At 33.2% G+C, this 72,089-nt stretch overlaps 2 protein-coding genes and 1 long non-coding RNA gene across 11 annotated transcripts; all 3 read right to left on the reverse strand.

The window, feature by feature from the left end:
- Positions 1-23,379: 23,379 nt before the first annotated feature.
- On the reverse strand, positions 23,380-23,934 carry LOC139874455 (uncharacterized). The gene has a single exon (XM_071861887.1). It carries the CDS (start codon positions 23,932-23,934, stop codon positions 23,380-23,382), a length of 555 nt encoding a protein of 184 aa, XP_071717988.1.
- Positions 23,935-30,835: 6,901 nt separating this feature from the next.
- On the reverse strand, positions 30,836-36,574 carry LOC139876608 (internal alternative NAD(P)H-ubiquinone oxidoreductase A2, mitochondrial-like). The gene is made up of 9 exons (XM_071863950.1): positions 36,031-36,574; positions 35,138-35,351; positions 34,883-35,043; positions 34,404-34,469; positions 33,651-33,814; positions 33,443-33,557; positions 31,677-31,856; positions 31,424-31,591; positions 30,836-31,179 (listed from the first exon to the last, which is right to left on the reverse strand). Exons 1-8 carry the CDS (start codon positions 36,463-36,465, stop codon positions 31,439-31,441), a joined length of 1,488 nt encoding a protein of 495 aa, XP_071720051.1. The 5' UTR covers positions 36,466-36,574; the 3' UTR covers positions 30,836-31,179; positions 31,424-31,438.
- An 8,140-nt stretch (positions 36,575-44,714) lies between these two features.
- Positions 44,715-47,965, reverse strand: LOC139876787 (uncharacterized). 9 transcript variants are annotated; one of them, XR_011768291.1, is made up of 6 exons: positions 47,743-47,965; positions 47,024-47,657; positions 46,017-46,741; positions 45,650-45,811; positions 45,418-45,556; positions 44,715-45,042 (listed from the first exon to the last, which is right to left on the reverse strand). It is a non-coding gene; the product is annotated as an uncharacterized lncRNA (long non-coding RNA). The 9 variants fall into 9 exon arrangements; XR_011768293.1 differs by having other exon boundaries at positions 47,024-47,128; positions 47,728-47,965; XR_011768298.1 differs by having other exon boundaries at positions 46,017-46,318; positions 46,418-46,741; positions 47,024-47,965.
- Between the last annotated feature and the right edge of the window lie 24,124 nt (positions 47,966-72,089).

Consider the following 72,089-nt stretch of genomic DNA (forward strand, 5'->3'; position numbering starts at 1 on the left):
TCCCTTGTTATTTAGGACGAGGTCGTTTCGGATCGATGTCCTAGTCCGTCCTTCGACAAAATTTTAAAATTTGTCTTTTTGTAGCGATTGTTTTAAAAGCTAGGATTTTTGGGTTTTTTAATGTTTTTGGCATACTTTAATTCAATAAGATTAAAAAAAATAATGATAATAAAAGTTCTCGTCCCTCCCTCGGGTAAAGCAATTTCGGTTCAAAGACCTAGTCTTCAACTTACGACGAATTTTAAAAATCATATTTTTAACTTAATGAGATAAAGTAAATTTTTGTTTTTAAATTCACACAATTTAAATATAAAATTCAAAATTAATATTAAAAATTCACACCAAACTTACAATTTAAAATGCATAAAATTAAAAATTCATATTTTAAAAATAAAAAATTCACACCGATCTTAATTTTAAAAATTCATATTATAAATTCACACCAAACTTATATTAATTTTTCAAATATTTACAATTTTAAATATATTGTTTTTATAAAGTTTACAATATTAATTTAAGATTTATATATTAATTTTAAAAACATGGTAAAAATAAAATTAAAAATCTTTTTGGCTTTTTATCCCACTTTAATCAATCAAATATTATCAAAAATATGCGCCCCTCTTTTCGGTAAAGTAATTTCGGTTCCAAGACCTAATTTAACTCATGACGAATTTTTGAAATATTTTGGGTTGATTGATTAAAGATATTTATACCTTAAGAATAAACGTTAAATTTCGCAGTGATGTAATAAATTTTTGAATGATATTAATAATTTCGGTCGCCAAACCTAATTTTATTCAATACCAATTTAATACTTTATAGCGAACAAATTAGCGTTTATTATCAAAAGGTTAAAAATAAAAATAAAAATAAAGACTGTACAGACTTACCTGTGAGATAGTATTCTTAGTTATATGATCTATCCCATTCATAAGATAGTCGGTTTAATTGGTTTTCCATAGCTACATAGGCGTAACCTCGAGCATTCAGTGTCTTTTCTTCTAAACATATGAACGGTCCGTCTCTGCATAAAGTAACAAATTCGGTGTTTGAATAGGTTTGATTATTTGAACATTTACCTCTATGTGACCATTTTCCGCATTTGTGACATCTTTCTAGGTGTCGTGCTCTTCTTTTTGCTGCGGATTTTGATTTTCCTTTACCAAATTGTAACTTATTATCTTCGCATCTGGATTCTTTTCTAACTCCGTCCATTCTTTCTCTGATTACTGATACTATTTCACTCGGAAGTGTGTCATTATTATGTTTAGTGATCAAAGCGTGTAGCATTAGACCATGGTTTAGTTCACAGGCAGTCTTCATTTCCTAAAAAAAATAAAAATTCAGAACGGGGGAGAAGACTAGTTCTTTAGGGTCTGCTAGGGAAAGACCATTCGGGTTCCATTTTCGAGAACTACACGAAAACAGACAATCTAACTCTAACATAAATACATATTATCCTTTAAAGACTTGATTCTCCCCACACTTAGTTAGCTGTGGTGTCGAAATTGTGATTAACTTCGTTGTCGACTTTCATCGGACTATCTATGTAGTGTTTAACTCTGTGACCATTAACTTTAAATTCAATCCCATTTGAATTTATCAATTCTACTGTTCCGTATGGGAAAACTCTTTTAACTATGAATGGTCCAGACCATCTTGATTTCAATTTTCCAGGAAATAGCTTGAATCGTGAATTGAAAAGAAGAACTCTGTCTCCTTCTTTAAATTCTTTTGAACTTCTGATTCTTTTATCATGCCATTTCTTCGTTCTTTCTTTATAGATTAACGAATTTTCGTATGCTTTGTAACAACCCAAACCGTAACCGACCAAACACGACGAAAATTTCAAACAAAAAAAAAATTCTGTTGTTCCAGGCCATCGGCGCGCCGCGCCAAAAGGGCCGCGCGCCGCGCCAAACCCCTGCTGTTACCGGAAAGTTTAAACGCGAAAAAGATGAACGTGTTCCCGGCATATTTAACCAAAACGCTTTTTAACCATACATTCATATATGTAAAACTAGCACATAACTAAGGTTTGAACAAGTTTTACAAGGTGGGGCCCACACGTGCCCAAAACGCCACTATTGTTAAAATACAATGTTTAATACAAATTAGAGTTTCGACCACAAAAAGTTTAATTGCCAAACGACACAACGAGCATGGTGTTTGGGGTTAAACTACCCACGTCTCGGTCAAACTCCAAGCCATAACCCAAAAGTGCTTCCTAATCATCGAAGCGGGAAACTCAATCCAAGGTAATGCCCTTACCCTTGTCCACACACGAACCTATAAAAAGGTAAACAACGAGAGGGTAAGCAAAGCTTAGTGAGCACAATAATTATACATACACATATATAATCTACTTACTCGCATCACTTACACAACATCATAATCGAGTTTAACAATTCATCAAGCATGCTACATTAATAAGCATATACCAATAATTCACAATCCCACAAGTAGCTAATAGTACAATAGCATACGATTCATAAATTAATACTTCCAATACATAATTCACATAACCTTGGTTAACCAATTCGAACACGGGAAGTGGTACTTACAAGACCGTTGGAGTTCATAACGTCCACTAGTGTTACTTACACACCGCGTAATCACTAGTCCCCGGGTGATGTCTTAAACACCGCGACTACTCACCCTTACAACAATGTGGCGTCTTAAACACCGCGACGAATCCACACTTCATTCAATACAATGAGTGGTGTCTTAATCACCGCGACACTTCCACTCCCATGACATTGTGGTGTCTTAAACACCGCGACAATACCACAAGTCAATCATACCATGAGTAGTGTCTTAAACACCGCGACAATGCTACTCGTTACTTAGAATGTGGTGTCTTAAACACCGCGACAATACCACATTCGTGCAACACAAATAAATACATTATATACACATACGCATAATTATTCCACTCACCTTATGCCTTCGGTGATTATTAAACCAAGCTTGAATTCCAAGGTAACGTACCTATTTCACAAGCATAATTAATCAATCAACTTGGTCTAATCTCATAACACACACCATCCTAGGTCATCTTGACCCATTTTGACAACTAACCCTAAATTGGGTCGTTTTTACCAAAAACCCTAACACTTGGCACTCATGGCCTTCACGCACATTAGAACACTAGGTTTTAGCACCAAACACTAATATTGACCCATCTTGGTCCATTTTGACCCATTTGACTCGATAAAAGTCAACACACCCATTTTGGGTCATTTATGCCCAAATCACACCCATTTACACTTCCTCAAGGTGTTCTAACAAATTACTAGCCAATTAGGGTTTCATAACAACAATTTATACATTTAAAACCCTAGCTTACACATAATTGAGTCTACATGACCCAAATTACCCAAGAACACCCAATTTACTTAAAATGGGTCTTAATGTTCATCTTTAACACAAACCCTAACCCATACACAAAATCAAATTAAGAAAAGAAAGTTAAGGCATACCACAACTATTAAAATGTAGCAAATGACGAGATGCACAACTTTAAAGCTTGCGATTAAACCCGAAACGAGCTTCTTCTCCTTCAAAGTGAGCTTTCTCACTCTTCAATCACTCTCTCTCTAAACTTGAATTGAAAGGGATAAGGTTGGTGAGTTTTTGAGTAAATGATACTCTAACATCTGATCCCAAGCATTAAATCCGGCCTCCAATTGATTTTACCAAAATACCCTCCAAATATCTAATTTAAAAGAATGGAGAATCTGTCCCAGTCAGATGGCGCGGCGCGCCACCTATCCGCGCGGCGCGCAACCCTGCCAGTTCAGCTTCTTTTATCTTCTTAATATATACAATAAAACCCCGTTTCAAATATCGTTCAATACACTTATATACACATATGTACATTACAATTATTCGGGTCTTACAACTCTCCCCCACTCATTCGGATTGCGTCCTCGCAATCCAAGCCGCATGACAAGCAGGAAGATAGACTAACAAGAACTCTTCGGGTTCCCATGTAAACTCGGAACCTTTATTCCGTCGCCATTGAACTTTGTAGGTCCTAACCTCCTTATGTCTCAATCGTTTGACCTTCTCATCAAGTATGGCAATCGGCTCTTCAATATACTCCAACTTATTGTTTAGTTCGATCTCATCTAAAGGCATCCATGAGGAATCGTCTGCAAGACACTTACGGAGGTGAGAAACATGAAACGTATTATGGATCCCCGCAAGCTCTTCGGGCAATTCCAATCGATATCCAACTTCACCAACACGAGCCAAAACTTTAAACGGCCCAATATACCGAGGACCTAACTTTCCCCGTTTTCGAAATCGAATAATACCCTTCCATGGCGAAACCTTAAGCATGACCATGTCGCCCTCTTGGAATTCGATCGTCCGTCTACGTTTATCGGCATACGACTTTTGCCTATCTTGAGCCTTTTTCAAATGCTCCCGGATAATATCAATCTTGTTATTCGTCTCTAGAACCAAATCGGTACTCCCGATTTCCCTTTGTCCCACTTCTCCCCAACAAATGGGAGTTCGACACCTTCGACCATAAAGCATCTCGTACGGTGGCATCCCGATACTAGTATGAAAACTATTATTGTACGAAAATTCCACCAAAGGTAGATGCTCATCCCAACTACCACCGAAATCGATAATGCACGCCCGTAACATATCTTCCAAGGTTTGGTTCGTACGTTCAGTTTGACCGTCCGTTTGAGGATGATACGCCGTGCTCAACTTTAAATGTGTACCCATATCTTCGTGAAACTTTTCCCAAAATCGAGATGTAAAACGGGTATCTCGATCCGAAATAATAGATATAGGAACGCCATGTCGCGAGACCACTTCCTTGATAAACAACTTAGCCAAGGCCTCCGACGATATTGCTTCTTTTATAGGAAGAAACAAAGCGCTTTTCGTCAACCGGTCCACGATCACCCAAATCGAATCATATTGAGTTCTCGCCGTCTTAGGTAATTTAGTGATGAAATCCATGGTAATGTGCTCCCATTTCCATTTCGGGATCTCTAACGGTTGCAACTTACCATACGGCTTTTGATGCTCGGCTTTAACTTGCAAACAAGTAACACATCGTTCAACGTATTTTACAACATCGCGTTTCATGCCCGGCCACCAATAATCTTTCTTCAAGTCATGATACATTTTCGTCGCGCCTGGATGAATGGAATATTTCGACTTATGTGCTTCATCGAGTAACACCCGTCGGTAATCACCCGCCTTAGGCACCCACACCCTTCCTTGAAACGACAATAAACCCCGCGGGCCCATTGTAATGAACTCCGATTGGCCCACAATTCGTTCCGCGTGCTTATCGTGAACATAAGCCTCTATTTGGTCTTCACCCATCTTTTCAAGAAAGTCATTAGTGATAGTCAAACGTAACGATGCTACACGTATCGCCGGATGTTGAGTCTTCCGACTTAACGCATCCGCGACCACATTCGCCTTACCCGGATGGTAAAGTATCTCACAATCAAAATCCTTCACCACATCCATCCATCTACGTTGACGATAATTCAAATCTCTTTGAGTAAAAAGATGTTTCAAATTCTTATGATCCGAATATATCGTACACTTGACACCATACAAGTAATGGCGCCAAATTTTCAACGCATGCACAACCGCCGCCATTTCAAGATCATGAGTCGGGTACCTCGTTTCGTGTTCCTTTAATTGCCGAGAGGCATAAGCAATGACTTTACCCCTTTGCATAAGAACGCACCCGAGCCCATTTAAGGAAGCATCACAATAAACCACCATGTCTTCGACGCCTTCCGGTAACACTAACACCGGGGCTTGACACAACTTCTCTTTCAATAATTGAAAAGCAATTTCTTGCTCGTTTTCCCAATTGAACTTAGCACTCTTCCTCGTCAACTTTGTTAATGGAGAAGCAATCTTAGAAAAGTCTTGGATAAACCGACGATAATAACCGGCCAATCCGAGAAAACTTCGGATCTCCGTGGGCGTAGTCGGTCGTCCCCAACTCTTCACCGTCTCAATCTTCCCCGGATCCACTTGGATACCGCTTTCGTTCACAATGTGACCAAGGAATTGAACCTCCCTTAGCCAAAATTCACATTTAGAGAACTTTGCATACAACTTCTCTTTTCTTAGCGTCTTCAAAACTTCACGCAAGTGGCGTTCATGTTCGTGCATACTTTTCGAGTAGACTAGTATGTCGTCAATGAACACAATAACCGACTTGTCCAACATAGGTTGGCACACCCGGTTCATAAGATCCATGAATGCCGCCGGTGCATTCGTAAGACCGAAGGGCATAACTACAAATTCATAATGCCCGTAACGCGTTCGGAAAGCCGTTTTCTCAATATCTTCCTCACGGACCCGCATTTGGTGATAGCCGGACCGTAGGTCGATCTTAGAGAAATACGTTGCGCCTTGAAGTTGATCAAACAAATCGTCGATCCTAGGTAGTGGATAACGATTCTTGATCGTCACTTTATTCAACTCACGGTAATCAATGCACATACGCATACTACCGTCTTTCTTCTTCACAAATAAGACCGGAGCGCCCCATGGCGAAGCACTCGGTCGGATAAAACCCTTCTCGAGCAATTCTTGAATTTGATTCAATAACTCTTGCATCTCCGTTGGTGCTAAACGATAAGGAGTTTTAGCAATGGGGGTAGCCCCCGGAACCAACTCGATGCGAAATTCGACTTGTCTTTCCGCCGGGACACCCGGTAACTCATCCGGAAAGACATCTCCAAACTCATTAACTACCGGAATTTCACGAATTGGTGGTGGCTCATTACGAGTGTCGACAACATGAGCAAGGAAAGCCATACCACCGGTAACAACGTGACGTCGTGCCCGAGCAAAAGTGCATATCGGCACCGATCTCCTTCGTTTGTCACCATGAATAATCATCTCTCCCCCACTTGGGGTCTTTACACGAATAAACTTGTCGTGGCATGAAATATCGGCTCTATAACGATCGAGCCAATCCATACCAATGACAACATCAAAATCACCCAAAGTCATCGGAATAAGATCAATTTCGAAACTTTCGGCGCCAAACACAACATTACAATTTTTACACACATCAACCACTAGCGCCGTCTTGCCATCCGCTATTTCAACTTCTACCGGACGACTCAACTTTACTAGCGGTTTATTTAACTTAGGCACAAATCTTGGAGATACGAAAGACAAATTAGCACCACTATCAAAAAGTATCCGAGCCGGATTAGAATTAACCATGAAAGTACCTGAAACGACTTCATTGGATTGTTTAGCTTCTTTATTAGACATCAAGTAGTTACGACCCCTAGCCGTACCCACTGCCTTCTCTATCCGCTTAACATTATCATTACGCAACTCGGGACACTCGGGTTTCTTGTGTCCCTCCTTCCCACAATTGTAGCAAGTGAATTTTGTAGTAGAAGATGGTTTGGTACAATCACGAGCCATATGCCCCCTTCACCCACAATTATGACAAGTATAGGGGAAATCTCCCGAGGCACCTTTCTTCACACTCCCCACACTCTCGGTTGGGCCTTTCTTTGACTTCTTGCTTGAAAAATTTGAGTGACTCGAACCTTCATACTTTCTCTTCCTCAACACAATCGCTTCAAACCCTTTCGCCATATTAAACAACTCATCGAAGCTCTTCACCACGTTTACGCTAATCTTTTCTTGATAACTATCATTCAAGGTTCGATAGAAATCTTCTTTCAACATTTTATCATTCCCGACATACTCCGGGCAAAATTGCGTCTTGGACAAGAACACGGATTTGAGAGTGTTCAAGTCCATCGACCCTTGCCTCAAGGTACGTAGCTCGTCCTTAAGTCTTGTAAGATCGGCCGAAGTTCGGTACTCATCGAAGAACTCCGCTTTAAATTCCTCCCAAGTGAAGCCCATACATTGTTCTTCACCATAGAGTTGGATCTTAGCATCCCACCACAATTTCGCGTCACCCCTTAACATGCTACAACCATACCTAGTCTTCTTGTCGGGTGGACACTCACAAGTACGGAAGGCCCCCTCCATATCGGAGATGAATCGGGCACTCTTGAGTGGGTCCCGATCGCCCTCAAAAGTAGGAGGTTGAGCATCCCTAAAGTTCTTGAAGAAAAAGTCACGCCTTCCCCCATTTTCTTCTTGAAGAGCAATCTTAATTTGCTCCTTAACCAAAGTGACGACTTGTTCGTCAATCGTCTCGAGAAACATCTTCTTAACATCTTCGCGAAACTCCGCCTTTTGGCGTTGAAAGATGGCCTCAACCTTGGCCGTGAACTCGGGGTCCTCGCTCGTGCCCCCATTATCGGTGTCGTGTCCGTTTCTCATCTTCATTCTATAAAACGGAAAAAATTAAACAACGAAACTAAAGACATGACACATATATACATATACACCATACCACTCTATCTCGCTCGACAATCGTCGTACATCGCTTGTTTGACACGATTTGCACCCGTAGTAAGGGTAGCTAATCATTACTACGCGAGCACGTCGCGTTAACTCGCTAGTACAACGTTCATTTCGCTCGATGATTGCTATACAACACAAACAATAACGCATGATTAGTTCATATAAACCTATGCGCTAACCAAGACCCGGTCCGACCCAAAGTCCTACAAGTCCGCACAATGCACACACAAAAGTCTAAGTCTAGGCGCCTATCTCAAGTCACCTAAATCCCTTAGACCATGCTCTGATACCACTTGTAACAACCCAAACCGTAACCGACCAAACACGACGAAAATTTCAAACAAAAAAAAATTCTGTTGTTCCAGGCCATCGGCGCGCCGAGCCAAAAGGGCCGCGCGCCGCGCCAAACCCCTGCTGTTACCGGAAAGTTTAAACGCGAAAAAGATGAACGTGTTCCCGGCATATTTAACCAAAACGCTTTTTAACCATACATTCATATATGTAAAACTAGCACATAACTAAGGTTTGAACAAGTTTTACAAGGTGGGGCCCACACGTGCCCAAAACGCCACTAATGTTAAAATACAATGTTTAATACAAATTAGAGTTTCGACCACAAAAAGTTTAATTGCCAAACGACACAACGAGCATGGTGTTTGGGGTTAAACTACCCACGTCTCGGTCAAACTCCAAGCCATAACCCAAAAGTGCTTCCTAATCATCGAAGCGGGAAACTCAATCCAAGGTAATGCCCTTACCCTTGTCCACACACGAACCTATAAAAAGGTAAACAACGAGAGGGTAAGCAAAGCTTAGTGAGCACAATAATTATACATACACATATATAATCTACTTACTCGCATCACTTACACAACATCATAATCGAGTTTAACAATTCATCAAGCATGCTACATTAATAAGCATATACCAATAATTCACAATCCCACAAGTAGCTAATAGTACAATAGCATACGATTCATAAATTAATACTTCCAATACATAATTCACATAACCTTGGTTAACCAATTCGAACACGGGAAGCGGTACTTACAAGACCGTTGGAGTTCATAACGTCCACTAGTGTTACTTACACACCGCGTAATCACTAGTCCCCGGGTGATGTCTTAAACACCGCGACTACTCACCCTTACAACAATGTGGCGTCTTAAACACCGCGACGAATCCACACTTCATTCAATACAATGAGTGGTGTCTTAATCACCGCGACACTTCCACTCCCATGACATTGTGGTGTCTTAAACACCGCGACAATACCACAAGTCAATCATACCATGAGTAGTGTCTTAAACACCGCGACAATGCTACTCGTTACTTAGAATGTGGTGTCTTAAACACCGCGACAATACCACATTCGTGCAACACAAATAAATACATTATATACACATACGCATAATTATTCCACTCACCTTATGCCTTCGGTGATTATTAAACCAAGCTTGAATTCCAAGGTAACGTACCTATTTCACAAGCATAATTAATCAATCAACTTGGTCTAATCTCATAACACACACCATCCTAGGTCATCTTGACCCATTTTGACAACTAACCCTAAATTGGGTCGTTTTCACCAAAAACCCTAACACTTGGCACTCATGGCCTTCACGCACATTAGAACACTAGGTTTTAGCACCAAACACTAATATTGACCCATCTTGGTCCATTTTGACCCATTTGACTCGATAAAAGTCAACACACCCATTTTGGGTCATTTATGCCCAAATCACACCCATTTACACTTCCTCAAGGTGTTCTAACAAATTACTAGCCAATTAGGGTTTCATAACAACAATTTATACATTTAAAACCCTAGCTTACACATAATTGAGTCTACATGACCCAAATTACCCAAGAACACCCAATTTACTTAAAATGGGTCTTAATGTTCATCTTTAACACAAACCCTAACCCATACACAAAATCAAATTAAGAAAAGAAAGTTAAGGCATACCACAACTATCAAAATGTAGCAAATGACGAGATGCACAACTTTAAAGCTTGCGATTAAACCCGAAACGAGCTTTTTCTCCTTCAAAGTGAGCTTTCTCACTCTTCAATCACTCTCTCTCTAAACTTGAATTGAAAGGGATAAGGTTGGTGAGTTTTTGAGTAAATGATACTCTAACATCTGATCCCAAGCATTAAATCCGGCCTCCAATTGATTTTACCAAAATACCCTCCAAATATCTAATTTAAAAGAATGGAGAATCTGTCCCAGTCAGATGGCGCGGCGCGCCACCTATCCGCGCGGCGCGCAACCCTGCCAGTTCAGCTTCTTTTGTCTTCTTAATATATACAATAAAACCCCGTTTCAAATATCGTTCAATACACTTATATACACATATGTACATTACAATTATTCGGGTCTTACATGCTTCATGTCTAAACTCTTCTAATTCGTTTAGTTGACTTAATCGTAGACGTCCGGCTTCATGTAAATCAAGATTACATGTCTTCAAAGCCCAAAATGCTTTGTGTTCAATTTCTACTGGGAGATGACATGCTTTTCCATAAACAAGTCTAAAAGGTGTGGTTCCAATTGGAGTTTTGTAGGCTGTTCTAAAAGCCCAGAGTGCATCCTCCAATTTAATGGACCATTCCTTCGGATTTGATCCTACGGTTTTCTCTAGAATACGTTTTAAAGCTCGGTTGGTATTTTCAACTTGTCCACTTGTTTGTGGATGATATGCGGTGGAGATTTTATGAGTTACTCCATATCTTTTAAGAACTTTCTCAAGTTGATTATTACAGAAATGAGTACCCCGATCACTTATTAAAGCTTTCGGTGTTCCAAACCTTGCAAAAAGACGTTTTAAAAAGTTGACTACAACTCGTGCATCGTTAGTTGGGAGAGCTTGTGCTTCCGCCCATTTAGATACATAATCAATGGCTACGAGTATATATAGATTATTATGAGATTTTGGAAATGGACCCATAAAGTCAATACCCCAAATGTCAAATACTTCACATACTTGGATGACATTTTGTGGCATTTCATCACGTTGACTTATTTTTCCGGCCCTTTGACAAGCATCACAGGATTTGCAAAGAAGGTGTGCGTCTTTGTAAATTGTAGGCCAATAGAATCCAGCATCATAAACTTTTCTTGCTGTTAGTTGAGGCCCATAATGCCCTCATGTTGGTCCTGTGTGACAATGGTTTAATATTTTACTAGCTTCATCTCCAAATACACATCGGCGTATTATTCCATCGGGACAACTTTTAAACAGGTGTGGATCTTCCCAAAAATAGTGTTTTATATCACTGAAGAATTTCTTTCGTTTTTGGTACGATAATCCTTTTTCAAGGAATCCACAAACTAAGTAGTTTGCATAGTCTGCAAACCATGGAATTTCTTTATAATCTATCTTCAATAGATATTCATCAGGAAAGTTGTCTTGTATGGCCGATTCATTTAGAACTTCTAATTCGGGATTTTCAAGACGAGAAAGATGATCAGCGGCGAGATTTTCTGCTCCTCTTTTATCTCGGATTTCAATATCAAACTCTTGTAAGAGTAAGATCCAACGGATTAATCTTGGTTTAGCATCTTGTTTTGAAAATAGGTATCTAAGAGCAGAATGGTCGGTATAGACCACCGTTTTTGCTAGAACGAGATATGATCGAAATTTGTCAAAAGCAAAGACAATAGCAAGGAGTTCTTTTTCAGTAGTTGTATAGTTCGTTTGTACTCCTTGTAACGTCTTACTAGCATAATATATAGGTTGAAATCGTTTTTCAATCCTTTATCCTAAAACGGCTCCCATTGCAAAATCACTTGCATCGCACATTAGTTCAAATGGTAGATTCCAATTTGGTGTTATCATGATCGGTGCATTAGTGAGTTTCTCTTTAAGAATATTAAAAGATTTGATACACTCATCTGAAAAGATGAATGGAGCATCCTTTTCTAGGAGTTTATTCATAGGAGTGGCAATTTTAGAAAAATCTTTTATGAAACGTCGGTAAAAACCGGCATGCCCTAGAAAACTCCTAACTCCTCTAACATTGGTGGGATGTGGAAGTTTAGCAATTACATCTACTTTAGCTCTATCCACTTCAATTCCTTCTTTTGAAATTTTATGCCCAAGAACGATGCCTTCTTTAACCATGAAATGGCATTTCTCCCAATTAAGTACTAGATTTGATTGTTCGCATCTAATAAGCATTCGTTCAAGATTAACTAGACATGTTTCAAATGTATCACCGAAGACTGAAAAGTCATCCATGAAAACTTCCATGCATTCTTCTATCATGTCGTGAAAAATCGCCATCATACACCTTTGAAAGGTTGCAGGGGCGTTGCAAAGTCTAAATGGCATGCGTTTGTAAGCAAAAGTACCATAAGGGCACGTGAATGTGGTTTTCTCTTGGTCCTCGGGTGCTATTGGAATTTGAAAATATCCGGAAAATCCATCTAGAAAACAATAGTAACTATTTCTGGCTAATCTTTCCAACATTTGATCTATGAAAGGTAAGGGAAAGTGATCTTTTCTGGTGGCGTCATTTAATTTTCTATAATCAATACATACACGCCATCCTGTTACAGTCCTAGTAGGAATAAGCTCATTTTTCTCATTTGTAATGACAGTCATGCCACCCTTCTTAGGCACGCATTGAACTGGGCTTACCCATGGACTATCAGAGATTGGATAAATTAGACCTGCGTCTAGCAGTTTAATAATCTCTTTCTTAACTACATCTTGCATATTAGGATTTAGTCTTCGTTGGCGTTGCACATACGTTTTATGACCTTCTTCCATAAGGATTTTATGTGTGCAATACGAAGGACTTATTCCTTTAATATCATGAATCTTCCATGCAATGGCTGATTTATGAGCTTTCAACACAGAAATGAGTTGTGATTTCTCATTTTCAGTAAGAGAAGACGATATTATTACAGGTAATTCAGATTCACCATGTAAATAAGCGTATTCCAAATGGTTTGGAAGTGGCTTTAACTCTAATTTTGGAGGTTCTTCTATCGATGATTTGTATCGATATCTGTCTTCTTATTTTAGCATTTGGATTTCTTCTGTTGTTGGTTCATATCCATTAGCTATAAGTGTAGCTAACATTTCAGCTTCATCAATTGGTTCATTACCTTCTCCTAAAGAACATTCTCCTGTTCCTTGTAATTCTGGAAATTCTTCTAATAATTCTGCATGTGCATCTATAGTTTGAATATAATAACATGTATCATCTGCAGATTGTGGTTGTTGCATTTCTTTATCAACTGAAAAGGTAACACTCTCATCCTCTATACTTAGGGTCAGTTTCTTACCGAACACGTCTATCATTGCTTTAGCCGTGTTTAAGAATGGTCTTCCTAATATGAGAGGAACTTGAGAATCTTCTTCCATGTCCAGAACAACAAAATCTACTGGAAATACTAAAGTACCAACTTTAACTAGCATGTTCTCCATTATCCCTCTAGGATATTTTATTGATCTATCGGCTAGTTGTATGCTTATTCTGGTTGGTTTCAATTCTCCAAGGTCTAGTTTAGCGTATAGTGAATATGGCATTAGATTTATACTAGCACCTAAGTCTGCCAATGCTTCTATTGAACTAAGACTACCCAGAAAACATGGAATTGTGAAACTTCCTGGATCAGATAGTTTTTCTGGTATCTTATTCAACAGCACTGCTGAACATTTAGCATTCATGGTAACAGCCGAGAGTTCTTCCATTTTCTTTCTATTTGAGATTAGATCTTTCAAGAATTTAGCATATCTAGGCATTCCTGAAATCACATCAATGAAAGAAAGATTTACATTTATCTGTTTAAACATATCCAAGAATTTGGATTGCTCGGCTTCAAGTTTCTCTTTCTTCATTTTACTCGGGTAAGGAAGTGGTGGTTGGTATGGTTTAACATAAGGTTTAACCTTAATTGTGTTATCTTCATTAACCTTTTCAACTACCGGTTCTTTTTCCTTATCTTGATCAGGTTGTGGTTCTTGTGGAGTAGGAATAGCTTCATCAGAAGTTACAGGTATTTCAGGTGGTTTAAGTGTTGTACCATTTCTTATGGTAATGGCTTTAGCTGTTTCATTCCGGGGGTTAGCATTTGTATCACTAGGTAGACTTCCCGGTTTTCTTTCACCTATTAACCTTGCTAGGTTACTTACTTCTTGTTCCAGATTTTGAATAGAAGCTTGTTGATTTCTAAATGCTTGAGCATTTTGTTCATTAGTTTGTTTCTGAGATGTGAAAAACTGCGTTTGAGTTTCAACTAGCTTCGTCATCATGTCTTCTAAATTCGACTTTTTATCATCGGTTTGTTGTGGTGGTTTGTTTTCAAAATTAGGTCTTTGCTGATTGTAATTATTATTGGATACTTGTTGATTGCTAGGACCTTGTTGGTTGTTGTATGGAATATTTCGGTTATAATTCTGGTTTTGATTGTAAATTGGTCTTGGCGGTTGATAATTATTCTGATAATTATTTCCAGGCCTTTGGTTTATGTATGAAATATTCTCTCTTTGTTCCATTGTTAATTCAATACTGAGACAATCTTTTGTCAAATGTGGTCCTCCACACTGCTCACAACTAATTCGTATTGAGTGAATATCTTTAGTCATCTTTTCCATTCGTCTCTCGACAGCATATATCTTTGCGGAAATGGAATCTAAGTCATGGCTAGAATCGGCTCTAGCTGCTTTAGATGATCTAACGATATCTTTTTCTTGGTGCCACTCATGTGAGTGGGAAGCAGTGTTATCAATAATTTTGTAAGCATCAGTTTCGGTTTTTTTCATAATAGAACCACCAGCTGCTATATCTATGTCTTTTCTTCTAGTGATGTCGCATCCTTGGTAGAATATTTGTACTATTTGACAGGTGTCTAAACCTTGTTGCGGACATCCTCTTAACAACTTTCCAAATCTTGTCCACGCCTCATATAGAGTTTCATTCGGCTTCTGTGTGAACGTAACAATTTCTCCTTGAAGTCTTACGGCCTTAGATGCCGGAAAGAATTGTTTAAGAAATTTTTCAACTAAAACATCCCATGTATCAATCGCCCCTTCAGGTAACGATTCCAACCAATCTTTGGCTTCTCCCTTTAAAGTCCAGGGAAATAACATGAGATATATCTGTTCATCCTCCACTTCTCGGATTTTAAATAGTGTGCAGATCCTATTAAAGGTACGTAGATGTTCATTTGGATCTTCCTTCGGCGCACCACTAAATTGGCATTGATTAGTCACCATGTGTAGAATTTGTCCTTTGATTTCATAATCTGGCGCATTAATGTCTGGATGAGTAATTGCGTGACCTTGGTCAGTGCGTTTAGCTCTCATTCGGTCTTCCATACTTGAAGGTTCCAGATTCTCCATAATTGAATTTATTGAATCGGAATCACTAGAGGATTCTGATTTAATGGTTCGTTCCTCAACAATCTCTGTTTGAATGATTGGTGGTTCCGGAGGAAAGTTTAGTAGTTCAGGATCTATGAATCGTTCCTGAATATTCTCCGGATTCTCAATTGTGAGGTCGGGTTCAAAAAATGGATTATCGGAAATTTGAACTGAAGTACTTGGTCGACTGGATGACGATTCTAAAGAGAAATCAACGGCAGTAATATTTGCTAAATGTCTTGATCTAGTTACAGGTGGTGAACGTACAAAAGGTGGTGAACATCTTGCTCGGTGCATTCACTGAATATCCTATTAGTTTTAAAAAGGAATGAAAAATTATAATAAGTTATCCAATCAATAGACTTTTCTGATTTTGCCCACGTTTCGAATAGCCAAAAGATGCAGCAGAGGGGCAGGATTCGTTTGGTCTCAATATAATTGAGGACTGTTTGGCTCCAATAACCCGGTCCACGTACAAATCCAACTATTACTACGAACCAGAAAATTTTGATGTCTATCAATTTAACCACTTAAAATAAATTTTCGTATTTTTAAGAAATTTAGATAAGAAGTAGAATAAAAATCTATGTCCTAAAACTAGAATAGCGAGAAATAAGAAAGAAAAAGAGCGTGTCGAAAAAAGGTCGACAAAGAAAAATGGTTGAAAAATAAAAGGTGACGGAAAAATAAAAGAAACTTATAAAACTTAAAAACACTTGACTAACCTAACCTTATTACTAAAACTAACTTAAAATTATAATCGCAAATTGAGATTACTAATTGGAATGATAATTGATACATAGGTAAAAATCGTCTAAAAATATGAAAGCTTACAGGAAAAACTAAATTCCAAATGGAAATAACTTAAAAAGAAACTAAAACTTAAAAAGGCGTCGCAAAATTCTAAAGCACCTAAATCTTAGTCTAAAGAAAAAGCACTTAAGGGATTTTACGGCAAAGCCTAAAAATCTAGAGGTAAAAATAACTATTTCAAAAACTAAGTTTAAAACTAAATATGAGCTAAAAATACAAATATTACGCTAAAACGATTAAAAAGGGACAAAATATAAAAATATACAAAAAGTTGTAAAAAGTACAATTTTTATAAAAATATTATTTTTATATTATTTATTTATTAAAACTATTAATTTTACAATTTAATTAAACTAATTTAACTAAAATATAAATTAAATAAAAAGTAAAACTTTTAAAATAAAACTAATTATAATAATAATTATTATTTAGGGTTAATAATAATAATAATTAATAATTACCCGTAATTAATGCTGAATTAGGGTTCTGTCGGCGTGTCAGATTAGCTCCGTGAGTCGTGGTGACCGAAGCAGAAAACTCCGCGAGTCGCGGGGTTCCAGAATTCAACTCGGATGCAGTTCAAAATTTGACATTTTTTTTTTCTGTTTTTATATTTTCTGTTTATATCACAATATTTATATAATAAAAAACTTATATTTTAAAAACTTAAATAAAAATAGAACTATTTTATAATTTTATAAATAAAAATCGTAAAGCTAGATTTATATACTTGATGTAACATTAACAAACTATCATTTAGTTAAACAAATATAAAGTCCATTAATAGCCCATAGTCTAATTTCCACAAGTGTCGTTCTTTTGTCCAAACCCTAATTATGAAACCATATAATAATCAATGTAAGCTATGTTCTCCTTTTTAAATTAATGTCTCGTAACTAAGTTGTTATTATGCTTATTTAATCCGAAGTAATCATGATGTTGGGCTAATTACTAAAATTGGGTAATTGGGCTTTGTACCATAATTGGGGTTTGGACAAAAGAACGACACTTATGGAAATTAGACTATGGGCTATTAATGGGCTTTATATTTGTTTAACTAAATGATAGTTTGTTAATGTTAATATAAAGATTTACAATTGGGCGTCCCTATAAATTACCATATACACTCGATCGGACACGATGGGCGGGGTATTTATATGCACGAATAATCGTTCATTTAACCGGACATGGGAATGGATTAATAGCCACTAGAATAATTAAAACAGGGGTGAAATTATGTACAAGGACACTTGGTATAATTGATAACAAAATATTAAAACCTCGGATTACACTCAGTCGACATCCTGGTGTAATTATTAAACAAAGTATTAAAATCTTGTTACAGTTTAAGTCCCCAATTAGTTGGAATATTTAACTTCGGGTATAAGGATAATTTGACGAGGACACTCGCACTTTATATTTATGACTGATGGATCTACACGATGAACCAATTATCGTGTAGAGATGGATCTACACGATGAATCAATTTCATCGTTAAAAGGAAGTAAAGTCTTCCGAAAAAGACACGCGCTTCTTGATTTAGGTCATGAAGTTGTCGTCCAGACCAGCTGTAGGTTGACGAAAAATCTAGAAAAGTCATCACTAAAATCAGCAGGAAATCCACGGACCTCAGCGTTAAACAGGGTCGTCAAGTGGTCAGATTTATCCTAACCATGAGAAGGATTTATTTCGTAAAATGGGGGGCACCATGCAAATTATTGAGGGTGATTTGTGTGAAAATGATTAAATTTTTACCAAAGTTTCCAAATATATTGGCGTTTGTTTGCTGAATGATAAATGGTGCACATCATTTGTTCATTCCGTCTTGTTGTTCTTTCACATATATTTTGCATCTTGTCATCAAAATTAGTTGCTTTTGCTGAACTTAATGCCAGTCTTTGAAAATGTGTTGTTTTACCCTGTTGTGTACATAAGATAAACTGCAAACATATATACATATTTTTGAAGTTCGGTATATTACCCCACATTCAAAAATTATTAAAATCTAAGAATAAAAGTTAGAAAATTATAAAAACTATTACAATATTAACATAAGTATTAAATGTATCAACATTATAAATTAAAAAATAAATAAAACTAAGTAGACTAGGGATGATACTGGTACCAATAGGGGTTCCATGCATAACCATAGGTGCTATAGAATGCTTCGGCAGGGTTATACGTAGGATACGGTGGTTGCATCTCTATAGACCAGGGAGGGAATATGGGTTTTGGTGTAGGAATATAGTTTCTACCTATATGTTGGCAATGAGCTATGATTTGGTTTTGATGAACTTGCCAATCTTCAAATGCTCTCTGTCTAGCATTTTCGTACTCCTGTGAAGCTATAAACCTTTGCATTTCTTGCATTTCATTTCCCCCTCCTACATTACCTTGCTGTTGGTTTCTCTCAACCTGTGGATGTCTACCATGGTATTGGACTGCGGCGTTATTTCGCCTCTTCAAAACTTTTGCACCATGGTATACATTTAAACCTATAGTATCGCTGGGTTCTGGTTCTTCGACTAATAATCCCCCCCGACTTATATCCACACCGAGATATTCAGCAATCAAAGTAATAAAAATACCACCTCCTATTATGCTATCCGGTCTCATCCCCCTAACCATAGCTGATAAATAATAACCCACACAATAAGGTATACTTACAGCGCTTTGTGGGTCTCGAATACACATATGGTAAAACAAATCCTGTTCATTTACCTTTTCCTTGTTCTTACCTCTTTGTGTAATCGAATTAGCTAAAAACCTATGAATCACTCTTAATTCGGCTCTATCTATATCCAAATAAGAGTAATTTCCCCCTTTGAATCGGTGATGGCTTGTCATTTGACTCCATACACCGTGTGTATCAAAATTTTCCTCTATCTTTCTACCATTTAGTATCAACCCTCTATAATCGGCAGATGCTAACTCCTCAGGCGTATATATACGTAAAGCCTGAGCCATGTCTAGTAAAGACATGTGGCGCATCGAACCTCCTAACAAAAATCTAATAAAAGATCGATCGGTTAAACTAGCTACCCGATCATTTAATTCTATACTACACAACAATTCTTCACACCATACTTTATATACAGGTCTACGCATGGTGAATAAACGTACCCAGTCATTAAAAGTAGAATTACCATACCTCTGTGCAAGTAATTCCCTAATTGGCCCGGCCAATTCTACAGCTTCTAATGGTCCTCATTCTATGACCCTAGGTACCTCAACAACCTTAGAATGAAGAGTATGCAAACCCCTTTGGTATTTTGGATAATCTATCCAAAGTCTGTCAAATCTCAGGTTCGGGTGCAAATCTTCCAAGTGCATATCAGAAAAGGTCATGACTGGATGAGGTATATCTTGCTTGTAGTAGTTATCCACCTCCTGTTGTTCCGCATTCTCAGCAGGAGCATTGCGAGCTTGGGATGAAGATTCACCCCTTTCAGTCTGCAAAACACATCAAACACAATTTTTGTGCATCCAAATATGCATTGGTGTCAGCAAAATCATCAATCAAAATAATTACAATGACATGATCAATTTATATCAAACTTAAGCTCATTTTCACATTTTTATCAAATCTACACTTTTTCAAATAAGCATATACGAAAATGTTCGCCAAGTTCATAAGCATTCAACTCAAATATCATGTCAAAATAATCATTACTAGCAATTAAACAAGTTTCAAATTGCATTATCTTTCAAAAATCAAGTTCATGAATTTTAGACTTGAAAAAGTCCACTTTAATTCTCAAAATCATGTTTAGGCTCAAAGTTTGGATCATTTAACTACCTAAACATGTTACACTACTTAATTTAGCAACAATTCATGACAAAAATCGGCCATAACCTGTTTATATCAAAAAGCCCCAAATTTGCTCAAGAACACAAACCCTAGATTACTCAAAATTTGAAGTTTAAGGCTTCTAATCATGTTAAACAGCATCAATCTAGGTTATACAAGCATAATACATAAACAATTTAAGCCTAATTACACTAAAAAGCATCAAAATCAAATTGGGAAAAAAATTGCTCAAGAACACTAATTTTCGGATTAAATGGTGTTTAGGTGTAGAAATTTACCGTTTTTCTTGAGTAATTCCTTGATAGCATCCTTCTCAACATGATTTTAGTAAAAGATTTGATGATTAACGGTTAAAAATTGTGATTTTGGGGGTGTTTTTGCGTATTTTTTCGGCAGTTATTTTCGCAGTTTTGGTGTGTTTGTGGGTTGGGACTGATCTGTTCCAGCTCTTATATTTTTTTTCTGTAATTCGATACCTCCGCGAGTCGCGGTGTTTGAAACTGCAAACTCCGCGAGTCACGGAGTTTGTATTTTTTTTTTCTTTTTATATTTTCTGTTTTAAAATCTAAATATTTGTATATAAAAAAAAACTTATATTTAAAAACTAAAATAAAAATAGAATTACTTTATAATTTTATAAATAAAAATCTTAAAGCTAGATTTATATATATATATATATATATATATATTTTTTTCGGTTTTTTATATTTATAAAATATATTTATAAAATAAATTAAATAAAACTTATATTTTTACAAAATAAAAATAAAGAAACTTAAATATTTAACAAAATCTTAAAAATATATAAATTTTTGTTTTTCTTTTTATATTTTCGAATATTTAAAACGTATTTTTATAAAAACAAATTTTAATAAAAGTAAACTAAAAATCTTTTTTTTTTATATTAGCGTTGCGCTTCCGGCGTTTAAGAGTTCCCCGGCAGCGGCGCCAAAAATATACTTGATGTTTTAGCAGAGTAGTATATAAAATAGCTTATATTTTTACAGGAAATACTATTAAATACGATACAATTTTACACAAGATATTTATTTATTTAGAGAATGGATATACTTAAACCTTGCTACAACACTTATAGGCAGTGTACCTAATCGTACAGTAGTGTAGTTTTTAGTAAGTCCGGTTCGTTCCACAGGGAATCTTTTTAAACAAAGCTTAACGCTATATTAGTTTACTTTTATAAAAATACAAATATATATATATAAGTAATATTATTATTATAAAGGGGGGTTTTTACCGTTTAATGACCGGTTTGTCGATTTTAAAACTTTAGTCGCAGTTAAAACCAAATGTAAAATAATAAATACAAGACTTAATTTAAAGCATAAAGTAAATAACGATAATGAAATTGCGAATAATAAAAGTGCGATAAAATAAACTTGCGATAATTAAAAAGTACGATAATTAAAAGTGCAATTAAATACAATAACAATAAATAAAATGCGATAATTAGAAGTGCAATTAAATATAAAATAAAGGGAATTAAATATGAAATAAAAGAATTATGCTTATTTAAACTTCCGTAATCATGATGTTTGACGTGTTGATTTTAGTTTTATGCCCATGGGTTAATTGTCCTTTGTCCTGGATTATTTAATATGTCCGTCTGGTTTTTGTCCATAATAGTCCATCAGTCATAAATATAAAGTGCGAGTATCCTCGTCAAATTATCCTTATACCCGAAGTTAAATATTCCAACTAATTGGGGACTTAAACTGTAACAAGATTTTAATACTTTGTTTAATAATTACACCAGGATGTCGACTGAGTGTAATCCAAGGTTTTAATATTTTGTTATCAATTATACCAAGTGTCCTTGTACATAATTTCACCCCTGTTTTAATTATTCTAGTGGCTATTAATCCATTCCCGTGTCCGGTTAAATGAACGATTATTCGTACATATAAATACCCCGCCCATCGTGTCCGATCGAGTGTATATGGTAATTTATAGGGACGCCCAATTGTAAATCTTTATATTAACATTAACAAACTATCATTTAGTTAAACAAATATAAAGCCCATTAATAGCCCATAGTCTAATTTCCACAAGTGTCGTTCTTTTGTCCAAACCCCAATTATGGTACAAAGCCCAATTACCCAATTTTAGTAATTAGCCCAACATCATGATTACTCCGGATTAAATAAGCATAATAATAACTTAGCTACGAGACATTAAATTAAAAAGGTTGAACATAACTTACAATGATTAAAAATAGCGTAGCGTTACACGGACAGAATTTCGACTTACACCCTTACAACATTCGCTAACATACCCTTATTATTATGATTAAAATTAAAATTAAAATTAAAATATAAATATAAATATAAATATATACGATATAGATAGAGAGATGGATATATGTTAGATGAAAAATGATCAGAATTCGGTTGGCTTTATAGGGAGTTTCAAACTTTGGGTCTCCGCGACTCGCGGCCCATTTTGCCTTCAAACTCCGCGAGTCGCGGAGTTTGTAAATACAGCTCACCAGCTTTTGGCTCTTTGTTTGTCGACGATTTATTTTATAAATATAATATATATATAATTAATATAATTAATTATATATTATATTATATTATATTTATATATATAATTAACTTGTAATTTTTAGTCCGTTGCGTCGAGCGTTGAGAGTTGACTCTGGTCCCGGTTCCGGATTTTCGAACGTCCTTGCGTACAATTTAATATCTTGTACTTTGCGTTTTGAATCTTGTACTCTTGTAATTTCGAGACGTTTCTTATCAATAATTGGAACCTCTTTGATTGTCTTTTGTACTTTTGAGCTTTTTGGTCGTTTGCGTCTTTAATTCGTCGAATCTGTCTTTAGTCTTCACCTTTTATTATTTAAACGAATATCACTTGTAAATAGAACAATTGCAACTAAAAGCTTGTCTTTCTTGAGGAATACTGCTATGAAATATATGTTCATTTTTAGCATTATCACTCGTCACCTTCGATCTCCCACTTAATCCTGCTTTTTTGTTTGAGTATCGATGACTTCTTCTTTTGTAAAGTGATAAAGAGATCAACATTGGACCTATGTACAGTAACTTCCCCTTCAGTGGGTGTGGAGACTTCTGCCATCAATTCCCAATCATTAACTTTGATCTGCAGATCTTTAATTTGTTTATCCATGTTGTCAAAGTGTTCCGCATCCCATGGTTTGATGGCAACTTTAAGCCTCTTTAACTTATTTTTAACCACTAGATCAACCATGTAAATATTAATTGGGGCAACCCAATTGTTTTCTACCAATTTCGTGAATTCAGAGTGGCCCATCCAAGCATTAAAAAACTTAAACGGTTTAGGGCCCGAGTTAGCAACCGAATCAACATTAGAATTTAACAAGGGGCAATGATCAGAGGCACCCCTAGGCAGGGTACTGACAGCAACATTCATCCATAGTGAAAGAATGGAGCAAGACACCATAATTCGATCAAGTTTGCTCATTTTTCTCCCATATTTAGTCATCCATTTGAAACGTCGGCCACCCATAGGTAGATCGGATAAAGATGAGTTGTTGATGAACTCATTTAACTCAATCGCCTACCTAGCATTAAAGATCGATCATTTTCTTTCATCCATACACCATACAGTATTAAAGTCACCAAAGCAGAAATAACACCCATTGAGGCCATTTATAACAGAAGATAAATCGTCCCTAGGTCCTTCTTTGAAGTAGTATCATGTGGCCTGTAAACATTTATAATTTCCAAAACGCGATTATAATTAAGAAAGGATTACGACTTAAATAAGGATAAGTTTGTTTTTGTACGAGCCAAGCAAAGTTGTGTCGCGTGCCGTATTTTGCATGTCGGATAATCCAAATGAGCGTGTGCCCAGCACGTGATACGTACGAGTGCTCGTCGTAGGATTACCCGTATCATTAAGTAGTGTGAGCATTTAACGTGCGCCCAGCATGTGATACGCACTTCTGTATATTCTACAACTGCTTGACATGTCGTTATTGATGATAATTAGACGCTCACCGCTATATAGTGCAAGCTTTAGTTGTATCCTCTACAAATAACTTGGTCTCACGAACGAAGAGAAGTGTATAATTCTCTTGATGTTACTAGTTATTGTTGGAGTTAATCGGTTAAAAAGATTCAAAACCATCCACATGGGTAGTTAGAAAGAAATATTGTCAGTATATAAGCTTATGAGAGCATCCCTCTATCACCAGTTGGTTTAAATTACTAAGGGAGTCATGGGCTTATATGTTGGAGATATTGTTGGGCTAAAAACGATCCTACAACTGCTATCAGAGTTGTGGTTGTAGCCCGAATGTGGATGGTGTATCATCGATGTAATTTAGCAGAAAGAAAGCTGTAGCAAGCATGTAGAAAGTAGCATGTAGCTAAACCGATTAAGGAGTGTTTTTTGGAGTTAATAGATTAAAAAAGATGCAAAACCATCCCACATCAGAAGTTGGAAAGAAATATTGTTAGTATATAAGCTTATGTGAACCTCCCTCTGTCATCAATTGGTTTTAGAGTACCAAGGGACTCAGGGGCTTATATGTTGGACATATTGTTGGGCTAAAAATGATCCTACAGTTAACGAGAGGATACACACGAATTCTAGTATTAAAGTATTGAGAAACCTTTTAAGAGTTGTATCGTACGTCACTAATAATATAAGATATTTATGTCGCTATTGTGTTCATATTAGGGTAATTATGTATATCAATTTTATTACCCTCACATATAACTTGCGAAAAATTCTCTCAAAAGAAATCCGAAGTACATACTGTGACGAATCCATGATGACACCTCAAAGGGGCCAAAAAAAATTCAAAGCTAATTACATTTGAAGGGTATTTTAATGGCTATTACCTCAAAAACAAATAAAATAAAACCTACAAATTCTAAAAATATATGGGGTTCTATAGCTATATTTAGTAGTCTCATATACAATTTGAAGAGTAAATAATGTACAACTTTTCCAACGTAGTAGGATCATAGGACCCTACTCCCATACACGTAGATTCGCTCATGAGTACATAACATAAATATGATGGATATCATGTGTTAAACTACACAACGATGTAGTTTAGTGACAATGCACATAGGTCCTGACACACGACACGCTAGCATGAGCTTAACATAGATAAAGATCGATCCCACTATCTTGATCTCCGCGTTCAGTTCAAGGATAGACTCGAGTATATAGCGCCTCCACAATACGACCGTGATGATCCCCGCCTCGAGGTCACGCATGATACAAAATATTACTACCCGAGAAGGCCATTTAACCGTACAGAAAAAAAATACCGACTACGTACTTATCTTTATCTTCGCGTTGACATCATCCTCGGGCATGAGCATAAAATGCAATCCCTCATAAAGTGAATTAGGACAAAGGAATAAACTTGAACATGCAAAGACCTATTGGTTAATAGCATGGTATGAGTTCTTTACCTAATATGGCCACACTCAGACACTGTCAGCATCATGTGTTTTATAGTTGGATTTGAGTTTACTAATAATGGACATGTCTTATAACACGCCTGCTCCAGGCATATCGTAGTTGGTATGCCCCTTAGTCGAGGTGTGCTGCTACCAACAACGTTAATATGTTTGTGGACCTCTCTGGCATGACCCAATGGGCCTCCGATTATAGATCTCAATTTAAACCATAGATAGCACTTACGTACGCGGTTTAGTAGTTGTGTTTGTTCATGCATGACCCACGAGAACCTCACTTCAGTGCTATTAAAGATGTGTTTCGTTATGTTTGTAGGATAGTTGATAATGGGCTTCAGATATTTTCATCCTCTACCACGTAACTTATTGCTTACTTTGATACAGATGGGGGATGTTGCTTTGACGCTCGTCGCTCTACATCCGGTTATTGTTATATCCTGGTTAAAATCTTTTATCTCGATTTTCTAAAAGACAAACAACCTTCTCCAGCTCTAGTATTGAAGCATATATCCAATGGTTTCCAATGTATTTATTGAGACATGTTGGATACGCTAATCACTTCGGGAGCTTCACTCTCTACTTTCTCATGCTACTTTGGTTTATCGTGATAATGTGAGCGTGGTTTACCTTTCTACCAACCCGATTCATCACCAACACAAAAAACACATTGAGGTCGACATACATTTCGTGGATGATAAGGTTGCTACAGGCGGCATTCGTGTACTTCAGGTCCCTACTACTTTTCAGTATGCTGACATCTTTACTAAGGGACTGCTCGATTATTTATGGATTTCAAATCCAGCTTCAACGTTTGTTCTTTACCTCCCGGTTCAACTGCGGGAGCGTATTAGACTGTATATAGTTTATGTATCAGTTTTGCCCGTAGTCCATTATCATTGTATAGCCCACAGGGTTTTAGCCCAATCATTGATGGGATGGATATGATTCATTGAAAAATAATCGACTTTATTTGTGTCTTAGTATTATATCAGTTCAGGCACATATTGTATTCATTATATACTTCACATGCATGTTCTATTACCAGACAGCAAAATAAACCTATCCTTAATCATCTCGATTAGTAGTCATTATCCTTTCTTCTAAAAGAGAAAATCATGAACAATAACCCAAATTGTCCTTCCCTCATTTGTACCTCAACCTTACCAAATTGTACAATCGAGGCCCAATACTACAACTTTTCATTATTGATTAAATTGAGGGGCAAAACATATAACTTCTAAGAGAAAAAAATGTAAATTTCTAGAGGTGTAAAGGTTAAATTCAGGAGAACAAATAGCAACTTCTCTATTTACTATAAAACTACCAACTAAAACTCACCTAAATTTTTGACGGAATTTATCATTTTGTTAGGGTGGAGTTAGGTTTCACTATCGTAACCATTAAACTCGAAATAGTTCTACGAACTAAAAACAACATTGTGCTTCCCTCATTTGTACCTTAGCCTTACCAAGATGTACCATCAAGGCCCAACACTACAACTTGTCAATTTTGATTAAATTGAAGGGTAAAATGTAAATTTCTAGAGGTGTAAAAGTTTAATTAATGGAGGCAAATGGTAACTTCTTTAGTTAATGTAAAACCACCAACTAAAACTCACTTGAATTTTTGACGCAATTTATCTTTTTGTTTGGGCCGAGTTAGGTTTCACCACCATAACCGTTAAACTCGAAATAATTTTACGAACTAAACGCAGCAAATTATATTTGAAACGGAGCTTCCACGCACTATCAACGGAGCTTTGTTTTGAGTAATAGACAAGAAAGTGAATTACATTTACATTTCACGTCCCTATACTATTTATGAACATACAAATATAATTATCGTAGTATTAAATACACATGACCACTTCCTGAAGTACCGTTTGTTGCTGAAATGACTACCAAATTTTCTAGAGTTAAACTTGAGGACTGAACTGAAAAATTAATTTCAAACAACCAATTGTGCTGCACTATATGGTTGAGTTCATGTGAGCTTTCGAGGTCACACACATATACACCTCCACGTCATTTAATATAATGTGTATACCAATTCCAATTGATTTTCTTTCCGTATATTATTTCATATCTTTTTTACAACCGGATTTAACAAACGTTCTCTGTTACGAAACGAGGACTCCTCAACTAGTTTACTCCAAAATGATTAACGGATACTTTTGGGTCTACTATAAACCAAAGCGCAAACTAAATATTTGTCAAATGTTTGACTTAGTTTCCATTTTCAAAGTTAGTTTAGCATAATTCCTTTAAACCAAAGGTGCTTTAATTCATACTAGTATCAATTATTCTTTGCTTTGATTCAAGTCGATTAAAATCAAGTTTCACGAACCCTTACTTGACAAAGTTTTAAGATTATATTATCAAGCCTTCAGAATACTTTGTAAATGCTAGAAATGAGTGTGTTGCAAAAATGTTCAACACGAGTCAGAGTAAAGTGAACTGTGCCAAAGTTTCGGGTTTGGGTCTCAAGTCATCAAAACCACATTTTTGTCATTAATGTAAATTTCGCAAAACGTGCACAATTTACATCCATGCATTCAAGATTTATAATACGATCAAGACAAGATATAAGTGGTTCCCACAAAGTTATATTATATCTTCTTTTATATGAAAATATTTTTTTTCAAAAAGCAAAAATTATATAACTCGAAGGGCCAAGAGGGGGCCCAGCCCAATACAAAACACGAAACATATACAGACTCGATGCATGATATAGACGGAATACAAGATACTGAGACTCGAAGGACGCAGCCTGAGCCTGGTATGAACTCGATAATTTGAAAAACAGACAGCAAACAAACTAGCAGGGAACAGTAGGAAATTAACTTAAGAAGTAGGACCAGTTGCAGAGAGGTATAGACTTGGATTCCGTTAGATGCCCTATATGTAATGACGACGTGGAAACAATTGAACATTCATTGTTCTTTTGTAGACACTCGTTAGATGTTTGGGAAAAAATATATAAATGGTGGGGGTTAGGCCTGGTTACAAATCTAAGCATTGGCGAAGCCTTTCGTGGAAATTGTAATAGGGTCCTATCCCCTCTTGACTCGTTAATTTGTTAAGCGTTGGAGTGGACGAGTGGATATTTAATATGGCGAAATCGTAACCGAAAAGTGTTTTCAAATTCGTGTTGGAATGCTTCGAAGGCGTTAATGGAAATACAACTCATATCGTTTGATTATATGAAAATATTGAGATGGTAATTCGGTTATACCTATACTTGTTTTGATATAATGATATCAAACAATCTTGAATATGTCACATTTTAGTCCAAGCCATGTTGGGCCTCTTTAGGATTTAGTATATTTAGTTATTGTTAATAGAATCTGTCGCATGTTATTTCAAATATTTTGCAAATCATGCTGTTTAGGCCATTACAGTATATAATAACTATCATATATTCATATTTAGTTCCCAAAATCCAAACAATTTGTTGTTTATGAAAACTTATACTCCGTACTATTTGACATTGTAGATTAGGTTATCTCAAATCATCACTCCATCCGTTCCAACATAATTGTCCCGTTTTAAATTTTCACTCTTTTTTTTCTTAACTTCAAATATTTTTATTTTTATTTGTATTATATATTATTTGATTTTGTATAAATGAACTGATTTAAACATGTTTTCATTAGAATGTTTCTAACCCTGCCTGTGACATCACAGGCAGATTTGTACTTTTTGGCTCAAAAAGTGCATCTGCCTATGACATGGCAGTGTCAAATTTTGACCCCTCAATAACCCCAAATGTCAAATGCCAGTGTTAAATTCAGTAGGGTCCATCAGTTTTTTTTTTTTTTTCAAATGATTTAAAATGGTAAATAAATACAACAAAATAAAATAAATTACAATAAAATGGTAAATAAATACAACAAAATAAAATAAATAACATTAATAAAAAAAATACATAATTAATTTTTGATAAGAATTTAAAAGTACATAGATTGACGATTACATAGATTAAAAAAAAAACTAATTCGCATCTTCTACAAACGTTGTGCAGCAACCTCCCGTTCCCTAGGAATGTAACCTCTAACTCTCGGAATAGATGGTGCCGATTCGACTTCGGAATCATCATCTTCTATTTCTTGAATTAATTGAACAATCCGCAAATCTTCGGAGTCAGAACCCATTTATAAACTAATAAACTTTTGTAAAAAAAAATAAAAAGTAGAAAGAAATAGAGCAAGTAAGAATGAATTGTGTGAAAAATGATATGATTGTTGGGGTTTAAATAGGAGTAAAATGGAGTAAAAATTGAGTTTTAAAAAAAATAATGAAAAAACAGGTATATATCCGTTGGGTAACGGATATATTACCCCACCCAATCATTTGCTACCACCACACCATTTGAAGCCCCTTTTTTTCAGTCAAAATGCCGACTGACGCCTCCCAGCGTCAAAAACTGGCGCCCCGTTAATGGCGTCAGGGGCGTCAGTTTATGCCAACTCGTCTGACGCTGGCCCATCTGACGCCGCGTTAGATTCAGTCTTAGTATAATTTTCACTAAACATATTATATAACACAAACAAAGATGTAGAGTATAATTGTCCAAGAGTAACCACCAAAGAAGATATCAGTACCAAACAAGAGATCGGTATCGAAATCTTTAACCTATTCGCTATTGCATATGTTCATGTTATTCATGGTTTCAGATTATGTTGATGGCCTTCATGTATACTTTCACATGTGCAATCAATCACCTTTTGTCTGCTTATTCAAGAGCAAATCTGTTTATTTTTCTTCAACATCAGTGCACCTTTTCTATTGTGATTTTCATTATGATGTAAAATTTTCAAAAAATGGCAAGATTTTGAATATATTTTTTTTCCCTAAAAAAACAAGCTTAACAATAAAATCCAAACAAACAACAAAACCTAAAACAACGAAGTTAACAACCACGCAACCTAACTAACATAAGATTCTATATATACTCTACCATAAAATCTCACTAATAATGAAAATTATTTCAACTTTTTAGTAGTCCTTGTACCTTTTATTTTCGAAACCAATAATCTAAAAAATCATATATACTTAATAAAAATATAATCGGTATATGGATACGGATGATTACCAAAAGTGTGTAGTCCTTTACATAATAAAACGAGGATAAACAATAAGAAACAAAACAATCATTTTGAGTTCTTCGATACGATGATGCTCCAAATGAACCATTCCTAAACTGAAAGGAGATTGAGATTGTGTTGCAAGTACGACGGTTCTTTTTTTTTTTTTTTTTTTTTTTTTGTATCTTTATTTCCAACCGGGTCGAATTGGTACAATTTTTAAACCTGGTCATATATAAAATAAGTCATATAGGAGGCCAATTCAAGCATGTGAATAGTGTTTAAATGTTCAAAATCCATTATTTAAATAAAGAATTAACATAAAAATGTTGAAAGGTCACAGTCCAGTCCAATTTGATTGGACCTGCATTGAAAGTATTGATTTTGACCCATTATCCAGCCCACCCATTCTGACATATCTAGCTCATATGTTGTTAAAGGTTTTAGTATTTAAAGGAAGAAAACGTACCGTACGTGACGAAGTTTATATCCGACTTATATCACGACCGAATACGAATGTAGTCAGCCAGTTAATCGCCACATAAAATCTATTTCTCCAGCTGACAACACGTGTGAGATAAGCAGAACGCCAAATGAACCAACTAGGAAATCCCGCAAGCGACAAACCTTTCGCTTCCTAAACACGTTGAAAAGATACACATAAATGGGAAAAAACCGTCTCTTAAAACAAAATAAAAAGTGGGATAAACGAATTGTTTTACCTTGCTTTGTCTGAGATCAACAAGAGCCTTATAACTCCCAACGGTCGCCATGGATCCTAAATGCTTATAAACAAACGGGGCCCCAAGTTCGATATCGCCACCACTGTTAGCAAATCCGCCACCCGCTTTACCGATCTTGTTTAGAAGTTCGGCTAGGTATTTACCCTCTCTCTCTGCCACCTAAAACGTACATCTGTGTGTGAGATACTATGATTACAGATAAAAGGAAGCGAAGGTAGCAATTTTGACCCGTTTATTGTGGCCTAGTACCAAGGCGGCTTGGTATTCTCACAAGAGGTCTCAGGTCATAACTTTATCACCCCACATCCTGGGGTGGCGAAATGGTCACTGGGACACCCAGGTTAGGCTGCACACATTGAGTTTAAAACTCACCCTACCCACGTGTTTTTACTCATATCACTTATTAATGGGTCATTTCATTATACGCTTCATCTCAGACGAGCCAAATAATAAAGGATAGCAAAAAGGGGGAAGAGATGGGTCAAACTAGAGATGACCAAAAACAATCTAAAACTGACACCGGTCCTATACAGACCGGAATGGAAATAGACCGTTCGATTCTAGGACTGCGCGTCTGTCCTACTTTCAGTCACAAAACTGGTTAGGATCTGGATGATATCAGTCCAGACTAAAACTAGTATCAGTCCAAAACCGGTTAAAGACTGAAACCAGTCATAAACCAGACTAAAACTAGCTTTAAACTGTCTAAACCGGTTTTACAAAACTGAAATGAGACCAATATAACATTTTGTAGTATTTTGAAGTTTTCCAACGTATTTAATTATATGCAATGATGTATTTGTAAAAGTGAAAATGAGCTGAGATACCCAATGGCGGTTCGTTGAAAATCTATTAACCCAAGCTTATATAACAACAATACCTAATTCCTAAGGTGAGATGTAGACGATCTTTCCTCTGCCCCAGAAAAAAGTTAAGTCATATCTCCACCAAGGGCATTGTTGTAAAACTCCCCGATTACTCCTTATTAAGAACAGGCCGATCCAATTTTCTAAAATACGATTAATTGAGCGGTTGACGTCGGTTAATGGGTCAAAATCGGATTTGTTGGTTAAAGTCAGATTTATTCGGTCAAAATCGGTAAAAGTCAAAACTGGTCAATATTAAATTATGACTTTAAACTAGAATTTTAGAGTGTTTGAAAAAATAAACGATTATATTTATGTTCTAGAAAATTATGTTTAAGTTGATGTTTATGGTTTTCTTCTCCCACATATAAATTTAAAATTCATTATTTAAATGTATAAAAGGTTATATCCGATTAATCTCCAATTTATCCCGAGTTGCCAATTACTCCCTTTCCCTTTAAAGTCCCGACCGAGTACCCCCGATTAGCCGGTAACGTTGCCCAAGGGTAAATAAAGTCATCCCCCGCTTTACCCGAGGGCAGAGAGACCCGGTCTTGTCTTTTCTGCATGAAAACTGGACTGAAAACCATTTTTAAGCAGTCGTTGCTCATCTCTAAGCCAAACAGATGACACACGATAATAATGGCCCAAAAAACTTAATTATAAGGCTGACAACCTCTTATACTGTCCTGTCTAAAATTTAAATTCTTGTTAAACTAAACTCGTTTTTGTGATCACTAGTAACTCAAGTGAAGCATCACCTTTTGAAATAAATAAAACCCCAACCCCATGAGGTCCGCTTCGTCCAGTAGTAACAATGACCCAATATTGGCCCATATTGAAAACAATAACTGATAACACGGTTGCGGTACTACTTACTTGCGCCAAAGCAGGAAGGGTAGCTTTTCCGGTACTCTCAAGGTACCCGCTACAATCACCGATCGCAAAAACATCAGGTGCTGACGGTACCCTTAACCACTCGTCGATCCCAACCCTACACACGTACAATATCAGTTCCAACTATTAATACAAAATGTTAAAATCAGGCCCCATATGCCAAAAATTGATAGATTATGAACATTTATACCTTCCACCAGGAGCCTTTGGAAGGTCCATATCTCTGATGAAAGATGAGGGCCCCACACCAGTAGACCACACCAATAAACCGTACGGAACATCCGTACCATCACTGAGAACTATCTTCTTAGATTGAACCTCCTTAACGGTACCACGAACTAGACGAACTCCGGACTAAAAAAGAAATTAATAGACTTTAAATAAAGTTAGTTTGAAAATATATGTGCTGACTCTGCTTTGAGTTCCAAATTCCAGATCACAATTATCCTTTATCTTTCTACTGTGTTATAAATCAAGATTGTAACTCTTTTGTTATGTAATTAACACTAGTGTACACCCACGACTTTACGAAATTAATAACTAATATTTATATTTATATTTAATAATATTATAATAAACAAATAAGTTTTCTTTCTAATATAGAAGAACATTAAGATAATTGAGTTTGTTTTACGTTTTTATATATAAGAGAGAATTGAATTTGTTACAAATCGATGGTTGAAATTCAAATGAATTGTTGAAAGTTCAAATCAATTGTTGATTTGGAGAGAGTATGACATCATCATTGAAAATCATAGTTATGAACTTATCTAAAGGTCAATATTCTATTTTTTGACCATAATTATGACTTTCGTATTATATACTAAAAGAAGATATAAAAAAAGAAAAGAAGAAAAGATTTTCACAAAATAGAAAAAGGAAGTAGACTTCTTGATACTTAAAAAATCACGACAAACCGTTCTCAAGAGAGATAGTACGTTACCTTCGTCAGCTGCTTAGTTGCATACACCCTGAGGCGATCATCAAATGAAGATAAGATATCATTGGCCTGCATAAATTCATCTGGCTTTCAAGAGCGTGCAAAAGTATGTACATAAAAACAAGAGATGACAATTTTGACCCATTTGTTTATGAATGGGCCAATTTGAATTCTGTTTAAATCTCAAATGGGTCAAATCATAAAACTTAACTACCAAGGAAACAGGTTGGGTCAAACAAGTTTATGGGGTTGAAATTCGGCATAGTGTGCATACAACTCCTACATTGCTTTATTCAAAAACTTGCATCATTATACTATTTTGACTTTGGGATCATGAATCATTTAGTAAGAATTCACAAGTGTGATTAAGGGGCTGTTGAACCAATCCAACTGCACTTAAAAACTATCGTTTTTGACCCATTACCCAACCCGTCCAAACATCCACCATTATAAAAAAAAACCTCCAAAAGTATAAACCTCACCTCAATCAAAGTTACATGAATGTAATCTTTAACATGCGAGTATCTTTGACGAACATCTTTCATAATAAAATCACTTAATTCGCCACTGAACTCAACTCCAGTGGGACCGCCACCAACAACGACACAATGCAAAAGTCTACGCTTTTCTTCGTCAGTAACACCTGTCAAAACATCGTATTCCACAAATTCAACCTTATAATATATGAAATCAAGACAGAGTATTTTAAAGTAGGAACGAATTACGAATTATTGTACCGGGCACATCAGAAAGCATCAAGTTGAGAAGCAACTTTCTTCGAATTTCTTGAGCATGGTGCACTTCGCGAAGGAAAATAGCGTGTTCTTTCACACCGTTTATTCCAAAAGTTGAAGCCTCGGCTCCAGAAGCAAGGACTAATTTGTCATACGAAAGCTTGAAATCCCATGGCTTTAGTGATTGTAATCCGTCTGTTACTGTTTGACAATGCACCTAAAATTGCACAAACCATTCATGATCAATCAATAATAATGATCAACTATCATATTAGGCTAAACATTTTATTAAACCAAAAGATAACGAAAATTGGGTAATTCTACATCTATTTCGATAATCTATTTAAAACAATTCTTGGATGGCTCCCAAATCAAATTATGTTCACTCTTAACATAATCATCAAATCATTATATCCGAACAGGACAAACTTATTAACTCGAATTCTAAAGCTCATTTACATTTATAAAACACATTTTCAGAAACTAACATGAATGTATGCAGATTACATAACCATTTACATCTTATTATAGAACACCATCCAATATATATGATAATTCAAATATATAGTCTATGTCAGACAAATTATGCAAACAGTTCAATCAATCAATTTTACTTGCTTAATTGGTCAAAGATTCATACTTTTTCCACATTCAATGTTATAGAACTCACAACACTAACATGAATGTACACAGATTATAATTCAAATGTGTATGTCATAATTCAAGATTAAACAATTGCATTAATCCTGTCATTTAAAAATCAAAATTTTCATATCGAATATTCAGACTTTATTCATTCCATTACAAAATCATGAAGAAAAAAAAAATCTGTTTTTCAAATCAAAGATTCAAACTTTATTCTCTTGAATAAAAAAAACATGAATATAATCACATACCTCGTGATTCTTGGCATCAAGTCCTTTACAATTAGCCAAAAAGAAAAACGAACCGGGTTCAGAAGAAATCGCCGGTTGAATCCTACCAATGGGTTCAGCAACAGACCGGAATTCAAGAGTACCAACACAAGTAGAAGCTAATAAAGGAGTGAAAACCATATGATTTCTGGGAGACACACAAACGACATCGTATATGCTAGTATCAATCCCTTTCATTAACCTACACCCGGCCCAACCGGATCCCAATACCACCACTCTAGGTTTGTCGGTTTTCTTGGTGGGTCCCAGACCTGACGTCGGCTGAACAGCCGCATCACCGGTGGTGAAGTGGTGGAGGTGTTGTAATGAGAATAAAGTGGGAGTGAATTTGGCGGTGGAAGCGGTTCGGTTCTTGACCGGTGTGGTGAACCGTGTTAGGTTTCTGAACCAGGACATGACCGGGTTTTTTTTAGGGGGATGAGAGGTGATTAAAAGTTCGTTATAAGTGGTGAGAAGATTGCAATTTAGTGATTGTGGAGTGAGAGTGTTTTTGGTTAACCAAAAATGTTGGAGACGAAGAATAATTTATTTTTATTTATATATTTTTTATTTAGGGGAAAATTGAAGGGGACAGATGGTGGCTACTAGATGCAATTGTAGAGCTGGATGTTAATAAATTTTGACTGAAAAAAAAAAAAAAAAAAAAAGTTGCCACGTGTGAGAAGATGAATTATCTAAACGAAAATGCGTGTGAGAAGAAGAATTATAAAAACTGGTGAAATGACCCGTGGAACACGGGTTTGTTTAAATAAAACAGTTTAATGATATGTTTTAGGTATTAAGTGAATGTAAATACTAAAATTATTTAGTTTAATGACCCGTGGAATCACATAGTCCGACTAAGAAACTCGTCAGCTGAACATTTCATCAAACACCTAAAATGCATATTAAACAATCCACATCCAATCATAAAAGATAATATTGGTTGTCATTTTATTTTAAAAGTGTAAATTAAAATATAAATGTATAATTGACTTCCTTGTGCCTAACTTATATACCTTCTCGTACTCAATTCAAAATAATTAAGTAAAATTATTTAATTTTAGTAATTAAAATAATTATTGATTTAATAATAATAATTAATTAATAAGATTTAATTTTAATTTAAAATTATTTAAATTAATGACATCACTCACCATGCTTAGATTTTTTTCTTTTTTCTTTTTGATTTTTTCTTAACAAAGGAATTAGCATAATAATGACATCATCATTTTAGCAATATAATAGAAACTATAGATTGGCTCGTTTGTGCTAGTGTTCCAGTCCCCATGCTTGCTTTCATGTTTTGTACTCCGTACTAGATTTAAGAGCCCGTGCATTGCACGGCAGCTCTATAAAATAGTATTCAAAAACGTTAAAATAGAAACACATTAGATGTATGATAAAATCACAAATAAAAGCATGATGTCTGTTTTCTTCAATCTCCCTCTGGTTAGCCCGCCCATATTACCGCCTACAAGAATAAGAACTTATAAAAAATACCACATGTTTGTAAATGTTAATTAAATAAATGTACAACCAGATTAACAATAACAATTTTAATAGTTGATTAGTTACTCATTTAAAATGTAGAGCAATAAACATAAGCACCATCATAGAGCTACTCTAATATGTTGTAATATGTTTGTTGTATTTGGAATTAGCTAATATGCTAATCAATTGAATTTTCACCCGGGGTGTGGCAAATAATTTGCACTATGCTTTAGTGTACCGCAACTACTAAAACTCCAATATCACACATGTTATCTTGTACCCTATACCCCGCATTCGCAGAATTGAGTATTGTCGTTGTACATATGTCTTGTTGTACAAAAAAAAATCATTGATTAACAAATTGTGTTGAATTATATCATATGCATACGTAGGAGTAGTGTGAAACCTCTTAGGTTTTATGAAACATATATGTTGGAACTTGCATTTCCATAATCTTATTAAAGTTACTGAAATCATATAACTTTATTGATGTTTAATGTTGATGTTTTCAAAGATTCAAGATTTTTTTTTTTTTTTTTTTTAAATGTATGATGATTACGAAAAGGACAATTCCCACTACCGTAGGCAGGCTAGCCAGGCCGTGAGGTAGATATAATATAAAAAACATTATTTCCAACTCACATCATATAGTGTAAAGTTTGTGACATTTATCTTCCATAAATTGTCTTAACAACATTTTGTTTTGCATAATCTTTTTTAGTTGGCATAATTTATTGTAATGTGGGAAAAAGATGTCTATTATAGGACGGATCTCAGTTTCGGCTGAGATAAAATTATTACAATACACATTATTAAATTTTAAAAATTCAATTAAAGTGTTGTAAATTTAGTAGTTAAATATGGATGGTAATTAGTCAAATATGGATAGTAAAATTTGTACTATATATATGTGCATAATGTAAGTTACAAAAACACACATATACATTAAATACATCACACCTCTTCAACCTCTTTCTCTCCTATATCTTCTACAACACATCTCTCTTTTATTGGTTCTTTCAATTTGAATATATTGAACCAGGCCACTAAAGGTAGTTATAAGCCTACTGAAATATAACACGTTATCAGCACGAAGTGCTCCGTATAATCAAGGTTTATCTAAGCAAGCACACGTCACTAATCAAGACCTCATGATTGTACGCAACACGTCATTTGACAACACGGTACTTTATATACGCAACACGTCATTTGACAACACGGTACCATGGGTCGAGATTAATTCCGATCAATACGAATACGATGGGGTCTTTATATGTTATCTAACATTTATGATTACTTATGCAATTAATCATTATTTATTTCATGCATACTAATGTTTATTCTTAAAAGTAAATCTTAAAAGTTAAAATAAGAAAAAATAGTTTGTATTTTTATTAAAAGTAAATCTTAAAAGTTAAAATAAGTAAAAGTAGTTTGTATTTTTATTAAAAGTAAATCTTAAAAGTTAAAATAAGAAAAAGTAGTTTGTATTTTTATTAAAAGTAAATCTTAAAAGTTAAAATAAGAAAAAATAGTTTGTATTTTTATTAAAAGTAAATCTTAAAAGTTAAAATAAGAAAAAGTAGTTTGTATTTTTATTAAAAGTAAATCTTAAAAGTTAAAATAAGAAAAAGTAGTTTGTATTTTTATTAAAAGTAAATCTTAAAAGTTAAAATAAGAAAAAGTAGTTTGTATTTTTATTAAAAGTAAATCTTAAAAGTTAAAATAAGAAAAAGTAGTTTGTATTTTTATTAAAAGTAAATCTTAAAAGTTAAAATAAGAAAAAGTAGTTTGTATTTTTATTAAAAGTAAATCTTAAAAGTTAAAATAAGAAAAAAAAATCTTGTCCTTTATATTACTTATACGCGTTTTGATATAGTGACTTTATTCGTTAACGTCAACTAACGACGTTACAACGGTCATATATACATAACGGTTGTTAACGTCAACTGACGACGTTACAACAACTATATTTTTCAAATATAAAATAAACATCTCCGTTTTCACATTTTCACAAATCAATCTTCATTTTTCAGATTACTACTCTCAAAAAGTTTTTGTAAAAATGATTCACACAAGGATGATTTTTCCTATTGTATTGGTCATATTAACTATCATCATTGTTGCTAATATACCACCGGGTGAACCTATATTCTATCCTACCCTTGTGGTTTTATTATTTGTAATCATACCATTATTCTGTTGTTTACTACTTATGAATTTAAAATGATTCTAATTTCATTTTATTATTTGTCTATGAATAGAAGTTGATTATGATTATGATTTATGTTATTCATCTTTTTGATAATAGAAAATGTCGAATTTGAAAAGGCTTAAATTTGCTCATTTAGAACAAGTGGGAACAACTACTTAACATGGGTTATGAATATAGAAAAACATCTCGAATCAAACGGTATTTTAGAAACCCTGAATGAAAATAACAATTATTCCGAACAAGAGAAAGCAATAGTAAGTATTTTTCTTAGCAAACATATTGACGAGTCCTTAGAATCTACATATTATATGATCGAAAATCCAAGTGTATTATGGAAAATACTCAAAGATAGATACGATATTAATTATCAAAAAAAAAATAATAATAATAATAACGGTGATCCATGAAAGAATAAAATTAAAGATATTAGTAGACGCTCTTATAAGAATTCCGGAGATTCTTATTAATGATCTGGTAACGTGGATCATCAGTCTAGTATTTCTTGAATACATGAACATCTTGTTTAGCTCTACAAATAAGTCCCAAAAGAAAAGAAAACGAGAGTGAATCTGTTGACAAATCTTGATTAAATTAACCCTGAGCTACCTTAAGACTTGAATGGTTTGAATTTTCTAAGATGCCTAGTTTTTTTTATGTATCACTCATAAATAAATGGTTTTAGGCCATAACGCATATGTTTTATTAAGTGTTATCTTTTATGTACTTCAGATTATAACTTGTTTGCAGGTAATATAATTTGATTATCTTGCTGAAATATAACTCATTATTTGCTTATCTTATTTGAAGTTTTAGTATGAATCCTGCTGAAATACAACATCAATTAAATGGTAAAGACCTATGTATTGCAGATAGTAGTAACATACACACTATGATCAAATCTAAGAAATATTTCATTGATTTAAATCAAATGAAGGAATTATAAATACTATATCAGCTCTTGCAAACTTGATATAAGGAACGAAAAAGGCAAAATTTCATATTATCAAATGGTACGAATTTTTTGGTAAACAATGTCTTGTTTTCTCCCAAATCAAAGAGAAATTTGTTAAGTTTCTCTGATATATATCATAATGGATATGATTATCAGTCAATGATAATCGAAAATGAAAAATATCTATGTAGCACCGAAAAGCGCATAGGATTAAAAGCGCATATGATAAAAAGCGCATATGATGAAAAGCGCAGCGCATATGATTAAAAGCACATATGATAAAAAGCGCATATGATGAAAAGCGCATCGCATATAATTAAAAGCGCATATAATGAAAAGTGCATATGACGAAAAGCGCAGCACATATGATTAAAAGCGCATATGGTGAAAATGATATATGATGAAAAGCACATATGGTGATTAATGAAAATCACATATGGTGATTAATGAAAAGCACATATAGTGATTAACGAAAAGCACATATGGTGATTAATGAAAATCACATATGGCGATTAATGAAAAGCACATTGAGAAATAATCACCAATGTTTCTTGAAAGAATTCAAGGGTATATATATGGACCAATTCATCCATCATGTGGACCATTTTTCTAATAGTCACATCTAACGCATGGTCTCATGTTTATGTGTTATCAAGCCATAATATGGCATTTGCAAAGTTTCTTGCACAAATTATTAAATTAAGAACACATTATTCTGATTACACCATTAAAAGGATGAGACTTGATAATGCTGGTGAGTTAACATCTCAAGCTTTTAATGATTATTATATGTCTACAAGGATTGTTGTTGAACATCCAGTTGCTCATGTGCATACACAAAATTGGTTTAGCTGAATCAATAGATAAACGCTTACAGCTAATAACAAGACAATTAGAAATGAGTACAAAACTCTCAATATTTATATGAGGACATGTAAATTTACATGATGTGACATTAATTCGCATTAAATCAAGTGCAAGTTATAAATATTCTCCATTACCAACTTAATTTTGGTGGAGACCGAATATTTTCCATCTTATAACATTTGGTTGTGCAGTGTATTTTTAATTGAACAATCACAACAAATGGTTCCTCAAAGAAGGATTGAAATATATGTTAGATATGAAACATCTTCAATCATAAGATATATTGAACCCATGACGGGTGATGTTTTTACAGCAAGTTTTGTCGATTGTCACTTTAATGAAACATTGTTCCCTATATTAGGGGGAGAAATGAAATATAAATAAAATGATGTTTCATGGTGTGAACATCAATTAGGGAATATTGATCATCGCACAAAAGAATGCGAAAAGAAAGTTCAAATATAATGCATATGCAAGAACTTGCAAATTAATTACTTTATGCATTTAAAGATACAAAAAATAAGTGACTAAATCATATATACCAGCAGTAAATGCTTCAGCTAGAATTGAAATTACAAAAGCTGGCAATAATGTCACTCATGAGTCTTTGCTACGGCAGAAACGTGGAGACCAATTGGTTCCAAAGATAAAAATCCTCGAAAAAGAAAATCAGCTGATAATGAGGTAAAAGAAAGTGTTCAACAAGAACCACAAATAAATACTCCTTCTGCAGAGGATATTGATAAATGTAAATACATAAATTGCAATAAATTATGCAATATTATGAAACTGAAATGAAATGAAAAATCTTGATGAGATATTTTCATATAATGTTACAATGACATCATGAATAAAGATGATGATCTGGAACCAAAATCTGTCATTGAATATCAAAATAGACGTGATTGAACTCAACGGAAAGGAGCAATACGAGCTGAATTAGAATCGCTCAATAAAAGAAAAGTTTTTGGATCAATCGTTATCACTTTTAAAGATGTGAAACAATGGGATACAAATGAATTTTTATCCAAAAAGAAATGTGCAAATGAAGTTACAAGGCAAAACTAGACTTGTAACTCAAGATTTCCCACAAAGACCAGAAATGAATTAGGAGAAAAACTTATCCTCCTATAATGAATATAATTACTTATTAGATACTTAATCAACCTGGTAGTTATTTAAATGCATCTCATAGATGTTGTTACTACTTATCTGTATGGATCACTTAATAGTGATATATATATATATATATATATATATGAATATACCTGAAGGGTTAAGGTATCATAAGCATCTAATGCAAAACCCAAGGAAATATATTCCATTAAATCACAAAGATTTCTAAATGGGTTTATACAATCGGGACGTATGTGGTATAATCGATTAAATTACTACTTGATAAGAAAAGGGTATACATATAAACTTATTTGCACGTGTGTTTTATAAAAACAATGTTCGGATATGTGATCATAGCTGTTTATATCAATTATCTTAAATAAAGAAATCTATGAAGCCATTCAACTTCTAAAGAAAGATTTTAAAATAAAAAAAAATCAAGTATTACGTTGATTTACATATTGAGCATATAACTAATGACTTACTTATACATCAAACAACTTATACCGAAAAGATTTTAAAATATTTTAATATGGACAAGACAAAAACCATTAAGTACTCATATGGTTGTTAGATCTTAATATTGATACTAATCCATTTCATCCTCTAGAAGATCATGAAGATCTTCTTGGTTCAGAAGTTCCATATTTTAGTGCAATTAGGGCTCTTATGTATCTTACAAATTATGCAAGATCTGACATTTTTTTTGCAGTTAATTTGTTGACAAGGTTCAGCTCAGCCCCTACCAAAAGACATTGGAATGGGATCAAACAAATAGTTTGATACCTTCGAGGAACTACTGATTTATAATTATTTTATTCTAACAACTCGAAACAAGATTTGTTTGGTTATACATATGCAGATTATTTATCTAATCTACATAAAGCTAAATCTCAAACTGGATATTTATTCCTAAATGGAGGCACCGCAATATCATGACGTTCTCAAAACAAACACTTGTTGCAACATCATCAAATCATGCCGAAGTGATTGCATTACATGAAGCTACTCGGGAATGATTTTAGTTAAGATCAATGATACAAATCATTATTGATTCTTGTGGACTAGAACGCTATAAAAGCCCAACAACTATCTATGAAGATAATACAGCTTACATAGTACAAATGAAAGAAGAGTATCAAAAATGACAGAACAAAACATAAATGCTGACGAGGCGCTAAAGCTATAAACGGTCTTAACGGTCATAAGTTTGATGGAAAAGAATGGTATATTGGTAAGGCTCAGAAAAAGACTGAAAGGGAATAGGAATTGAAACAACAGTTTGAGCAAACCATGAAGGAGACTGTAGACAAATCACATGGGTCAAACTTGTCATAAAAGATTTAGATGATACTGTTTCAGATGAAAACCTCAGATTCTTCTCATATACTCAAGATCTCGTAGAAGACAACCAGTTTAAAATGAGATACGTTCAATCAACAACTCTGCTGATCTTTATACCAAAGCACTGTCAATCGCTGTTTTCAAAACATACGTTCACAATATTGGCATGGGGCAAGTTCAAAAGATGTGACGACTCAGCGTTGTCTACTTGAGGGGGAGTCAACTCTATGCTGCACTCTTTTTTCCTTAGCTAAAGTTTTATCCCACTGGGTTTTCTTTAGCAAGGTTTTTAACGAAGCAGTATTAATTGCTCTTTAAAAAAAATTACCATCCAAGGGGGAGTGTTGTAAATTTAGTAGTTAAATATGGATGGTAATTAGTCAAATATGGATAGTAAAATTTGTACTATATATATGTGCATAATGTAAGTTACAAAAACACACATATACATTAAATACATCACACCTCTTCAACCTCTTTCTCTCCTATATCTTCTACAACACATCTCTCTTTTATTGGTTCTTTCAATTTGAATATATTGAACCAGACCACTAAAGGTAGTTATAAGCCTACTGAAATATAACATAAAGAGCTTTTTTTCATACATTGTTATTTAATACGTAGTAGTATTATTTATGTTGTAGTATAAGCCTTATATAGTACGAAAAAAGACCCAAATTTTATTAACTTCAATATTGCATAGCCCGGGTTAAAGTCAAAGAACAATTAAAAAATGTTTGCATAAACATGGTCAAAAAATTCTAGATATACATCATGACTGCAATTGTATCAGGTTATACAAACCTAAAGGTTACTTACTTTGGGTACACTTCTATTAACTTGAAAACCATTGTTGACATCCTACATCATTTTAGCAGTAGAACCAATAACCTTGTTACCGGCCTTTGACCCACAAGGTTTGCATCCAAAAAGTGAACCATCCTTCATAAAATAATAATCTTACAATAATTGTTCCGATTGTTGCTTCGCATGTGAACGGGCGAATCTGCAGTCATAGAAGAATAATTTGTTGGACAATGTATAAGTCTGTGTGCAAAGGAACTATTTGGTATCCTAATCTTTGCTAGAGAATGATCGGATTTTTCAACTAATGGGTAAATAAAAAATTTGTTTAATCAAAAACTATGGCATTATATAAGCTTCAGATAACTCCATATAGATGAAAATCAAGATAGTACCACTGACATTAGTAAAATAAATTTATACCACAATAATAATAATACTCAAAAGGAGTATAAGCCTATGAAACCGAAATGTGAATGGACAAATCAAGAGAATAAACTATTAATAATTGTTGCAATAATATGGCTGTTAAATGTAAATGTCGTAATATCGTAGTTTTGGTTTAAGTGTGTTGTACCTTGTATGTGTTTAGGTTTTGAAGTATGGGATATTGTGTATCTGTTCTTATTCTTTTCTTTTCCGGCGTCGGCAAATTGTTCGTTGTCCAGCTCAAGTAGCGGACGGTCTTCAAACTTACTTTTGTACCTGCACAACATCTGCACAAAAGTATGATAAAACAACATTTATAAAATAATAATAAAGACAAATGAATACCACACAACGAATACAAAATGAGATCAAAAACGTACCTACAATATTTGAACTTCGAACAGTCGGAAAAGTGCTTGAATCATGAACCATGGACTTACCAGAAGCAAGCAGAAGTACCAACATACTTATCTCGGTCATTTCATAAATAGCCTTTTATATATAATGCAGTTCAAATTGTCCTGTTTCAAGCTTGCATCCAACTGTAAATTTTCAATTAATAAGGTCTGAATGTATGAAATGAACATTAGATTAAACCACTATCAGACCCAAATTTATGAACCAACTCAAGTCATGAACACTATGTAAGTGAAATTTCAAGCAATAAATGTGATCTATTGCTCCCTTAAAAGGTCAAAGAAATTTGATATGAGTAAAAAATAAAAGGAGAAAAGTTGATGATGATACCGTATTTAACGGGTGAGAAAGTAGTTTTCGTTCAAGCTTCTCAATCTAATCAACCAAGTCGACCAACTCACATTCTTCTATTCTCATTTGCTTTCAAACCCAAAAACCGACTAAAATTCAAGTAGTTGCAAATAAATAAAATAAAAATTCACACAATTTACATACTTACTATAAAATTTCAAAATCACACTATTTCCAGCCCGTGTATAGCCAATAGAACTCTGTACCGTGCTTAGTTTGAACGCATATCATTAGGTGTTATTTCGTGCTTGCTCAATGCTCAAGGGCAGTTGAACAGGTACCTTCAGTTCGATTTAGTATACATCACATATTTAACTCATCAAGTAAAAAATAGATATTAATAGGCATGATTATTAAGGGAGCTGGTAGTATCAAGTAACTGTAATTTGGCCATTTGTAATCCAAACTGATCATATAACCCATCAACCCTCCTCATTTGGCCACCACTACACGTGCCACATGACCATAGTCTGCCATTCAATCACCAAAAACAATCTCTACGCTTTATAACCTTATGCAACGGTGTCTCATCCGTCACACGTTTGCAATAAATTCTTCCAGCTACACGCGAAAGAAATTTTTAAACAAATTTCACTAACTCTAATTTGCAAAAGCAGTTGAGAATTATGTCAAAACAATGTTTAAAGGTGCCATCTTTGGGTCGATCGCATAACTAACACAAGATTTGATCCAGATTCCATCACCTACATGATACAATTTTTGTAATTTAGTGTCCCTTTTACCTCAAAAACAGAAAAAGTGGAAAAGAAAGAAGAGAGAAATTGAAGGTCCTGATAATCTTTTGGGTCAAGTTCCAAATATTTTCCAAAATGGTTAAAGACCATATTGAAACACATAACCAACAAACATTGACAAACATGTTTTAGCGTATCAAATTCAAAAGACTACACCAATTTAAGCAGTGTAACCTGGATCAAATCATCTACAAAGATAAAAAATTTTATAAGCAAAAACTGAAAACAAACCTAATCAAACCAACTCGCAAGCCAGAGAAATCACAAATCCATTAAGAAGCCCAGTGTCGGCATCTCAACGAAAAAATTGAGGATACTTCCACCTTTCTCAATGTTCTAAGCACCAAAAAGGAAAAATTGAGGATAAAGATACGCTACAAAACGTACATACTCTACGTCATATGCACATTATATAACACAGTTTCAATAAAGATTTAGATTAATTGTTTGTCACGGGTGTACTAATTGAATAGTGAATACTACACACCAAAAAAAGAAGTTAACGCTTTATACAACTAACATCGGCTCACAACAGAAAACACACACATACAACATATGCAACGTTAATTAGAGTTAGTGATACAAAAAAATTTGACTTACACAATTATAAGAATCCAAATTTAAAATTACTAAGCAGATAACAAAAATATAAAACTTATTGTACAAATTTACAGTAAAGTAGCTATATACAAAACTAATCGTCAACATAAATTGCAAAATAACATACAATTATCAAATCCAGTTGTAACTATTATGAGTTATATAGACATACGCAGCAGTTGTAAAACCTAATTAAGGTCCATCGAATAGTTAATTTCGCAAAACGAATTGTCGAATAACGCTCTGCTTTGATCAAACCCTAACACTAATAAAAAATGTTTATAAATAATCATAAGGTTCATACTTAAATTATAAATTGATAGATAGATATATACAAATAAGTATCAAACAGGTTTGAATCCAAACTAAGGCATACACCGCTGCAAGGACGGCTATAGCAGCGACGGTAGTGACGGCGCTGGATTGTCTTAGCCGTCGGTGACTACGGTTGTTTGAGTCCATCCACCTCAATCCGGATGTATGATGATGAACATTGTTTGATGATGAACACTTGAATGTAATCAGATGTATGTACATAATGGTTGGGTATTGTGCGGTGGATTTTAGATGCGATTTTGTTAACCCTAATTTAGTGTTTTTGGAAGGTGGCAGTTTTTAATCTGTAATTTTACGGGGACACGTGGACTAATTATTAAAAACTAGAAAAGGCTGGCCGCGCGTTGCGGCGTCATACAAAAGTGTGACTGCAACCCGTAGGCGTGCCCAAATCAGCCTGTTTGCGCACTGATTGCTATTCTCTAATGGTGATCCTAATGTGATGTGATTACAAACCTATTACATGCTACTTTGAAACAACTGAATGCTATAATTACTTTAAATGAGATGATTGTCCATTAATTCCTCCAATACTTTTCTTGTTCTCTTGAAATCAATGTTGACTGAATCCATCTGTTGAGAAAAATTGCTCCTTTCAAAGCTAATAACCTCTTATGTTTGAATATGGTCTTCTTCTACTTGACTACAACTCAATACATAAGTCAACTCTACCATTCTGTTAGAAATAATAAAATAACAAAACAAAATCAATTAAATATTTTTGAAATTGACCAAATATAACTAAAGCAAATGTCACCGAACAATAATTAATTTTTGAACACTTCATTTCACCTCAAAGTACATGATAACTTGTGTGTTACTGTACAGAAAGAAATGGAAGTTTGTGTAAGGTTACTTTTAAAATCAATCCACATTCCTCTTGATGTCATAGCTTTACGAATGGCCTTTAAGACTTCAAGCTCGCTATAGAGCTTAGAAACGCACTGGTACATGTGCGTGACTGCACCCTGCTGCCCGCGTTGTAACTACCTGTGAAATGAGTATGATTTGAGGAAGGAAGCTGGATGGGCAAAGATTTCACTAAATCAAACTTACATAAAAACGAAACCGCCGATTGAAAAACTTAAATAGATACATAAACAAATATCATATATTGATTGACAAATAATAATCATAGAATAAAAAGAAGTGTTACATGAGGAATACCTTGAAGCGTTTGAGACGGTGGAGATGGTGGTGGCGAGAACCACAACGGCAGAAACTCGGGGACTACAATCAACAGCATCATAGATGCGAAAATTTGAGATCATTCTCATGAACCCTAATTCGTACTGTAAATATGCAGATGATTCTAACAAAACCAAAAAAAAAATTACAATTTCTTACCACAACAAAAATTCGGTTGACTTTCACTGTTTTTAGGCCTCATGTGGATTGGCCGTTGTTCTGACTTCATCAATATCATCTTGTATACATCCAATGTAACCTGTTGAATATCAATGTTAGATATTAGTTAAAAATTCATTTACATATATATGCGATTGTAGCAGGGTTGAGTAAATCTCTCGACAAATATTTATATTAGTGTGCCAATAGCTTCAAACCCTTCAACCCTCTTGACCCATAAAAAGCACACCAGTTTACCGAAATTCTTTGGATCCTAATATAAACTTCTATTAACAACCAAACAGATAATCATATTTTGTAACACTATTAATATGAAAAGCAGCCACTATGATAAAAGTGAATGCAAAGATATACCTTCAGGCTTTAAAGGAAGAGATTACAGATATCGACGGACGCTTCCTATCTACTGTACAAACCAATAGCTGCAAACACTACTGTAGTGCCGCCTCAGATGACACCAGCTGCAATTCCTGCTAACAAATAATATAAGCATTCAATAGAAATTTCAGTGGAAATTTAACCCAAACAAAAATCAACAAATTAATCCAACAATTGGTCTACATTGTTAATTCAAACATAAAGCACAATCCGGTAAACAATTACATAAAAACCCTATTTAATACCTGCAACATCCAAATTTCACATTTAAAATCTTAAATTTTTTTTTTTTTTTTTTTTTTTTTTTACAATCCAATCGCTCGGAACAACATAGGGCAGTAGCAACCTGAATCAAAACCTAAAAAAAAAACGACAACCTCATAGCAAACCTAACAGCATATTTAACATATTACAAAGGAAAGACATCTCATTATAAATTAAATAGTCATTTACCAAATGAACAGCAAAAACAGAGAACATCAACTTCAAAAGCAAGTCAGCCCAAAAAAAAAAAAAAAAAAAAAAAAAAAAAAAAAAAAAAAAAAAAAAAAACTGGGGAATATGTTTTAAAAAGTCAGCGAAATTGTATAGCTATCATGACCAATCATGACCTGTAGTTGTGAAGCCAACACAATATGAGTCATTTACCTTAAGGTTCTAGAAAAATGTTCCAAAATGTTACCTCTAGTTGTATAGGTTGTACACTATCATCACCTCCTGCATAGATTAAGGGTCAAAATCAAAATGATTTTGCGAACGTCCGTAGCCCCTTTAATAATAAGGAAAACAAAGTTCCTGAACAACATGCACTAAAGAAATTATATAACAAACATAAAAATATTGAAAGCATAAAGCAATAAGAAAACATCATGCAATTATCAAAACAGTTACGATTATTAGAACCTGCAAATAATCGAAATTCAGTGTATTTTCAGCTGGATTGGAGTCAAATGTAGAAAACTAAAAGAATTGAGGCTCAGACATGTGTGTAAAACCAAGCAAGAGAACATGAATCGCCATGGCTGCAAACTGTAGGTTGCCCCGCCAAGATACGAAACCATTTTTCTCATTGCTTGATTAAACTCCAACAAAATCATCATCACAGCCTACCGAAACCTCAAAACAATAGTACCAGCAATCTCTTTTGATAAGATTAACAAACCTTAGGAACTTCTCATTTGTGAAAAATTGAAGAGATATGATGCTCAGATATATGTGTAAAATCAAGCAAGAGAACATGAATCGCCATGGCTGCAAACTATAAGTTGCCCCGCCAAGATACGAAACATTTTTTTCTAGTTGCTCGACTGAACCGCAACAAATTCATCATCACGGCCTTTTTATTAATCTTATTTGTTATGAATCTCATTCATAATCAGTAAGCTGAACACAACAGCTTCTCAGGTGAAGAATGTGCAATACAGCTTATTGTGCAATGCAAGGCAAGAGTACCACCACTCACAACCTGTAATGATATGAAATTTATAATCAATGACATTAATTTACTTATTTACTGCTACAATATATGTAGTAGACCAAATTTATATATCCTTATTTTTTCCGCAATTCATCTAAAATATATACAGTAAATATCAGAGAATCAAATAATCAAATTTGATAGACATATAACAAATGTTCACATCAGTTAATAATTACTTCATAAGTTAATCATACAATCAACTTACTGATTATGATCCTAAATATGGACTGCAAGCTTAAAAATATTTTATTAACCAAGAACATCCAATGTCCCGTCAAATACACTTGCACCAGCAACAATATTCGTTTGACGCATCTAATTCAAGACTATGCAAATGAAGAAATTACACAGCAAGCTTGAAACAATTAATTAAAATATTAACAAACCTACATTTTAACATACAATCAACAAACATATAGAGCAAGAACTAATATATTTGTACCAATTTATTTGTTACCAACACCACTTTTGATATAAATCTATTAAAGATCCAAATATCAAACAATAAGGTGATCAAATAATCATTTTTTCTACAATTAATTTATTATAAGCATAGAAAATAGCATAGGAGATATACCATTCATCATTTACGAAGGCGACGGGACCATTAGCACAGCAACAGCAACAAAACAAATGACGATTTAGATCAACAGTCGCAAACCCTAATTTCATAGCGAAATCTTCAATCAATTAAAAGGTACAGATGCAAACCGTAATTAAAAAAACCACGACAAGATCAAATCGAGAGCGGCCAAGAAATCAGCCTCAAACCATGGTCGATTAAAGCGACAACATACGAAATCGGGGCTTTAAACCACTGAAAAAACATCGATTTCATGGCAGGTGAAGGCTGTGTTTTTTATTCCGTCGAGTGTAGAAACGGGGAAGAGAAAGCGGATGAAGAGAATAAATGGGGAAGAAGAGTCTGGAAGGGAGTATAAAAGGGTTGGAGGATTGTCGTTTGATAAGCGTGGGGAGGCCAAAACGACCAAAACCTGCGTGACTTTTAGTATATAGGGGGTAATTATAATTAATTAGGGATTTAACAGGTCAGCAAGTTTAGGAGAGGATTAAGGATTAGTTGACACATTGGATTAATCTTCACGATTAATACATATATGTATATGTATAGATTTGGTATTTGATTTGATTTGATTATATTTGATTTGATGATTTGATTGATGATTTGATTGTGGTAGATGTTTTCTATTTGAAAGCGCCTTAGTTTACAGACGGAGTTCTGAACGTGATTTCAGAACCTACCTACTTGATTATTTTATGGGACAAACTTTGTAGTTCTACCGCATCTTAGGTGGAAACTCCCACGTCGAATTCATACAAACATCGTGTGTGCTTAGGGTTGGGCCTGAGAAATTGGATGTCCGGTGCGAGATGGTCGATTATATGCCCCTATCAAAAATTTAAATCGCACAAGACAATTCTTTTAATGTTTGGAACCTAGTTAAGCTAGACGACTCATCTCTACGCCAATTTTTTTTAATAAACACAATATAGTTTTCATTCTTCAGAGGCTCACAGTCACATGCCCAAAAATATGCCTCTGTTAATGGCACACACAAGAAATAATGAAAATACAATTGTCTTTATTTGTTCTTTAATCTTGAATTTTCATTGTGTATTTGTGTCTTGATTTTTGAAGCATGAAGATGGCAGACGATGAATGGCCGCAACAAAAGAAAAAATCTAGTGAATACTTTGATCGAGGTTTAGGAAATCCACGAGTTTAAAGGCATTTAGATGTCTAAAAGGTAGAATCAAGAATCAATTGCTTTTGGATGCCCAACCTTAGTTTCTTTACATTCATATTGCTAAAACCCCGTCGGGTGAGGCTTGAACACAAGACGCCCGAGCCTTCCAGGGCCCATAAATTTGCGAGTAATCTCAAGAGAAATATTTTGCAGGTCGTGGAGGTCAAACCTCTGACCTACGTTATGAGAAGTCAGGTCACCACCAATACACCAACACTTTGATCATTCCAGTACGCATTTAATTAGGGCATTGCACAATCATCCTAACGCTTTTCACATCTCTTCAATACGAATACAATGACGATCATAGCAATCTCCTTTGATACTTGGTACGTCGAGATCCGATTGGTCTTTACGTAAAGTTTTCATTTTTTTAACAAAAACCTTTTTTTAATCCTCCGTATTTATTTATTTATATACGATACAATTTATCAATAAGTATATTGATATTGATTACTTATTATTTATACTTATTATAATTTTTGGTAATATCACATTATATAATATACTAAATGTCACACCCCCAAATAGGGCCTGGGATATTTGTGACTAATTATATCAAATTACAGTTGTATAAACGAGAACGACTCTATATGAGACGTTTTATTGAGTTTTGCAGCGGAAGATAAATAGATTACATTGTATTTAATGATCAATGCATTAAATGTCTTTAATTGATATGATATGTAATGAAGACTCCAAGCATAGCAAGCAATCATCAAATCAGCAAATGCAAGTCTTTCAAATTATCCATGAATGACTCGTTGAAATATTGCTTTCAATTAGCAAATACACAGCGGAAGCAATATTCAGGGGCGGATTTGAGGGCGTGTAACACGTGCGTTTGCACAGGGCCCATAATAAAAAAATATGCAGTACTAATGAAAAACTTAATATAATTTTTGTATATACAAAAGGCCCATTTTTTGTTGATTGAACAGGGCCCATGTGAAAAATTGAAATCGACGGGACGCCCCTGGCAATATTTAAGTACCCGAGAATAAACATGCATAAAAAGTCAACACGAGGTTGAGTAAGTTCATAGGTTTATCATAAATCGATAGTTCAGTATAGCATTAGACCACAAGATTTAAGTTTAAAGTTGATTGATACCAAATATATCAATCGAAAGAGATGATGTTTGTAATATCGCGACTAAACAAAGTTACCCCGTGACACTTGTTATTCATGTCGTTGAATCATTATTATGTAGCCAAAGACCAACGGTCAACTGGCTAGAGACGTCACTCTCAGTAGCGCTACTCACAATAACTAAGCTTACATCTTATACCTCGGCAATTAACGATATTACGGTGGGGATTTAGCATGACAAAGCACGTATATAGCATAAAATTTTGAGTACTTGTGTCTAACGTGTAAAACAGTTATAAAAAATAGTGCATGTATTCTCAGCCCAAAAATATAGATAAAAAGGGAGCAAATGAACTCACTATACGATACGATAATTTGTAGTAAATATGTGTATGATGGCACTGAACAAGTGCAGAGTTGTCCTCGGATTCATGAACCTATATCAAGTATATATATTAACGCATATACTTGTAATCGAATAAGCTTATATATATTATTTCAATCGTTATATATTTCTGTATATATATACTTATATATATATATATATATATATATATATATATATATATATATATATATATATATATATATATATATATATATATATATTCTATATATAAGTATTTGTTTGATAAAATAATATTAATAATGATAATGATTAATGAGTTGTATTATTTTGTAATAACAATAATAATACTAGTGGTAAAATGAAAATAATCATAATAAGGTTTAAAAATAATAATAATAGTAAAAATGAAAGTTCTTATAATAATTAAAATGTTATATGTTTACAATAGTAATGATATTAATAGTAAAAATGGTAATAATAATAATAATAATAATAATAATAATAATAATAATAATAATAATAATAATAATAATAATAATATAGTTTTAATGATAGCAAAAATAATAATTTTTGTAAAAATGATAATAACGATAGTAATTTTTTTAATAATAATAATACTAATAAATATAATTATATTAGTAATAATAATAATGATAACATTAATAATACTTATAAATATAAAATGATACTAGTACAGTAGTACTAATAATAATAATAATAATAATAACAATAATTTGTATTGTTAAAATAATAATAATAATAACAATAATTCTAATAATAATGATAATAATATTTAAAATGATAATAATAATGATAGTTTTAATAATAATACCAATAATTATAATGATAATACTAATAAGTATAATAATAATATTAGTAATACTAATAATACCTTTAATACTAGTAACAATAATAATAATAATAATACTAATTAGATTAATGATAATAATAATAATTATCATAATAATAATAATGATAATAATAATAATAATAATAATAATAATAATAATAATAATAATAATAATAATAATAATAATAATAATAATAATAATAATAATAATAATAATAATAATAATAATAATAATAATAATAATGAAAACTACCTTAGGAGCTCTTCAAAAAAAAAATACCCAACACGGGACTCGAACCCGCAACCTCTCGCTCACCCGACAATCACTCTAACCATCCATCCATTTCTATTTTTCTGATTTAAACTCCTTTGAATTTATTATAACTCGAACTAAACTGATTCCCCTTACTTCTTCTTCCCAAAAATTATACTATCAGAGTAAATTATAACAGCTAATTATTTGTTTGATTTAAAATGTGAAAATGAAACGAAAACTGATCACTTGATATTAAATTGATTTATCAGAACAGAAAGGAATATATATATATATATATATATATATATATATATATATATATATATATATATATATATATATATATATATATATATATATAAGCAGCAGCAGCAAAATTAACTCACGGAGAACTCATGAATCAAAATCAAATTTTGGGACGTTTTTAGATCACGAATCCTAAATGAAATATGCTCCAAATCCTTCCTGGAAACTTTATCAATCCTCAATTTAACTTAAAACTTCAAAATAAACTCGAATTTCCCCATGAACGAATTGTTTGACTTTTATTTTACAAACTTTGACTCAAAAATTTGAATTCGATATGAAAAATTGGGATTTGAAACTTTGAAGATAGTTTAAGTAAATGATTTCCAACGTAACTGCATTTTTAGAATCTGAAATACAATACGAAATCGAGGTTTTGATTATTTGAGTTCATAACAGAGGTTTTAATGGTTTTTTTGGTTTGGATTTCAAATAGCAGACATCTTCCTCGTTATATAACAGTAGTGATGATATTAATCAAACGTGTAAAGCAGTAATCCTAATTATTTGTTTAATGATAATGGTTGATAAAGAGGATCACGATCAGAAAGCATGAATAAAGCAGAAAAAAATACAGATAAAAAAAACGACCTAAATTATGTATCTGTCCTTCTTGATTATTTTTATATAATTAATATTAATAATTAATATATATATATTACTAATTTATAATAATTATATTAATAATAATATTTTGATAATAATAATATTAATAATAATACTCATAATATCATTAATAATAAATGACATTTTTATAGTAATACTTAATACTTATTTTAGTAATGATAATAAATAAATAATATTAATGTTAATAAAAGAAATCATAATTTTTATGACTAATTATAATAATAATAATAATACTAGTAATAATAACATAACAATTTTAATGTATCACATTTCATTATATTACAAATAATAATATAACTAATACTTTATATTAATATTTAATATTAATAATAGTAATAACAACTATATTATCTTGTATATGATTTTTCATATTTGATTATAATTAAATCGTATTTTGAATTATATTTTAAGTTATTATATATATATATATATATATATATATATATATATATATATATATATATATATATATATATATATATATATATATATATATATATATATATATATATATATATATATATATTTAGGTATTTAAAATTATTTGTTCGTGAATCGTCGGAAAATCTGTTGAAATTTAAATGAATCGTCTCAAATATTTTGTTTAAATTTTGTCGAAAATTTCCGGGTTGTCATAGTACCTACCCGTTAAAAAAGAAATTTCGTTCCAAAATTTAGTTGTTGCCATAAATCGGGGTTGTTCATATATTGACGAGGATATTTACGTTTTATTTGATCTTCACGTTCCCAGGTATGCTCGGGGCCTTTCGTGAATTCCAACGGATAGAATATTGTTTTGTTTCAAGAGTTTAAATCATACGATCTATAAATTCTATGAAGTGCATTTTATTATTAATGCGGAGGTTATCTAACAAGAGTGTCATTGATTAGGTTTTTTCAGAAAGAGATGATGACGCTATACAAGCATTTCAATATACATGATGTGACGAAACGGAAATTTCCGACCAAATTTAAACTTAATCTTTATATGATTTAATGTTTCCGACACGATAAGCAAAGTCTGTAATGTTGATGTTTCAAAAACTTTGAACTGTGTTCATGTAATCAATTACCCTTCGACTATTCCCGACGATTCACGAATCATTATGTGTAAATAAATATATATATATATATATATATATATATATATATATATATATATATATATATATATAAGGTATATTGAATGTATATTTATATAGTTTCGAATTTATTTAGTAAACAATAACATCACTCGTTTGTCAGTCAATCGCTATTAAGCAAGTTAAATACAAACTTATGTAATTTTAAAATAAACGGTGATCCGAAGATGAGTTTTATAAATTATAGGTTTATTAATAATACATTTAGAAGTTATTTGATAAATTTTAAAACTTTTTATATTTTACTTGGGGTTGGGAGTGAATAATTAATGTAATTTTTATTTAATAGTTAATGATCGAATTTTATACCATAATGACCAAAATAAATAAATATAATTACTGTAAAAATCTGGAATTTTTCCTAATACTTTTATCCGTCACTGATTAACAACGAAATACAAAATTTAGTCCGTAATAGGTGACGGCTAACTAATTGCACGTTTTAAATTCATTTGATATTAAATTATGGATTATTACTGTTTTAAATTTTTGTTTCTTTTCTTGATTGAACCTTTACACTCTTTTAATATATTACATATATTCATTGCATGAGAGATACACACAACTTTAGCATATATTTCTGTTATATGTCGAACAACAAAATCCATCCGTAAATCCAAATCAAAATACTGTTTTTGGTTTGATCTTTGAATTATTTTGGGTAATTGATTGAATAATACTGTTTTTGATTGATCTGTCAATTATTTATGTGCATACTCCCACACAATTACATGTATAACTTATTTTATATATATATATATATATATATATATATATATATATATATATATATATATATATATATATATATATATATATATATATATTAGTTACTTTGGTGTCAAAATGGAGACCACAACCAACTTCTCTGTTTTCCTTCTTGTTTCACTCAAACCATTTCTGTTTCTACTTCTATATCGTAGGTGACCTAAGGCCACAACCATCACCTTCATCTAACTCTTTCGTCTGAGCCACCCTCTACAATCATTGAACCACCGGCCACCTTCCTCCACCTTAACCGCCACTACCTCCACCATTAATCATTATCACTATCAAAACGAAACCCATCTAAACAAAACCATAACTAGTTGTTCGACTAATGCTTCCCAACCCAAAAACCCATGAAAATACGTTTGAAATCTGTTTCATGTCGAATTCCATCACCACCCAAACTGCCATCGCCACCTACATCTGTATATTATATATTCACATATACATGTTCAAGGATATAGATACATATATATGCATACCATGTTTTAATCGAGCATCTCTTCCACTTTTCAAAACCATCGTGAACCATGAACCACCATTTTCCTCTCTCTATCATTCACTCCAGTTCCTGTTTAATTTCGCTGAAACCATCACCACAAGTACCTCATTTTTCTGTTACTTTCTCTGCTCGAAAACAGTAGTTTCGACTACTGCTATTTGTTTCTCTCACAGTCAACTAACTTGCAAACCTGCTATTATTTTTTATTATTTGACATGTATGAGAAGAAAGGTGATAAGGCGTATTTATATATATATATATATTTTTTCTTCTTCTTTCTTTGGCCGGCAGCTATTTTACCAAAACAACCACTTGCTACTCGTATGCTGTTTCAATTCGTTAAGGAAGTATATAAGGAAGTCAAATTGAGGGAAGTGGTCGACAAAGAATGGAATGACAAATATAATATATGATTAAAGGTTGATAATGAGGTTAAAGTGTGGTATCCACTTCCTATTATATAAATTCAAAAACAGAAGCTTTTAAAAGTATTATGCTAGTTGTCTTCCACACTTGCCTATTTCGGATAGTATTTTAAAAACAAATGGGTCATTAGCTCGATTTGCTTTTGGATCATGTCCTCTATTTTTTTTTTTTTTTTTGAACTATGATGATTCAAGGATGGGCCACCGTATATGTTGTTTTAGACTGAGATGTTTAACATTGATGAGGATTAGATAATGGAGTAAGGGTAATGATCTTAAGAATGATGAAGAAACACGATCATGGTAATGAGTTAATGATGGTTACGAATAATAAGACATGATGATGACGAGAGTGGTTGATGTTGGAGATGTTGTATGATTAGGAACGTAATATGGTAATTACATGTCGATGATGAAGATAATGATGTTGTATGATGTTGGTGTTTCGAGAAATTGATGGTGGATGTTACAGTGATAAGAACCGAACCCTTTTAAGATTATTTGGACTAATTAATTGTTGGGCTTAGTTAATCTAACTTGGGTCGAAATTGTTTAGTTGCTGTTGGGCCGAGACCTACTTCGTTGTTGGACTAAAGATGGGAACAGAAACATACGAGTTAAGTATTATTGGGTCTGAGATTAGATCAGGAAAATAGAAATGGCTCAATGGTTTGTGTGGGTGTTGGGGTAGCGAGAGGTCGGGGGGTTCAAGCCCTGGCGGAGGCGTACATTTTTTATTTATTTAAAAGACTTGTTACATTGAGGTAGCTATTTTATTATTTCTATTATTATTTTTACTATTATTAATATTATTATTATTATTATTATTATTATTATTATTATTATTATTATTATTATTATTATTATTATTATTATTATTATTATTATTATTATTATTATTAAAAGTATCCTTATTTATAAAAATATCATTATTAGTAAAATTATCATACTTACTAAAATTATCATTTTATTTTCATTAACACTATCATTATTATTATTATTATTATTATTATTATTATTATTATTATTATTATTATTATTATTATTATTATTAATATCACTATTAATATTCTTATATTTAGTAAAACAAATGTTATTTATCTAAAATATATTTATTACATACATATACTAATATTACATAGTTTGTTTTTTTTTTTAAATATATTATTTCTATTAAGTAATACATAATATATAAATATCTTATACCAAATAGATAGAAATATGATCATATACGTAAAAATTAATTCTAATAAATTATAAACTTAGTTAATTAATATTAGGTGTTAATATATATATATATATATACTTGATATAGGATCGTGAATCCAAGGCTAACCCTGCATTGTTCATTGTCATCATATGTATTTTTACTACAAAAATACAATATTGTGAGTTCATTTGCTCCCTTTTACACTTTACATTTTTGAAACTGAGAATACATGCGCTGTTTTTATAACTGCTTTATTAAATGCTTTTGAAATATATTTTGAACTGAGAATACAAGAAATGCTTTTATAAATGTTTGACGAGATAGAAACAAGCAAAACATTCCTCGAATGAATTATTATGCAGACAAAAGTTCTGTGGATTATTATTGAATTAGTTGGACGTGATAATTTCAACTAATTGTTGTGAATATTTTTCCCCTGATTATTATTGATTGGTAACCTAAGAATTAGAATCGGGTATGGCCCTAATTCACGCGAATCCTAAAGGTAGCTACCGGGTTTAACACCCCCACCCAGAATGTTCACTAGACGGAAGAGCTAGTGGGCATGGTGTTTAGTACTTCGAAGTTTATATATTATACAGACGAGATGTTCTGTTTTGGGGATATTATTGATGCGCATTATATGTTAAGGTCGGTTACCAAACCAAGCAATGAATGCAAAGTGAATGTTATGTATCGAGAGAATGATTTTATACACAGGTTATGTGTATGTTATTTTTGTGCACGAGATATGTGTACGGTTATTTAAAAATCGCGAGGCAACCTACGGGGGAGAAAAGGATACGAACCTACTCTGCTAAGCATTATGAAAAGTAGTTTTGTACACGAGATAGGTGTACTGTATTTAAATCTTGTGGTCTATCAAAATGATGAATTTTATTGTTTTATGATAAACCTATGAACTCACCAACCTTTTGGTTGACACTTGAAAGCATGTTTATTCTCAGGTATGAAAGAAATCTCCCGCTGTGCATTTGCTCATTTAGAGATATTACTTGGAGTCGTTCATGGCATATAGAGGTCAGAACCTCGCAATGGGACCATCTGTTGAAGACTTCGTCCAAGTGGATTAGGATGGGTCACTACAGGTGGTATCAAAGCGGCAGTCTTAGCGAACCAGGTCTTGCATTAGTGTGTCTAACTGATAGTTGTTAAGATGCATTAGTGAGTCTGGATTTCGACCGTGTCTGCATATCAAAAGTTTTGCTTATCATTTAGTGTCGAAAATTATTTACTCATCATCCTTAAGGTCTAGACACGTCTTACTACCTCTATTGCATAGACAGTGTATAGATAAATTCATATCTTAGTGTATCTGTTATTGTTACCTTTGTCTGACAGCTTCCGTAGATTCCTCCGTAACTTATGAGATTTTAGTATTATATATGCATATGTAAATTATGTATTATAGGGTACTAATCTACATCCTATAATCTATTTCTTATCGAAAATCCTTCATCTGATCGTACGAGATGAATCCTTCAACCAGTTCGAATTCCTCGGATTCCGACAGCTATTCTGATATGGAGTTTCACCTAAGCTCCGAAAGCAGTGTTACCAGAATGAATCAACCAATTCATTTAATGGGTTCGTAGCCTTCTCAATCATTGGAGACAAGAAGAAGGTGATCCCTTCCATACACCACATTTTCCTCTTGACGAAGAACCTGAAGCACTTACCGACGAACCTATCCGAAATACCATTTTCAGTCTCATTTCCAGGGTAGCTCATCACGATTATATTCTATCTACAATTCTAAACCTTATTCATCCACTCGTTCCGACCGACGATCATCCCAGAATAATGAAAGAAGTCAACGAGCTTCGCACTCGAGTAATCAATTTGGAGAATATGGTGCAAAACTTACCAGCTTCAATAACATCACCAGCACCAACAGTACCATCAATAACAGCACCAGTACCATCAACAATCCATGTCTCAACATCTCATTCTGTACTTCGAGTATAATCATCATTCTACGTATCGTTCTACATCATTTATCTTCGTTCGACGTGGCGATTATGTAAAATCTAATGTTTTAGAGATTATATGTTCTTGTTCTAACGGTAAATCAAATGAGTTTAATATCATATTGACTCATTAAATCCATGGTTACATCTGAAGAGAATATATATGTAAGTATATTTTCATAAAGATTGTAATTAAAAATTCTTTTGTACAAACGATTAATGGTGAAAATATTTTAACGGGTAGGTAATACCTGAGAAATATTTAGATTTCACATTAATAAGTTACACTGTACATTCTTCGAATCTGATTCAACAGTCATTTACTATCCTACTTACACCCACAGATATACGTATCCGTTCACCGCAGAATAACCATTTTCATTCAATTTCATATTTGGATTTTGACCTATCAGAATCCAACAAGTGACATAATGAAGAAAACATTGGACAAAAATAAAATTTGTTAGAAACAAACAATTTAACTATGAGAAAATTTTTGCTAAGAATCCATGCTAACTGTTCCTAGCTAACTGATTAATTCCGTATTACATTTTATTTATCGCAATTTAAATTCTCGCAATTTTATTTATCGTCATTTAATTTCTGTTATTTATTTTACGCACTTTAAATATCGGAACACGTATACAAGGTTTTGACATATCATGTCGACGCATCTATATATATTATTTGAAATAACCATAGACACTCTATATGCAGTAATGCTTGAGTTAGCTATACAGGGTTGAGGTTGATTCTAAATAATATATATACTTTGAGTTGTGATCGAGTTTGAGACATATATATAACGGGTCACGACACGTAATAATTAATTCAAATATTATATATTAAACTATATATGAATTGTTGAACTACTAATTGTGGACTCCTAACTATGGACTAATGACATTGGACAATTAAAATGAATTAAAATATTGATTATAACATATGAAACTAAACATTTCTTCAAGTTTGCCACTTGATTTCATCTTAAACCTCATTTGTATCTTGACGATTACAGTCCGCGTTCAAACCTTTCATGATTCTTGAAAACACCTCAATCGAGAGGATGAACCAACCGCACTTCATCTACGGAAGAAAAGATTTATGCATATGGTTATGCACTCGGAACCTGAGTAAACGTTTAACACGTATCTGTGCTAGCTCCTTTGGCGTTGTTATTACCGAAATTAACTTTACAATCCCTTCCCAAATTAGTCAAATTTATCACAGCTCCAGCAAATCCACTTCGACTTTTCATTCGGATTAGCCTTATTAAAACCTTGTTATATAAGTTGCCTTTCGTCATCGTTACCGGAGAACCGTTTATATTCCACCACATTAGCAGTAAAACTTACCAGCAACTTCATTACTCATTGGCTTAAGTCTCTCCAAAGAACCATCATATTTGTTCATTAAAACCTTATCATATACTCATCCGCATCTTGTAACGAGAATTGCCATACCAATTACCGAGAATTAGCAATCAGTAATTTAAATCTCGCAACGTTTCTACATCAACAGTTATATGTACACATATAATATTTATCTCTGAGAATTATGATCTTCCATTCCGAAATTCTGAAAAGCACCTAGTCTGCGAATTAATACTCAGAATAATGAAGCAGCAGCAACTGTAGACAACTGTAAACGACTTTAATCGTCAGAAGTTTGATGATAAAGAATAGTATGTTGGCAAAGCTCAGAAAAGTTGGAACCGAAAAATAGATTGAGCAAACCATGAAGGAGGCCGTGAACAAATCACAAAGACTAAACATGCCTTCAAAGAATCCAAATGATTCAGTATCTACTGAAGTCATTAACGAATACATTGCTCCTGACTCTAAATCCTTACGGACAAATCTTCTTCATCATCATTTGAAATTCTAAGATATCATCGTATCTTTCATTATAAATATCCTCGATATCTCTGAAGATATTTTCATAACTATTCTTATCTGAAATCATTTATCTTTTCGCAACATCAGTGTTACATCAGAAAGGAAACTATTGTAGTTTCTGAATTCTGAAGAATTCGAATTTAAAAATATGAATGTTTTTGAAGTAGTGTTGGGAACTGATGCATGAGTTAGTATAATATAATGACACTTGATCAACGTGATTATATTACAGTAAGTCATGCTGAGTTTCTAATGAAACGTGATGATTCACAGACCATAACGTCATCACGTGCCATGTTACACGACTCTTACATTCTATCTAATCTCTAAACATACCAAGAACATATTTTCTTGATAGTCCTATCTTTTCCCTTGAATTCTAGAATTCAACCATGACTAGTCAAAAGTTATGATGAAACATGTCTTTCTCATTTCACTATTTAGTGATAGCTTCATTCGTACTATTCGAGAAATCAAATTATTTTATCCGTATTACTCAATGATGATAAAACTCTATTTATCAACTCATATTAGTCATGAAAACATTTTTATTGTTAGCCATGACAACCTCGATCAAATTTCGGGACGAAATTTCTTTAACGGGTAGGTACTGTGACACGATAATCAAAGTCTGTAATGTTGATGTTTCAAAAACTTTGAACTGTGTTCATGTAATCAATTACCCTTCGATTATTCCCGACGATTCACGAATCATTATGTGTATATATATATATATATATATATATATATATATATATATATATATATATATATATATATTAATTATTATAAATTAAAATATTATATGAGTTAATTAATAATGTAAATATAATAATATATGATATTAAATAAATCTATATATATATGTAAGGTATATTGAATGTATATTTATATGGTTTCGAATTTATTTAGTAAACAATAACAGCACTCGTTTGTCAGTCGATCGCTATTAAGCATGTTAAATACAAACTTATGTAATTTTAAAATAAACGGTGATCCGAAGATGAGTTTTATAAATTATAGGTTTATTAATAATACATTTAGAAGTTATTTGATAAATTTTAAAACTTTTTATATTTTACTTGGGGTTGTGAGTGAATAATTAATGTAATTTTTATTTAATAGTTAATGATCGAATTTTATACTATAATGACCAAGATAAATAAATATAATTACTGTAAAAATCTGGGATTTTTCCTAATACTTTTATCCGCCACTGATTAACAACGAAATACGAAATTTAGTCCGTAATAGGTGACGGCTAACTAATTGCACGTTTTAAATTCATTTGATATTAAATTATGGATTATTATTGTTTTAAATTTTTGTTTCTTTTCTTGATTGAACCTTTACACTCTTTTAATATATTACATATATTCATTGCATGAGAGATACACACAACTTTAGCATATATTTCTGTTATATGTCGAACAACAAAAGCCATCCGTGAATCCAATCAAAATACTATTTTTGGTTTGATCTTTGAATTATTTTAGGTAATTGATTGAATAATACAGTTTTTGATTGATCTGTCAATTATTTATGTGCATACTCCCACACAATTACATGTATAACTTATTATTATTATTATTATTATATATATATATATATATATATATATATATATATATATATATATATATATATATATATATATATATATATATATATATATATATTAGTTACTTTGGTGTCAAAATGGAGACCACAACCAACTTCTCTATTTTCCTTCTTGTTTCACTCAAACCATTTCTGTTTCTACTTCTATATCGTAGGTGACCTAAGGCTACAACCATCACCTTCATCTAACTCTTTCGTCTGAGCCACCCTCTACAATCATTGAACCACCGGCCACCTTCCTCCACCTTAACTGCCACTACCTCCACCATTAACCATCATCACTATCAAAACGAAACCCATCTAAATAAAACCATAACTAGTTGTTCGACTAATGCTTCCCAACCCAAAAACCCATCAAAATACGTTTGAAATCTATTTCATGTCGAATTCCATCACCACCCAAACTGCCATCGCCACCTACATTTGTATATTATATATTCACATATACATGTTCAAGGATATAGATACATATATATGCATACCATGTTTTAATCGAGCATCTCTTCCACTTTTCAAAACCATCGTGAACCATGAACCACCATTTTCCTCTCTCTATCATTCACTCCAGTTCCTGTTTAATTTCGCTGAAACCATCACCACAAGTACCTCGTTTTTCTGTTTCTTTCTCTGCTCGAAAACAGTAGTTTCAGCTATTGCTATTTGTTTCTCTCACAGCCAACTAACTTGCAAACCTGCTATTATTTTTTATTATTTGACATGTACGAGAAGAAAGGTGATAAGGCGTATTTATATATATATTTTTTTTCTTCTTCTTTCTTTGGCCGGCAGCTATTTTACCAAAACAACCACTTGCTACTCGTATGCTGTTTCAATTCGTTAAGGAAGTATATAAGGAAGTCAAATTGAGGGACGTGGTCGACAAAGAATGGAATGACAAATATAATATATGATTAAAGGTTGATAATGAGGTTAAAGTGTGGTATCCACTTCCTATTATATAAATTCAAAAACAGAAGCTTTTAAAAGTATTATGCTAGTTGTCTTCCACACTTGTCTATTTCGGATAGTATTTTAAAAACAAATGGGTCATTAGCTCGATTTGCTTTTGGGTCATGTCCTCTAATTTTTTTTTTTTTTTTAACTATGATGATTCAAGGATGGGCTACCGTATATGTTGTTTTAGACTGAGATGTTTAACATTGATGAGGATTAGATAATGGAGTAAGGGTAATGATCTTAAGAATGATGAAGAAACACGATCATGGTAATGAGTTAATGATGGTTACGAATAATAAGACATGATGATGACGAGAGTGGTTGATGTGGGAGATGTTGTATGATTAGGAACGTACTATGGTAATTACATGTCGATGATGAAGATAATGATGTTGTATGATGTTGGTGTTTTGAGAAATTGATGGTGGATGTTACAGTGATAAGAACTGAACCCTTTTAAGATTATTTGGACTAATTAATTGTTGGGCTTAGTTAATGTAACTTGGGCTGAAATTGTTTAGTTGCTGTTGGGCCGAGACCCACTTCGTTGTTGGACTAAAGATGGGAACAGAAACATACGAGTTAAGTATTATTGGGTCTGAGATTAGATCAGGAAAATAGAAATGGCTCAATGGTTTGTGTGGGTGTTGGGGTAGCGAGAGGTCGGGGGTTCAAGCCCTGGCGGAGGCGTACATTTTTTTATTTAAAAGACTTGTTACATTGAGGTAGCTATTTTATTATTTCTATTATTATTTTTACTATTATTATTATTATTATTATTATTATTATTATTATTATTATTATTATTATTATTATTATTATTATTATTATTATTATTATTATTAAAAGTATCCTTATTGTTAAAAATATCATTATTAGTAAAATTATCATACTTACTAAAATTATCATTTTATTTTCATTAACACTATCATTATTATTATTAATATCACTATTTATATTCTTATATTTAGTACAACAAATGTTATTTATCTAAAATATATTTATTACATACCTATACTAATATTACATAGTTTTGTATTTTTTTTAAAAATATATTATTTCTATTAAGTAATACATAATATATAAATATCTTATACCAAATAGATAGAAATATGATCATATACGTAAAAATTAATTCTAATAAATTATAAACTTAGTTAATTAATATTAGGTGTTAATATATATATATATATATATATATATATATATATATATATATATATATATATATATATATATATATACTTGATATAGGTTCGTGAATCCAAGGCCAACCCTGCATTGTTCATTGTCGTCATATGTATTTTTACTATAAAAATACAATATTGTGAGTTCATTTGCTCCCTTTTACTCTTTACATTTTTGGGACTGAGAATACATGCGCTGTTTTTATAACTGCTTTATTAAATGCTTTTGAAATATATTTTGAACTGAGAATACATGAAATGATTTTATAAATGTTTGACGAGATAGACACAAGCAAAACATTCCTCAAATGAATTATTATGCAGACAGAAGTTCTGTGGATTATTATTGAATTAGTTGGACGTGATAATTGCCACTAATTGTTGTGAATATTTTTTCCCTGATTATTATTGCTTGGTAACCTAAGAATTAGAATCGGGTATGACCCTAATTCACGCGAATCCTAAAGGTAGCTACCGGGTTTAACACCCCACCCAGAATGTTCACTAGACGGAAGAGCTAGTGGGCGTGGTGTTTAGTAATTCGAAGTTTATATATTATACAGACGAGATGTTCTGTTTTGGGGATATTATTGATGCGCATTATATGTTAAGGTCGGTTACCAAGCCAAGCAATGAATGTAAAGTGAATGTTATGTATCGAGAGAATGATTTTATACACAGGTTATGTGTATGTTATTTTTGTGCACGAGATATGTGTACAGTTATTTAAAAATCGTGAGGCAACCTACGGGGGAGAAAATGATACGAACCTACTTTGCTAAGCATTATGAAAAGTGGTTTTGTACACGAGATAGGTGTACTGTACTTAAATCTTGTGGTCTATCAAAATGATGAATTTTATTGTTTTATGATAAACCTATGAACTCACCAACCTTTTGGTTGACACTTGAAAGCATGTTTATTCTCAGGTATGAAAGAAATCTTCCGCTGTGCATTTGCTCATTTAAAGATATTACTTGGAGTCGTTCATGGCATATAGAGGTCAGAACCTCGCAATGGGACCATCTGTTGAAGACTTCGTCCAAGTGAATTAGGACGGGTCACTACACATGAAATATGTTATGAATAATAGTGAGCTTATTTAAACCTTGAGCGTTTATGCCACAATATTAGGGTAGTCAAAATAGAGAGGAGTTCGTGAAAATCACGGTCATGAAATTTGATAGAGATCGTCATTCTTTACAACAAGAATGATGAATATGAGTTGAAAAATAGAGTTTTATCAATATTGGGTAATATGAATGAAACGATTTGATTATAGGAAGAGTATAAACGAAGCTATCGTAAAAGAGTGAATGAGAAAATTAAATGTTCGCCTTAACTTTTGACGTAGTCAAGATTGATTTTCAGAATTCAAGGAATTAAAGGAAATCTTCGTAGTCTATAAGATTTGATTCTCCGGTAATTAAGGAATTTTGAGATTTCTTTGATTAAATGCGGTGAATTGCCTCGATTGCTGTGTTTGGAATTTTGCTATAAATTAGCTTCTTCCGTTTCATTATCTTCACCACTTCTATAATTTCTACTTCAATTCATACTTCAAAAGATTTGTTAATATGCTCAATCCCGTATTGATACTTGTTATTATATTGACCATATATGCAGTCATTCTTCTTTTTCATTTACCACCGGAGGAATCTATTTACTTTTACTATGCTCTTGGTTTTATCGTGTTTTTAGTTCTCCCGTGTCTTTATATTGCTATACGCATTGATATACACAGTTTGTAATTTCGGTGTCGTTATCGGGCTTTATATTTTCCCTTATATGTCGAAGCTTCATGCTTTTGTAAAGCAAGTAATGGTCCAGAATTCATAGGTATGAAGTTTCGAATGATCATAATATACAAAGCAGAAAGGAAAGGTAATAGCACGATTTGATTTGTCAAATTACCAGAATATCCGGAAAAGACCGAATAATCAAGAAAAATATTTTCTTGATATGTTTAGAGGTTAAATAGAATGAAAAAGTTATGTAACATGGCAAATGATGATTATAAAGTCTATGAATCATCATCTTCCATTAAAAATTTAGCATGACTTACTGTAATATAATCACGTTGGCCTGACGTCATTATATTATACTAACTCATGCTTCAATTCCCAACACTACTTCAAATCATTCATAATTAAAACTTGAATTTTACAGAATATAGAAACTAAAACAGTTTCCTTTATTATGTAATACAGATAGCATAAAGAGATAAGTAATCTCGGACAAGAGTAGTTATGAAGATATCTTCAGAAATATCGAGGATATATATACTGAAAGATATGATGATATCTTAGAATTTCTAAGATCGAATGAGAAAAAAATTCTTCTGTAAGGATTTAGAATGCGTAAGGAGATTATATGTCTTCTGTAATTTCCATCAGAAATCAAATCATCTGGATTCCTTGAGTATAGGTTTAGTCCTTGTGATTTGTCCACAGCCTCCTTCATAGTTTGCTCAATCCATTTTTCAGTTCCAAATCTGAGCTTGTACCATTCTTTATTATCAAACTTTTGGCCCTTAAGACCTTCTACAATTTTGTTGTTTCCTCTGCATTTAATGCAGCCATATTTGAATCATCGGTTATTAATCCGAGATGGTTTCAAGAAATTTCGTTTTTAGATGATTAAACGCTGATTGTGATCGTCAAGATACAAAGGATGTTTTCAAGAATTTTGAATTTGAAGTGTTTAAGCGTAAGATGTATCCATCAATGAATCTAACGGTTGACGAAGAAATGTTGTGATTTTCAAAAGTAAGGGATGGTAAGTTTCGGTGGTTTGATGTGATAATTCATCATAGAATACGAATGAATATAATTTATGAATGTAATGCTCCTTAGGAAGATAACACCTGCTAAAGCTTTACTTGAATCAAAATCAGAAGATGTAATTTGATTTGCATGAAAATGGTTGTTCTTTGGTGCGCGGATACATATATCGTGTGAAAGTAATCAGAATTGAAGAATGTACAATGTAACATATTAATGTGAAATCTAAATATTTCTTGGGTATTACCTACCCGTTAAAATATTTTCATAATTAACATTTCTGTGACAGCAGAAATATTATGAAATGGAGTTTATGGTGTTGAAGCAGTGATTAACGATTGCTAAGTCATTAACGAAGGATGTTCATCATAGCATATTAGTGATATGAATTAACCAAGTAGTACATACTAGTTAAGATTCACACGTAATAGCTTAGTATGAAAAGATATATTATTGTTCTAAATCATATACACATATATATAAAATATACATGTATAATTCTTCAGGAAGAATGAGTCAATACATCTTACTCATTATTACGAATATTCCTTGGTATCTATGGGCGTATGATGTTGATGTTTAAGGTACTGAGTGTGATGTTGAGGCATGGGATGCGGATGTTGTTGTTGATGAAGCTGATGTTGTTGGTGGTGATTGAAATGTCCCGTTCTTATTGATTAAAAACGTTCCATATTAATTGATTTCGTTGTGAGGTTTTGACCTCTATATGAGACGTTTTTCAAAGACTGCATTCATTTTTAAAACAAACCATAACCTTTATTTCATAAATAAAGGTTTAAAAAGCTTTACGTAGATTATCAAATAATGATAATCTAAAATATCCTGTTTACACACGACCATTACATAATGGTTTACAATACAAATATGTTACATCGAAATCAGTTTCTTGAATGCAGTTTTTACACAATATCATACAAACATGGACTCCAAATCTTGTCCTTATTTTAGTATGCTACAGCGGAAGCTCTTAGTATTCACCTGAGAATAAACATGCTTTAAACGTCAACAAAAAATGTTGGTGAGTTATAGGTTTAACCTATATATATCAAATCGTAACAATAGACCACAAGATTTCATATTTCAATACACATCCCATACATAGAGATAAAAATTATTCATATGGTGAACACCTGGTAACCGACATTAACAAGATGCATATATAAGAATATCCCCATCATTCCGGGACACCCTTCGGATATGATATAAATTTTGAAGTACTAAAGCATCCGGTACTTTGGATGGGGTTTGTTAGGCCCAATAGATCTATCTTTAGGATTCGCGTCAATTAGGGTGTCTGTTCCCTAATTCTTAGATTACCAGACTTAATAAAAAGGGGCATATTCAATTTCGATAATTCAACCATAGAATGTAGTTTCACGTAC

The sequence above is a fragment of the Rutidosis leptorrhynchoides genome, chromosome 11, assembly GCF_046630445.1.
Source record: "Rutidosis leptorrhynchoides isolate AG116_Rl617_1_P2 chromosome 11, CSIRO_AGI_Rlap_v1, whole genome shotgun sequence".
NCBI lineage: Eukaryota > Viridiplantae > Streptophyta > Magnoliopsida > Asterales > Asteraceae > Rutidosis > Rutidosis leptorrhynchoides.

Coding starts and splice junctions, on each gene's coding strand:
- LOC139874455 (XM_071861887.1), bottom strand. CDS start 23,934: ATGGGTGGCCGACGTTTCAAATGGATGACTAAATATGGGAGAAAAATG.
- LOC139876608 (XM_071863950.1), bottom strand. CDS start 36,465: ATGTCCTGGTTCAGAAACCTAACACGGTTCACCACACCGGTCAAGAAC. Junction 35,044..35,137: donor GATGCTTTCTGATGTGCCCG/GTACAATAATTC, acceptor ATGTTTTGACAG/GTGTTACTGACGAAGAAAAG. Junction 34,470..34,882: donor TTCATGTAACTTTGATTGAG/GTGAGGTTTATA, acceptor GAATTTATGCAG/GCCAATGATATCTTATCTTC.